Raw genomic sequence first — 72,089 nt, forward strand, 5'->3', positions numbered from 1 at the left:
AGATATTGATAAAGGTCATATTATTACAGGTAATTTAAAAATTATTGAATCCAACTCTTTAAGAGATTTGATGGGAAGAGGAACAAAATTTAGATTAAGAGAAAAAATAAACCATAACAAAATTTTGATTTCTATTGGTAATGATTTGGATGTTTTTATTGCCAAATTATCTAGAAAATACCACTGGCCTGCGGAAGGTTTCGGGGAATGGAAAGTGAGAATTTTAAAGGAAATTAAAATAAAATTGAATACTGATTTTGACAGATCTAAAGAACGTGGGATTTATTTTAGTAAAACATTAAAAAATGAAATAAAAAATTTAAAAGAAAAATTTGTTATTACAGTAATAGATAAATCAGCAAATAATTTCTGTTTAATTTGTAAATATTATTATAAAGAACTTTTAATTAATGAATATAACTCTAATGCAACTTATATGTTAAAGAACACCGGGAAAAAGGAATTAGATAAAAGAATGCTAGCTTTCGCAAAAAAAACCAAAACTAAGACTTGCTCTCTTAACTATCCTTATTTATTCCCAACAGTTAAATTTCATAAAAATCCATTAAAATTCAGATTCGTAACCTGTAGCACTGGTAGTTATAATTACTATACGGGTAAACATTTCTTTAAATACTTAAAAATTATCCTGGACAAAATAAAAAATGAAGACAACTTTATTATTTCTAGTAACAAAGAAGTATTGGATTTTCTTAAAGATAACAACATTAATAAACTTAATACTTTTGATTTCGAAAATTTATACACTAATCTACCTCATGAAAAATTAATAAAGGTCTGCACTTTTATATATGACGAATATTTAAATGAAAATATCATTCCTAAAAATAACTGGCTTGAGTTATGTAATTTTAATATTACTGAAAATTACGTGTTTAATGGTATTAATTTTTATAAACAAGTCAAGGGCATTCCAATGGGGACAGCTTTCTCAAGTGCTTTAGCTAATATTTTCCTGCATTACTATGAGAAAAAAATAATTAAATATAATTTAATAAACGGGTGGAGATATATTGATGACCTACTTTTGATTAACTTCGACAATACTAATATTATTACTAATTGCTATCCAAAAGATTTAATTCTAAAAGATACAAATATAAATCAACTTGAGGCTACCTTTCTGGATTTAAAAATCGAAATTGCTAATGATAAAACAATAGTTGGTATATACGATAAAAGGGATGATTTCAACTTTAAAATAACAAAACTATGTAACTACCATTCCAATCTAAACTCTAAAATTTTCAAAAATCTAATTTTCTCACAAGTTAACAGGATCAAAAGGGTTTGCAATAATAAAAATTCTTATATTGAAGCATCAAATATCCTCCTTAAAAATTTAATTAAAAATGATTTTCCTAGAAATTACTGTAATGTCAATTTTTTAATTAAACAAGGTATGGTTTGGGATTAATCTTTTGGCTTAAATAAAAATAGAAATTTACTTGCATATTGGATCACTCAATAGATGGCGCTGGGTGCCTACCTCTGTTTACATTATTTACCGTTAACTTTCAAAAACAGGAAATCACAATCGATTGTTTAAAGTTTCATTCACTGTTGGATGGTATGTTCTGGCCTTTTCATTTTTAATTTTAATTTTAATTTTAATGCTGTTTTTGTTTTTATTGTTATTGTTTTTATTGTATTTTTACTTTGTGGTTTTTTCTAATTTGTTATTTTGTATTTCCTTTCTGTTAAAATGGTATATCTCTTGAGCATAATTTCGGGGGATTTTCGGGTCACGAGGAATCATTATTAGACTTAATGTCTGTATGTCCTCACAGAAAAAATCCCTTTATTTGAATCCCTGCCTGAGGGTGACCCTTGAAAAAGTCTTCAGGCCGGATTCTTTTTTAATATTTTTTAATAATTTTTTTGGTTTAATTTTTATTTGATTTTTGTTTTTCCTATTAACTTGATTCTAATACTTTTGTATATATATATATATATATATATATATATATATATATATATACAAAAGTATTAGAATCAAATTGATAGGGAAAACAAAAAATCAAATAAAAATTAAACCAAAAAAAAAATTATAAAAAATATTTTAAAAAAATCCGGCCTGAAGACTTTTTCAAGGGTCACCCTCAGGCAGGGATTCAAAGAAAGGGATTTTTTCTGTGAGGAAATACAGACATTGTCTAATAATGATTCCTCGTGACCCGAAAATCCCCTGAAATTATGCTCAAGAGATATACCATTTTAACAGAAAGGAAATATAAAACAACAAATTAGAAGAAATTAACCACAACAAAATAAAAATACAATAACAAAAATAACAATAAAAACAAAAAATAGCACTAAAATTAAAAATTAAAAACGAAAAGGCCAGTACATACCATCAACAGTCAAGGAAAACTTTAAACTATCGATTGTGATTCCCTGTTTTTCAAAAAACTAGCGTTAAATTATGTAAACAGATGTAGGCTCTTTGTTTTTATTGTTATTTTTGTTATTGTATTTTTACATTGCTGTGGTAAATTTCTTCTAATTTGTTGTTTTATATTTCCTTTCTGTTAAAATGGTATATCTCTTGAGCATAATTTCAGGGGATTTTCGGGTCACGAGGAATCATTATTAGACAATGTCTGTATTTCCTCACAGAAAAAATCCTTTTCTTTGAATGCCTGCCTGAGGGTGACCCTTGAAAAAGTCTTCAGGCCGGATTCTTTTTTTATATTTTTTATAATTTTTTTGGTTTAATTTTTATTTGATTTTTTGTTTTTCCTATCAACTTGATTCTAATACTTTTGTATCAATTCATCTGTGTTTCAGAAGTAGCTACAATTGCGCTCTCTAAATACTATGAAGTTCTTTTTTGGTTTTTGTTTAAATAGGTTATAAATTTTAGTTGCGATTTCGAAACTGTTTTTGTTTCGTTTTCATTATAGTTTCGTTTTCAAACTTTTTCTTACTTAAGATTGGTTATATATATATATATATATATATATATATATATATATATATATATATATATATATATATATATATATATATATATATATATATATATATATATATATATATATATATATTCAGTAAATCCGTTCCGTATATATATCCTCACGCCGTATATATATATATATATACTTCGAAAATATCTGCTTATCACTCGTTGCTAACGATTATATAATAGACCAAAACTAAGAAATTAAAATATTCAAATACCTTACATTAGAGCATTTTTTGCGTACATTCTTATATTTGAGATTAAACGTTTAGGAATCATTCTTCAATTTGGATCCTTTCTTCATGCAATAATTCTTATCAAGAAATTTTTGCCGTTTTGAATTTTGCTACATAGTTGGCCAAAATAGTTTTTGCTCACGAAGTAGGAGTAAAATAACTATACCTCAAAAGAAAAAATTCTGATACAAGGCCACCATGTCTCCAATCTTTTATTCAGGGGATTCAATCATTGCCGACTCCATTATAATAATCTTCTGTTATTTACAAATAATTTTAAAAAGTTATTTTTTTATCTATCATTTTTCTGCGTTAAAATTTGCATTTAAATTGTCTATTGTTTGGATAATTGCAAATCAATCATTAAGTAACCTTGTTAAAGAAGAATCAGCACAAAAAATAAATATTTCGTTTAGTTTAATTCCTTAAACTACTGAGAGGTTTCTTTCTTTATTTTTTTCATAATTTTTGTATAGATGTAATAAATGAGAAAATAGTACAAAGGGACTTGTAAGTTAGTCATGGACGACATTCGACATTTGGATAAAAACGAACTTAAAATTACTATACTAAAGCATTTCAAAGTTAAAATTTTTAATTTTTAAGGTAAAGAGATGTGTATATTCATTTAAATAGGAATGAAATATGATTTATTTATATTTATTATGTCCCTGTAAGAAATTTAAGTCATAATACTTTTCTTCTCTAAGAAAATAGAGAAAAGAGGGATTATTGCTAAAAACTACATTTGAAAACCAACTATATGCTCGATATCATTTGAAAATAGAACATTACTTACAACAAAGCAATTAATAATTAATTTTTCGCAGAAAACATTTTATAATTAAAGCATATGCCTCTCTAACCGAATGTTACTTTTTATGAATTTGGTGACCATTCTACGAATCAAATACAATTCCCACTTTTTAAGTCGTTGCAGATATGATACATGATTTACATTGAAATTTATTTCAGAGAGTTGTTATTATTGTTTTTTATAATGGCATAGACAAGATCTCAAACGAAGTCAGTGATTTTAAGGCAAAGGAGCGTCTCTTGCTTAAGTAGCGCCAAGTAGAGCCAAGAGTACGTCTTAGTTACTCAAGCATCACATTCACTTGCCCAACCCCTTTTTGCAGGGAGGCAGATGAAGAACATCCATGGCTGAACCGGGACTCGAACCCACGACGCGCAAATTACGGGGAAGACGCGCTACCCCTATGCCATGACGCCGGCATTTCTGATTGTTAAAACCACATGTAATTTGTACTTGAAAGTACATTTTATAATTTGTACATTTTATAATTAAAGCATATGCCTTTCTAACCGAATGTTATTTTTTATGAACTTGTTGACCATTGCCCTAATTAAATACAATTCACATTTAATATTTTTTAAGGATCGCAGATATCATATTGCTTTGCATTGAAATTTGTGTTTCATAAAGTAAAAAGCACATATAATTTGTATTTGAATCGAATGCTTAAACTTAATCTAATTTTATGGCATTTTTTATAAATTTAAATAGCTAGCGAATTAGAGTTTCAACAAAATGGATTAACACAATAACAATGGATCTAAACATTTATTTTTAAGATTTATCAATACAAATGTGTCGAATCATAATCTTGTCTTCTCAAAACCTGAAAATTTAATGAAATAAGGATGAAGTAAAGGAAAGCTAATATTATTTATAACTTAAACAGTACAGTTCAGTATAGTCAGGGAACAGAGAACACAGAGAAACTTTTGCACTGCCTCTAAATGGTCTAAATTACCACACCGAGGTGTACCCTAAATAATAGGATAATAAATTTTTGATGTTTTGCCTGGTTCTCGCTACCCCGATTAGGTAGCAAAATGATGAGGTAATGTCTATCCTCTATTGAATGGCAGGTCATGTTTCTTATGATAGTGGTTATTCCGGAGCCGTAGGATTTAAGCAAATTTCCAATCTATATTATCGCGGTGTTCATATTATTCGATTTTCTCGCATGCATTATAATTTGATAACTTAGATATTATCAATTACTATTTTTATTCTTATTTATTCAATTAATTTACAATAGAATTCTAATGGACAAAAAGAAAAAAAATTAGAAAAAAAACATTTTATTTTATTTTATTAATGAAATTATTTGAGAAAATGTGAGAGTATCTACATGTATCATAATAATAATAGTTGAAAATAATCCATTTTTACACCACTCATTTTCTGCATATTAAAGATAGTGCCAAATTTATATGCGATAAATTAATTCTAATGAAAATAGTGCTGAGGAAATAACATTTGTAATTGTAATATTAATTTAATTATGTAATCATATCATTCAAGTCAATCGCTCCAGGGTGTACCTTAAATATTATGATTCCAGTATAGTGGTTGGTTCTCTCAGCTCCGATAGGTACAAAAATGATATGAGGTTGGCTACACCCTATCAATGACAGGGCTTCACTCGAAACATAGGAATTATACCATGTCCGATGATGGTTCTTAGAACTCAAAAATAATTTCCGCCTATATTGTGCCTAGGTTCCAGTCATTCTGATTTTTTCCATGTACTTTCGATCGGATCGGATTAGTCATGTGATGGCAGTCATGTCATATGCCCTTTTGTTAAAACAAATTGCTGTATATTAGTCAAACTTACAATCGCCATACAGTACCATACCAGTATACTTTCAATCACCATGTGTACTATACAATACACGTATCTTTTTTTTTCCATCGAAATATGATTGAAAAAATAATTAATATAATATGATTGGCTTCAGGAAACTATGCAAATAAAATTGAAACTAAAATAATATGAGATGAAATTTATTTGTAAAACTTCGCAATATAATCTGTAGAATTCTGTATACATTTAGATATCTTTTAAGTGACCAAAATGTAATGCAAATCCAATTTTGATGTGGGAGAACACATCCTTTTTTCGTTTGTTTGACTGTTTTAGCCTTTTGAGTCATCATCTTAATATACACATTGACAGACAGAAAATAAATATGGATTAATTTAATTTACAATCCAAAAAGTGACTATAAAATATAAATTCTTTTCAACGAATTGTTTTTTATGTTGTTCCACCAAATTAGTCCGAGCTTTGGATCGCTCTTTTAAGATATGGTCAGTGGCAGCAAGTGACTTAAGGAATTTAAAAGCCTATTTCCTCACAAACAGCATTCACATTTTTTTTTTATGTAAAAGTATTCAAAATATGAAGGGAAGGAACCATGATCGGTTGTAAAGATGTCTTACTTAATCTATGGTGATGGTCATTCACTGTAATTTGAGGAATGTTTCTTCAAGAGAATAAATAAATAAATTAGACAAATTGCTAGGAAACATATAATTCATATTCAAAAAAGTATTTATTTCACAACGTTGAGATCACAGTTGTTCAAAATAAATAACACATTTAAAATTTCATTGCGCATGGAGTAGTCCTTTTATATCAGTAATTTTTTAAAGCAAAACTTTGCCGTATCCAGCTCCCAAGATACCTGCTCCATATCTCAGTCCGAGGGGAGCTCCATGTCCCAGACCGACTCCGTATCGAAGGCCAACCACACCAGCGTGTCCGAGAACACCTCCGTAAGCAACTGGAGCGGCAATTGCAGGGGCGGCGTAGGTCAAAGGAGCAGCGATTGCAGGGGCAGCGTAAGCTGGAGCAGCATAAGCCAAGGGAGCGGCAACAGCAACTGCTCTTCCTACTTCAGCCTTTGAGTTGACAGAACCACTTAATCCGTCCTTGATATCATAGGCATAAGCATAGTTACCCAAAGACTGAAAAGAAATCAACTCGTTAGATTCTAGATATTAAATTTAAAACTGGATATTTACCTAAATGAGCTAACTTAAAACATACTTTAATAATAATCATCTTCCTTTTCTTGAACTTTTTGTTTATTTATTTTCATAACTAGTTTTATTTATATCACACTAGAAGGGAAATAATAAAATGTGTTTGATTAAAAATCTTTTATTTAATTTCATCAATAAAATGCTTACTGTTAAAACAATATCTCGATAGGCTACTTTTTCACATTTTGAATGGAAATTTGCATTATCAAATACTTTTGCGAATTAGGTTTAACTTAGCAAATTGTTTCAAAAGTATTCTGATTGATGTTTTTTTTTTTAAATGATACTGTGATGAATAAGTCAAAGCTTCAATTTATAATGTTCTTTTCATTATTTTTTGTGTGTATGCAAGCCAAAGAACATTTAAACCGGAAGTGACTCGTTTAGTGAAAAAAAAATTATCTCTTTTTTTTTTCAAGCTTATGTTTTTAAATCGTTAGCTGTAATAAAATAACTAAAGAAAAAAATTAAAAATCCTGAACACAGGATCGCACATTTAAATAAATTAAGAAAAATTCATTTCAAATATAAGATAAAAAAATTTGAAACTTCTGTTTTTTAATATAATATTTATTTGCGAAATTTATTCCCAATTTTCTTAAATGAGAAATGAATTCCTATTTACACAAAGGCAAAATAAATTATTTCAAATAATTTGGCAATGATTGAAAAAAAAAGTTAAATATCGTTATAAGAATGAATGGGTGCATTGCTTTACATAAAAACTAGGAAGCACTGCAAATGAATAAGACAAATTATTCAGAATTTTAACATAAAAAATATAATTATGTTTCCACAATGAATGTCATTATATAAAATTGTTAGAATCCTAATTGCATCAAAAAAGGAAAGATGTATTTTTATGAAGATTGTGATAGTTAATTCAAATGTTTTCATGCTTACATCTTGTTGCCTGGATTCAACGCTGACTCCTGTATTGACGAGGGGTGCGGCAAGGAGGGCTGAGCCGTGGACTGCTGCGAGGGCAGCGCAGAAGATGATAACCTAGAAAATATAATATTAAAAACTAAATCAATTGAATAAATATTTATCAATATAAACTTTTTAGATATTATAAACTTTCTTCATATTGATTGAAAGTGCAATTTTTCTCTGTAGTGTTAAATTGGTCAAAATTCTGTTTGAAGCTCTTAAACGATGAAGATTTAAGTAATATGTTGCATTTATAACACATAATTTCATAAAAAATGCTTTTTATCACAAATGTGTATACTATAAAGAAATGACCACCATTTCACCGAGATATATAGAAGAATCTCTACAGGAAGAATTATTATAATTATAATATGATGCCATTTTTCTTATTCGTAGCTATATTTTTTACGTTGGGAATAAATTTAATTTTTCGGAACAATTATAACATTGCGTTATTAATGAATTAGGAATAACTATATAGCTATTGCATTAGTTTAAAAATGATTTATTTTTTATGTAAGTATTTTAAGTCTGTTCATAATAATAGTAAAAGACAAAAATTTGATATTTTATTGTATTTCATTGCTTAGAGTTTTATTGCTCTTAATTTTTTAATATCTAAAGCATTTAATTGTGAATTTTAGTTTGATATTGATTAGCCATTTTAAACGAATTAGATAAGGTTAAATTGAAAATACGTCGATTGTTGTGATTTCACTTACATTCAATTATTATTTTTTCGTTGCTGATAAATTTAAATTTAGCAAGTTACACATTTGCCTTTGGGTGGAAAACTAGCAAAGGGTGACACATCGGTACGACATATCGGTAAGATTTCCAACTTTTAATTTAATAAATTGGCTCAAAAAATTTAGTTTTAACTCTTCATTATAAAAATATTATCTGTCCTTCCTTGACTCAAATCATTTTTAAGTTTTATTTTTTTATAAAAAAAGAATACCAGTCCAAATTTTGGAGTAACGAAAATGAATTAATCGATAAAAAATATTGATCAGTCATCTCTAGATATTATTGAACTTTCTTTATTCTAATGTTTTTAACTTGCCCTTTCAGGCACAGTTTTAAAATTTTTTGGAAGGAATAAAGTCAGAATTTTATGGCTTTTTTTTAATTATAGTCCTTAATTATTAGCAGTTTATATTCGAAATCCGCATAATATTTGAAACTGAATGCATATATTGAAATATTTTATTATGACGCGCATATTTATTTCTCATTCAATGGTTTTTATAGATGAAAATATATAAGAGGAGCTAAAAAAACTTGTCAGAGATAAAAGCGCATTAAGTGTTGAGTAAATCCTGAGGAAAATATCAAAAATTAAAAATAATCTCGATTCAGTTCCGTAGATTACAGAAAATGGAAATAAAAATTAAAAAGGAATCTAAATAAATTAAATTTCCCAAGATACACAACCGCGATTAAAATAAATACCTAAATATAGTTCTGCTAATATCGTTTTTAAATTTGCTTTAGAATTTCAATGGAAAATTTGCTTTAGTATTCAAATCATTTAAATTGAACAAGGAAACAATCCTTACCTTAGCGAACATATTGATTACTAGATGTGGCTCAGCCTGAATCTAATGATTTGAAACTAAAAGCTAACTGGTATATATACTACTCAAATTATGCAGAAATCCTTTATTTGAAAACACATGAATAGGGTATGACCTTTTGTTGTCATACTTACGTCACTGTTTGAGAAAAAATCGTTCGAAAATGTGTCTGATATTGATATATTTTGTTTTATCCTTATACAATGAACGACCTTGCAAACAGGAGCTGAGATCTTTGTTTAGATTAGAGGTTTTAAATCACTTTTGTAAACCTTGAAAGGGAGTGTCGCTGAGTTTGAAGAAGAAATATGCTAAATTAATAATTTTTTTTTGTTCTTAATTGATTTTTATTATGTTCCACAGATGCAATTGATTCTCAATTAAACTGGACAATTTGTTTTTTCTGCATTTCATAACATTTGTCATCAATACTGCAAGTTTTAATATATAATATCGGCCACTCCCAGTAGTTGATTTGCTAAAATTACTCTGATGGCTTACAGTCTTTGCTTTTTTTCCTTTCTACAAATTCTTACGAAAAATGCATCATTAGTATTAATAAATCAAACTTCACTGGAACATTTATGCTTATTTCTGGAGTATCCGTGTATAATCTTTGTCACTGAAATGCCTTGCATATTAAACAGTTGAAATGTATTTTAAAGTCCCCTTTCACATTACCGAAGATGCCAATAATATCAAGGTTCCTTAAGTAGTAAATATGTTATTCAATTAAAAAAAAACTTTATTAAAATGGACATATTAATGCAGATTCAACCGATTATACATTTCTACTAAGAGATTTTTTTTATAACAAATGTCTTAGAGGGCAAATATTGAAAAATGTTTTATTTAGAATAATATTTTCTATTTTTGTATCCTAATATCTGTATTTATCTTGGCATTTCACCATGTACAAAATGATATGAATAATATAATAAACCCATTCTAGTGATCTAAAATATTCTTGATATTTCGGATCTTATGATAGTAAGATTTTTTGTTGTAAATTCGAATTTTAAACTGAATTTTTGCCATTTTTACTATTTAGGCACATTTTATTAAAAGATATGAAAATAGGAAAATTTTCATGACTTCCACTAATTTTAATATCTTATAATCGGAATTAAAAAATATTATGTATTCTGGATTCTTTCAAGTTAATCAGTTAATCAAGTTGTCTAAATAATTTACTGAAAATTATTTAGACAAAAAAAAACATTCTTCTCGAATCTATGGCATTAATAAGCATTGAATCATGCTTCATTCATAGAAATTCCAAAATAACTACAAATGTGAACAAAGAAATCTTTATTCTTTAATTATATAATAATATTTTTTTTTTGTTTAAATAACCGAAATTTTTCAAGAGTAGAATTTAAATGAATTTATTGATAGGCTTCGACACTATCAATTATAAATGGAAATCCTACCTAAATAGAAATTATTTCTTTTCGTAAGCAAGTGTTCAAGAGAAATTTCTTGATTGAAATAGAGAGTAAATTAAGACAAAGAAGAATTAATAATCGTTTCAGTATTATAATATTGTTTTTTTTCACCTCAAAATAATTTTCGTCTTTTGTTTTCTTTTACTTGTAGTAACATAATGTTCCTTTTCAGTTACAAAGACTTAAATGACAAGTTTATACAGCTTATTTAGGCTACTCTTCACCTTGTGAAGTGATTAATTACTTGATTGTGTTTTCATTTCATTATCGTAATATTTTCTGCATTTTTACTTAATAATCGTTATTTTATTTGTGTGTCAATCGACTTAAAAACTCCTAAAAATTCTGAACGAATATTTTGAATTTCAGTTTTTCTGTCTATTTTAAAAAATAAGAAGAGAAAAAAAAAGTTTTCCAAATTGAGGATTTTGGGAAAAAAAAAACCTTTATTATTTTTTTGAAAACTAGGAATATTTGTTAATATTTTTCCAAATTTTACAAAAATATATTTCAAAATAAGAAGCGATGGCAAAATATTATGAGCTTAAGAAAGAACATATATTGAATATAAAGGAGCACTAAGTGTTTACATGATAAATTAATGTTTAGAAACTCCTCATCTACCAGATATCTATGACCAGTTTAGTTTATTTAATATCCCGTTATTTATTATCCCGTTAATAACTTCATCATGAATTTCTTAAATTTCAATCTTTTATCAGATTACGAAATACAAGCTTTTTTATGGTTCTGTTTCTGTTAGTTTCCTTGGTACAGAGTAGGAAGCCATCTGATTCATGAATAATTTGTAGAGAATCAGTACTGCATACAAGGTAATCGAGATTAGAGTAATATCTACTATGTTATTAGAGTAATATTAGAATATTATATATTAGAGTAAGGACTACTGCTAGTATTAAATAACAATTTAAGTGTTATCCTCATTTTATGATCATAACTCAAAATTATAAGTTTCGTCTCTAAAACCTATTGAGGGCAATTGCTGGGTATATACAGCGGTGAATTGGTAAAATTATTCGTCTGCCTGTATCCGTTGAAATAAAAAGTGGGGAGTAAGCAAGTCATTCAAGGAATTTTATTTTAATAATTGTCTAATAAACAGCTTCTTAAAAACAGAATATCAATGAATTATAAAATATAAAGGTAATATCAACTTTTGCCAAGTTCAGGTTTTCAGATATTTCCTTACATTCATATAGTTATTAGAATATTTATAAAAGTAATAGTGTATAATATAAATTTGTAAAAGTAATAGTGCATATTATAAATTTATAAAAGTATTATTGTAAAAGTAATTGTGTCGGGGCAATCTGGAGTCATAATAGATAAATAAAAACAATTCACAAATTTTATGAAATAAGAGCAGAATTACTAAAGATAAAATATTAAATATATAATGTTAAAAAATAAACTAAAATTAAAACATATCAAGATTTTTTTGTAATGTGAAACTAAATTTAAAGAAGGATATCATAACTGCACAGCCTAAAGTTGCAAACGACTTTGAGCATGGAGTAACTCAAAATAATTTGGAATCAAAATGTAAGGTACATTTTGAACTGCTTGGCTCAATTGAGGTAGAGCATATTAGAGCAAAACAACGTGAAACATTTAATAATTTTTTGAATTATATCGGAATTTTGAGGGATTGTTTATGAAGGGAGATATGCTTAATATTAAAATGCTTAATTTATGCTCTGCTTAGTTTTTAAAAAAATTTAAAGACTTATTAATCCTCTTTCATAAGTAAAAGACGGTAAACCTATTGAAAAATGAATACATAAAATAAAGAAGCTAGATAAGACTTAATTCTGAAATAAATTTTATAGATTCATATAAATTCCTTATTCAGAGCGATAAATTATTGAACTTAAACGAAGAAAATATGAGAAACATATTAAATTAGTTAAGCCTTTCAGCTCATAAATCATTATATTGTTTCTTTTTAAGAAAACGGGAGATTGAAAATAAAAATAAAATGTATATTTAAAAAGAGTTAGACACGTTTTTTTTAATTAACCTCTATAATAAAAAATTAATCTAAAATAAAACATGTTAAAAATGGTTTTTGAAAGATGAAATTAAATTTTAAAAAAAAGATCTCATAATGCGCACAGCTTAAGGTTGCAAAACACACAAAGCAGGATCCAACTCAAAATAATTTGGCAACATAATATAAGGTGCAGTTTGAACTGTTTGGAGAAGGAATGCGAGAAAATAAAATTAACCATTGTGGAATCATATTGAAATTCCGAGTGGTCGCTAGGTTAAAGAAGATATTATGATTTTCGCATACCATAATTTATTCCATTATTAGATTTGGGAACCAAATTAGAAGCGTTACGATTACTCTCTCATAAGTAAAAAATTCAGAACTTTGGAAAAGGGAATGTATGAAATTAAACGATATATATAAGAGTAAATTCTGAAATAAATTTTATAAATTTATTACAACCCTTTATTCAGACTGTAATTTATCGAGCATAAAAGAAAGCATAGAATATATTTATTTGGTTAAGCATTTCAAACTAGCAATTGGTTAACTATCTTTAATAACTGATTAACCAACATATATTATCCTTTTTGGGAAAACGGGAAGTTCAAATCTAATAAAATTGGTTAACCATCGTGTATTATTCATTCTAGATAAACTGGAGATTAAAAAGAAACAAAAGGCATATTCATAAAGAATTAGACACGTGCCTACTCAATCAATGCTAAAACAAATTTCAGATGCGACAATTACAACGATTAAAAATACATACATCAACACGCATATTAAATAGTTAATTTAAATAAAAAAATTATGGCAACGCCTTTTAGTGCCATACTACACTCTAACATTTCAATAAGGAAGACCTTCAAATCATATTCCATCAAACAACGGTAGCAAGTTAAGAATAAATTATTTATGACGTCTGAAATTAGCATACGAACAAAAGAATTCAATGTCATCGACTTACCACGATGAAAGGAGGGGTATTTATTTATCTCAACATAACTTTTAATTACTTTATTTGGATTTGTATAGTACTATTTATTTCCTTTTTTAATACCAAATAGTATAAAAGTGGTTATCCTCTGTTGTTACTTCATTATTAGCTTCAGCTAAAGATATTCAATTACATTCAACATGTTCGCAAAGGTATGTTAATTTCGTTTTTGTTTATCAGTTCTTTAGTTTTAATATTTTCAATTAAAAATCGTAGAGAAGTAATCTCGACTTAAAGAATAACAACGAAATTATATTTATATTTTACTAACTACATTGCACACAAAACTAATTTTAGCAAAAATTAAAATTTCTACGAATTACTTTTATTCAAAATAAGAATAAAATTGTTTACTGATAGTTTATTTTATAATCACAAAGATAAAATGAAAGAAATAAAGCAGTTATGCGATTAATAAACATATAATTGAAAATATTTTGTGAAAGTATTTCTTTTGGGATATTTAATGAAACCTCAATTTCCTAAATTACACTTAGCAAAGGTGCTTTAAAAATAATTAATTTTTTTCTGAAATTTATTTCAGCTTCTTTAAGCCGCAGGACATATATTTAATTTCAGTTCAAATGACGTTCGTTGACATGAATGTTGCAGCATTTAATTTTTGAAAAAAAATCTGTGTTTGGTAAAATATAAATCTCCTATCTAGTTTCAGAGAGTATCAAAATGTCTCCTGTCAGTAAATCTGTAAAATACGATCACCTGAATTTTCTTTTTCAAGTTTAATTATATAACTAAATACAAATCCTTGAAATAAGAATGATGCAATTAAGACAAATTAGTTTAGACTCGTTTTTCTTTCATGAAATACAACAATTTTTAATTGTTTTAAATTGTTTAAAGTCTTATAACTTCGAGGATAAATTTTTAACAACTACTAAATTAAAGCGAAATATTTATAATGGTTTTAAAATAAGAGAGATATAATTAAAAATCTCTATTTCGTTTAATTTTAAATATTATCAATACGCTCCCATGCATAATGTTTCGTAAACATTGAACTAAATAAAGATTTTCATAAATGAAATTTCTCATGAAAAGCCTATCAGCAAAAGAAAAATATATAAATTAAAATTATCCAAAATCATACATTTTCATTATGTTTCCTAATAAAATGAATATATGTTAAGAAAAGACATCTTTCTTCAGGTCGTCATCTTCTGTGTTGCTCTCGCAACTGCCCACGCCTCCCTCGTCGGACCTTTGGGACTCGGAGCTCTGGTCCTCGCTGCCGGACCTCTAGTTTATGGAAAAGGTTTGATTGCCGCCCCAGCTGTCGCCACTGTATCAACTCAAAGAACCGCCATTAACCATGTTGCTCCAGCTGCACGAATTGCTGCCGCTGCTCCTCTTGCCGTTGCAGGGCCTATTGTCGGTGGTCCAGTTCTAGCTGCTGGACCTTTGGGAGTCGGAAAAGGATTGATCGCCGCCGTCCCTGCCGTTGCCACTGTTTCCACCCAGAGAACTGCCATCAACCACGTAGCCCCTGCCGCACCCATTGCAGCTGTTGCTCCTCTTGGATATGCTGCTGCTGCTGCACCAATTGCTCTTTCTAATGGAGTCATCACTGGTAATGGAATCCTCGCCAACGGTCTCGTCGCTGGACATTTTCTTGCTGCTCCCCTCGCCATTGGAAACGGTCGACTTGGTGCTCACTATGGACTCGGTGTTGGACGAGTTGCTGTCGGAAAAGCCATTCTGTAAAAAGTGTCCCTATTTTTTAAACATATAAATAAATTATTTATTTGAAATATGATTTTATTCTTTCATTCCCTACATTATTTACGCATCCTTGATAAAGAGGTATGATTTAATAATTTCTTATTTTTCGCGTTATTAAATGTAATTACTGAACTTCATTTCATTGAGTCATTTTAAAGCATAGTCGATGAATAGAGAACTAAAACATATAGTTTGGAAATCTAATTACTTTCTACAAATTGAAATAGCTTAGCTGCTCATTCCAAACAAAAATAGTTTCATAACTCTTAATCATTGCGTTATATTGATATCAAATTATGATTAAATTTTGCTTTTGAAAGTGGCATGTCCCTATTATTAAATTTTAACTTCTGTTTTTACTTTTCTTATCTGAAGTAGAAGCAGAGACTGATATTAAAAAATGTAGTCTCAAGATTTTGTAAGTCTTTTAGATGTTTTTGAGTCCAAAAAATTGTGCTTCGAATTATATTTTCTTTTCTAATGTCCGAACGAATAGAAATTGATAGATGATTTGATATTATATATATTTCTACATTTAACTAAATCATTATGGCTAGATGATTTTTTTTTAAAAAATTAAGATTTTTTTTCAAAAGTAAATAGATGTATATATTTTATGTTGGAAGACATATTTCATGTCTTGGCGATACTGTTCATATCTTAGGAAGGCATATTTATCTCTTATATCGATCTCATACATCTTAACCGACTGAAGGGATAAAGGTGTCCGCATACACTCGAAGTGAGACATATCATTAAAATAAACATTATAATTACATTTTATAATCATCATTGCATAAAAATACCAATTTAATCAATAAAAACATTTTAACTATCACAAATATTTTATAAAGTTAAATTTTATGATTAAATTTGACAAATCACAAAAATTCATGACACATTAAAAGAAAATTAAAAGAATAAAACCAAAAATAATGGATTTTGAGATACTTTAAAACCCATTTGTCTAGATAATGTACTAAAATTTAATAGAAATGCTGAAAAAAAATTTTAAAGTAAATAATATAGTTTTTTTCTTAATATTTGTACAACTGAATGATGGAATCAAATAATGGATAGCGAAATTATGAAATGCAATTTAAAATAAAAACCAAATAGAGTAATTTCCCCCCTTGACCTTTTGAATGATAATAGGGGACGGCGTCCTTGCATAGGGTAAAGCATCTTCCCCGTGATCTGGGCGTCCCGGTTCGGGCATGGTCGTTCTTCAACTGTGTTCTATCTGTGAGGTGTGTGAATGTGCCTCCCTGTAAAAAGGGATTGTGCAAGCGAATGTGTGAGTTTCATCTTCATATGAGCTAGAAGTCAGTCTTCTGCCCTCTGATGCTCAGGGGTCTTTACCCTCAGAAGCTACTGCACCCCTTTTCCGTGGTAACGCAGATACGACATCATCATCATCATCAATGATAATAGGGGACCGCAAATCCCATAAAAGAAAACATAGCAAAATTAAATTTCTGAAATTTCGTATGTTATCGTTGTATCAAAATTATTTACCATATATATTTTTCTGTTAATATTAATCATATGCCAAGGATTGAAAGATATATGGAGTAAAATTAAAGCGAATTAATATTTCGTAAATATTAATTTGCGTCAGGTATTTGTCATTGTTTTGATAGGTATTTGCAGCCTTATCTGAGGTCCACTTATTTATTGGTCTGAGGGGGGTTAGAACCTTGTTAGAAAACATACGAGAAAATTCTGTGGAGACCCTCCCCCCGCAACATTACATTACAAATATGCAAAGCTAATAAATTTAGTTTTATTGCGAATTCTTCTGTTGCGGTCCTTTTTTCATTGACAGATACCTACTTTGGCAATCAATACAAAAAAATATTTTCTAATGTTAATGAATATTATCAGAAATGTCATATTTTGTTTTAATGCTGAATTACCGTCAAATTGTTAGTTATGCTGTTATCAGATGTACAATTCAATAACAAAATTCGAAAAGCAAAGCTACTTCTTTTCATATATTATCGGAATCAGAAAGTATAAATTTGTAAATTCAAAAGAAAATATTCATTTAACATTATAAATATTCAATTTTCCTATCACCCTTTTAGTTTTTAAGATTTGAAATTTGAATTGCTTGGATTAAAAGGATAAAAAAAAACTGAAGCTAAAGGTTGTGCCAATATTAAACTTGCTAACAAATGAAAAGAAGAAATAAGAGCTCCAATCAATTATAGAAAAGGAATCTAAATTAAAGTGAAAAAGTAATCATCTGAAATATACGAGTGATTTCTCATAAGGCATGAAATGAACCTTGAAAGCTATATTTTTAAATTATTAAAATCAAAATGGAAAAAAAGTTTTGTTATAACTCATTCTATATAACATATAAAATTAGTAAATTAATTCATCGTTTATCTATACTTATAAATAAAGCTCAATGTGTGTGTGTGTGTAAGCTCTACAGGCCAGGTCATTTGACCTACAGCTACCAAATTTGGTACATATATACCTTAGAGGTCGGGAATGTGCACCTAGGGTCCCTTTTTTTAATTTATAATTAGAATTTTAATTATTAATTAAAAACTAACTTTCCCGCCAAAAAAATCTTCCATTTTCCCCACCACCAAATAATTAAGGCTTCAGTTTTTTTCCCCAACAGTAATGAGGCTAGGGTTAACATTTATCGGCCGATTATTTCAAGCGATTCTGTTTATTTTCTTAATGTTTGATGCATTTAAAATTAAACATTGTTAATTAATCCATCTTTCAGATTCATTCTGAAGTATTTTTGAATTAAAATAACACAGAATAAAGGAAATTAAAAATTTCTAATCTGAATAGCGTTACCCCAACTGGCGTAGAAAAATTCACGCATTTGCGTTACCGTAACTGGCGTTGAAAATTCACGCATTGTGTTCTGATTGTTAACATGACAACCATTAACAACGGATGATTTAAATTATTTTTAGGTTAGTTGCATGCTTTTGTAATTAAATTGTATTTATGTTAGCTATATATTTTTTGTATATGTTTATAGTTTTAAGTACATTGTTTTTAAGTAGTTTTTTTTATACCTGTTTTCAATGATTTAAATTATTTTTAGGTTAGTTGCATGCTTTTGTAATTAAATTGTATTTATGTTAGTTATATATATTTTTTGTATATGCTTATAGTTTTAAGTACATCGTTTTGGAAAGGAAAAGAAGTTTAATTATATACGTCAAAGTTTTGGGGGGTTCGCAATGTTTGACTTAATTTATGTTACCATAAAATCTCAGATATGGGAAAAAAATTTCAACTTCTAAGAAAGGACTATTAACTTGATATTTATTCTTTTACTTTACATTGGAAGAAACCAGCAATGCATCGACAGCAAATTTGATCAATGCATATATATATATATATTTTTCATATAGTATTTTATATTGTGAAGTAATCTTGGCTCCTGGGATCCTCAGAATTATTTCAATATATATATATATATATATATATATATATATATATATATATATATATATATATATATATATACTCTCTGAGAGAGGGAGAGCTATGTAGAATTGACCATTTAGATAAGTTTAACTGATTTTATCAGAATGCCATTCCATATCATTTCTTGTGGATTTTTTCATAATTTTAAAAATTGTTTTCTTTACACAGATAATGCTAGAAAATAGTTTTTATTAGTCAAATAGGAAAGATATTTTTAAGGTTAAAAATAAATAAATAAGACAAAATAGAACTAAACTTATAATTCATATTCAAGATGCAATTTATTTCATATTATTGAAATTACAGCAATTCAAAATAAATAACACATTTGCAATTTCATCACGGAAGATAGAGTTCATTTATGTCTAACAGCGACTTTTTACAGCAGAACTTTGCCGTGTCCAGCAGCCAAGATGCTTGCTCCATAGCTCAGACCGAGGGGAGCTCAAAGTCCGAGCCCGACGCCGTATCGAAGGCCAAGAACACCAGCATGTCCGAGAACACCTCCGTAAGCTACTGGAGCGGCAACTGCATGGGCCGCGTAGGTCAAAGGAGTGGCGATTGCTGGGGCAGCGTAAGCTGGAGCGGCATAAGCTAAGGGAGCGGCGACAGCGACTGCTCTTCCTACTTCAGCCTTGGAGTTGACTGAACCACTTAATCCATCCTTGATATCATAGGCGTAAGCATAGTTGCCCAAAGACTGAAAAAAATAATAGCGTATTATACTTTTGATTTTAAATTTAAAATTGGGCTTTCCCTAAAAATAATTACCTTTAAACATGAATAAATAAATAATCCTCTATTTTATCTTGATCCCTTTGAAATCCTCTGCATAACCTAATTTAAATTGAACTTCTCCGGGAAAGAATTTAAACTCTAACCACTTTGTAAAACCTTTTATTTTAACCGTTCATATGTTAACATTTTGAATTTTAAAGAATTAATTTAGATTAATATTTAGAAATTGTGTTCGATATACTTAATTTATCAATTTATTATTACCTATAACTATGTTATACTTCAGATTTAGGTTCTGTATATATTTTGCAAAAATGTAATGCTAAAGAATTTGTCTATTTTTTTTAATAAAAAAATATTGTGAATTTATAAGCGTTAGTATTCTCAGTAAATGAGGTAAGATTAAAATTAAAAATGACGTTGAATTCTAATATGCTTAAATAATTATATAGATAAATGAAATAAAGTGCTCATATTAGAAATTTTAAATTAAGGTATTTGTGTAAAATATTAGGTATTCCAAATTTAGGAGACATTTTTAATATTGGGTGTTTATCAAAATACATAAATTTAAAATAACCTCCCAAAATTTCACAAATAGAATTATTAATTGTATTTAAATGTAATGATTATTTTAAAACATTTAAAAATTTATTACAGAATTCTCATTATAAAAGATGAAGAGCTGGTTGCATTTACTCTATCTTTAGAATTTTAATATAAATAATATTCTGATTTAGGTATATAAATGTTATTTTAGAACTTTTAAATCCCAAAATACGTCAAGTAAATCAAAAGATATTACAGTTAGAATATTTCTAAGGCTGAAATAATAAATATTTATGAAGTTCTTATGCTTACATCTTGTTGTCTGGATTCCACGCTGACTCCAGTGTTGACGAGGGGTGCTGCAAAGAGGGCTGATCCGTGAGCAGCTGCGAATGCAGCGCAGAAGATAAGTACCTGGAAAATATGATAATAATAATTAGAAAAAGGACTAGTAATGCAGAATACAAACTATTATTGTAAACTATGAACTTGAATTTTTTATTGCTTTGGTATTCATGGAGTTACTCTACTCATTGATGTTTACAGCGAATTATATTTAAATTTATGAAGAATTGAGATATCAGGACTATGTGGACTATGTTCCATTTCCTTCACAGAATTACAGTCGTTTAACATCCATTCATTAGTTGGCAGAAAATGATAACAATTTCTTATCCTGATTAAATTTTTATATAAAAAAAGAACACTTCGCTGTAAATTTTTTAAAATTATATTTTCAGCTGAAATTTTTCAGTTCAGCTGAATTTTTTTACTGAAATTTTTCAGTTTCAGAAAATTTTCAGAAATTTTCGTCGCTGGCAATCGCTTTCTTTTATTATTTTCTGTTTCGAAAAATCTGGAATATTCTTTCAAATCTCATTTTAAAATAGCTAAATAAAAGTTCTAGGAACTATTGAGCCTATTTATATATCTCCAAACTATATCGGCCATGATCACTTTAATATTATATTCAAGTCAATGTTTCTAAAAAGTAGATGTAGCGAATTCTAGTATAAATGCTGTAATTTAAATTCTTGAACCAAAAAAAAACCCAAAATTATATATCAGCATAAAAAAAACCAAAATTAAATATAAAGAAAACAAAAATTATATATAAAACAAAAAAACCAAAACCAAAATTATATATCAGTGAAAAAAAAATTATATATCAGTAAAACCAAAATTATAAAAAAAACCAAAACCAAAATTATAAAAAAAACCAAAACCAAAATTATATATCAGTAAATTTTAACCAAAAAAAAAATGAAATAAAACCAAAATTATATATCAGTAAATTTTGCAATAAAATTGCAAAATATTTTTTCACTTCACAAATATTTACTTTGAGTTTAATAATTTAATTTATGAAATTATTTAACAGAAACAAAAAGAACTCTGTGCGAAATAAATAAAAATATAAGTATTAAGGAGATTATAATAATAATCTACATTAAAGCAATCTTCGAATAGTTTTTTCAAAGACTATACCAATTATATATTATATAATGATATAATATATAATGAAAAATTATAAAAGGAATTCAAATAAATTTCTTATGAATAATAAACTTCCTGAATCATAAGTAAATAGTACTTTATTTTAAATATACATACTGCAATTTAAATATTACATCTAGTATTACAAGAAAAAATATATTGTTTCTTTACTCATGTGCTAGAAACGGAATAAAGAATGATTATGCTTACCTTAGCGAACATGTTGACTAAAAGATTTGGCTTAGACTGAATCTAATGGCTTGAAACTGATACAAAGCCGGTATATATACTCTTCATATTATGTAAATTTCTTTATTTGTAAATAGCCGATTAAGGTTATGTATTTTGCTGTTTTACTTTCATCATTGTTTTAGAAAAGAAATCATTTGAAAGCGGGTGTGATATTGATAGATTTGATTCTAACTATACCCAGCGAAGGTCCTTCCAAAGGCAAATTCAGATCAACGCTGAGATATGCTACTCTTTTGTAAACCTTGAAACGGGTGTGTCGTTGAGTTGGCAGAAGGTAAATGATGAATTACTGTCTTTTGTATGTCTTTTGCTTTCTTTATTGATATTTATTATGTTGTTCTTTAGATATAATATTTTCTCGCTTTCAATAGGACATTTTTTCTTCTTTGTTTTTAAGCCTTCTCAGTAATAATTCGCTGTAATCTTTAATATGTAATAGCATTTATTTCTACATACAGTTCATTCAAAATTACCCTCATCTATGCAATTTATATCCAATGCAGAATTTTACATCATTATTTTTATTATTTCAAAAAAATATAAAAGCATATGGTATACAATATATTCTTTTATGCTCCATATGTTATGGGATTTTTTTCCAGTATGGTATATAAAAATATGTTAATGCAAATATGAATAAAGCATATGGCTTGCCTAAAGTGTCAAGTCATATGCTTTATTCAAGTCTTTATTCTGATAAAAAAAAATTTTCTTTTGAATCATTCGTTTGTACTCTAACATATTAATATTCATTACATTAAGTCTTTTCTTTAATTTTCATCCGTACGGCGTTTAACTAGATTTCTTTTTTTATGTATTGATTTGTATTCATTGATTTTATGTATTTTCGTTTATTTATATATTTCAAGGTACACCGAACAGTGGAAACATTTGCATGTAATTTGCCCTCAGATACCTATTCTTTTCTTTTTGGAAATGAGAAATTAACTTTTCCTCATTTTGCGCCGACAGACCCAGTGGCGGACTTCCAACAAGCAACGGACTATGACTAATCCGATAACTTAACTCTAAATCCGCTATTCGTGTGTGTTTGTTTTGGCAATTATTTCAATTCCCATTTAAGTCCCTTGTTGGTATTTCATTTTAACATAGACGCTTCTAGCCTGGCACTTCATATAGGAATTTGATATGATTGATTAATTAAGACTCTGATTAACGGCTATTCTTTGATGTACCAGCATCTTTCGTTATATCATCTTATTTGTCAACATTTTTTGTATATATTTTCTACAGAGCCATTCCTATAACCAGAGCTTCCCTTTCTCTTAACAATAAACTTGTTACTAAAATAAGACTCTCTTCTATTCCTTGAGTATAAAATTCCTCTTGATTAGTTTGTAAGAAGTGCGAATGGAAATGGGGAAGATCTTTTATTCTAATATAAAATTTTCTAACTGATTTATCAGACACATTATGATCTTTTTAAAATATCTGTGATGCTTAGAATCTTTCACTAGTTTTTTTATGTTCCTTTTTTAAATTCAAATTACTTTCAATTTGAATTCAATTGACTTAACTTATACTTTGCTAAAAGCTAAAAAAAAAGAATCGAGCAAAAAATTAATCTTGTGTGCATCTTAGGAATAAAAATAAACTGTTTTTCTGCCATTAATGAATTGGCGCAAGTAGCAGTAATGGCCATTCAGTATTATCATAGATTGTTAGTGCAAAAAATTGTCTAAGATTTGTTCTTCTTTACCACCAGCCTTATTTAAAAAGAAAATCGGAACAATTTGAAAAAAAAGAGTGTATTTATTGATAGGTTTTGTTCCTGTCTAGATATCATTAGATGACCTTCAAATAGCATTCTCGCCCTTCAGAAACTAGTCTTAATGGGAAGAATTCCAGATTGAAAGAGAGAGTGGATAAAAGAAACCTGACATTATCATTCTTTAGTTTAGCGTTATATTTCTTCCCGGTAATAGTTTTCATGATAAATGTTTTTATTATCAAATTACTGTTACTTTCATTTAACACAGTAAAAATTATTTATTCCGCATTCGAATCTAGTTCAAATCATTCTATTTTTCAAAAATTTTGATAACCTACAATTTTCGGATTGAAATCGTTTTAGTATCTTAAACCTTTCAGGAGTGGTGGTCACAAAAGAGGAACATATTTTTTAAATTTCTGTAAAAAAAAAATAATAATAAATAAAAAAAATATATATTGGTTTTAAAATTTTAAAAATTGTTCGAAAAGTGCAGTTGGTTTCTTTTCTAATGAACAGATGACAGCCCGAGCAGTTTTCTATTGCTTTTTTTTCCTGGTATTAATTTTATGTTAAAAATGCCTCGATTTTTCAGTCATAAGTACATAATCAAATAGGAATAAAATTTATCAATTAACTGATGTTTAAATAGAGAAAAACTAAAACTATGTATTGTCTCAGATAATACAAGAAATGTACAAAATTTCCCAAATCAAGAAAACAGAAAGCATCAAGCAAATAGAAAATGTCACAAAATTTCATTATGTCAAACATAAATATAGAAAAAGAATTCACGAAAGATATGAAAGATCCTGGACTATGGCATATCATTATAGTTCTTCCCTTGTAGAAGTGAACTTGATAACTTCAAAATATAAATAGATAAAAGAGAGATAAAACTTGGTACATAGGTTTAGCATCTAAAATGATAGGCATTGTGGTGAAAAGCTTATAAGCCAGTTAACAACTACACTACCCGAGCAATTGCTTTTGTATCATGGTCATGTTACTGGACTGTGAACCACAAGGTCTCAGGTTCTATTCTTGCTCATTCCAATCCACCACATTGGTGACCTCGGACGGTGAACCTTCAACCTTCGCACAGCTGTTGTTCCGCCATCTACCCACAGCAAACCAAAAGACCTCAAATTCACTTGGCGCAGCAACACAAAGTCGTCAGACTTACTTGACGCAGCAACCTAAAGTCGTTAGACTCACTTGACGCAGCAACAGCATCAGCAACCACTCACCCACACACGCTCGTCATAACGCTTGGCGCTACTCAAATGGGTACAGGCGCATTAGAATCAACAGTTCATATATCACCACTCAACGCCAAATCGTTCGTCTCACCTCCGACTCACTGGATGGAGAGTCTGTGTTGAAAAGCTTATAAGCCAGTTAACAACTACGCAACTCGAGCAATTGCTTTTGTATCGTGGTTATGTTACTGGGCTGCGAACCACAAGGTCCCAGGTTCTATCCTCGCTCAAAACAATCCGCTACAGCATCAAGTTTTGAATCAAATCTGTCAAGGGTTTGACTGCCTGTATGTTCTTAAGCATGTATGTAAATGAATAGTTCAAGTTCAAATGACTTAAATCACTGAAATCCTGCATGTGATCATGTGATTACAAATGTACTTCAGTGTCAAATTTTGCTTTTAATCAGTCTTTATAAAAGTTGTCCAAAATATTTATTTATTCGATAATTTCAGTAAAAATGCAAGATTAACTCCAAAGATAAATATGTGTAACTATTCTTCGCCATTGACTCATTCTCCAGTAAAGATATGATCTTTATTGGAGAAAATGCTTGAAATTTTCAAGGAGACTATTCCCACTGGTATATTAACTATATCCGATTAATGAAATAATAAAAAATACCCAAAGAGCACACACAGTAATTGATTACTTCGTAACTATTGTTCGTTTTGCGGTTATAAATATACAAATACATTTATTAGAGAGAGTGTGAGAAGGTTACAGAGAGACCATTCCTATTGAGTAATTCAGCTTTTTAACTTTTAATTCGTGCATCATTATTGTAAATATTATGGGATCTTAAGTCACTTTTTTCCCCTTAAATTACTTTTAAATGACTCAACTCATATGGAGTAAAGATTTGATCAAATTAATTAATTGCATAATAATTAAGTTCTAAAAATAATAAAATGGAATCTTGTATTTGACAAAGTACCTAATTTCAGATTCAATATAATATGAAGCTAATGAATTGTCGATTATACTTTTCAAACTTGAAACAAGTAGTGATAAAATTTGAAAACAAATATATAATACAAAAGAAAATGAAACTCATACTTCAAATGAATTATTTCTTTTAATAAATAAACTGTAATAAGTAAATTGTAATAAGTGAAATTAATTTTTAACTGATTCAAAAAAATTGTCTGAATCCTTTCAATATTCTTTTATAAAGTGTCAATTTAATGGGAATAATAAATAAAGAACAATGGACTAGAACAATTATATCCTCTAATACACTTTTTCAGACATAAATTCGATAAAAAAACTAATTAAAATAGAACTATATGTACACTCAAAAATAATGACATTTCTGCGAATATTGTGTAAAAATCAAATTTATGACTCGATTATCGGATAATGAATTAAAATATGCATGTCATATCAATGTTAATCAGTCAATTTCAATGATATTTTCTAACATGATGCATTGATTATTAATGCATTTACATTTCAATAAGCAACTCCTTAAATATTATCCCAATAAACGAAATAAGAAAAAATATATCCAAAGCTAGCGTATCCACTGACCTTTCATTACAATGTCAACGACTTATCATGAAGGGAGGAGTTGTATTTACTTTTCAAAAGCGTAATACTTACTGTGCCCAGTTAATTTTTTACATTTTTTTATTTTCTTTTCTATTTGCAAATACTATAAATGAGAATGCTGGAGACTCTTATTTTATTAGCAGTCAGAGCTAAAGATATCCACTACATCCAACATGTTTGCAAAGGTAAGCTATGTTCTCTTTTACTGATTGCTGTTCAGTTCCATTATTTTTTTTTTCATAGTGTGTTTAACGAATCTTTAAATTAATTTGCTGTACCTGATTTAAATTTTCAATTTCTGTGTATTTGAAATTTCTTGTAAAATGTGTTTATTTAAAATGTAAACTTTCAGTAAATTCGTTGCAGCTTATTTATTTTATTTCTTATTACATCGGATGAATGAAGTGGTATCCATAAGTACTATAAAAAAATAGATGTTTGAAAGTTATTGGCTAAAATGTTCTTTCAAAAAATATAGACCAATAATAAATTCTACAAATTTAACTACAAATTCTGAGACCCACTTTAAAGAATTTTAGTAAAAATTGTTATTTTCGAAATGTAATTTACTTTATATAAATATTACTTTTAAGTGATAGAAGTTAGATAAATTTCTTTCCTAATAATCTAAAGAGTCAATAAATCTATGACCTAATCTATAGACAGTTCTTTCAACGGCTCTGTTGGAGTGACGTAATTTAAACAATTTAAATTCAAATGTTGTTAAGAAATGGATTAAAGGAGATATAATAATAAAGTTTTTATTTCAGAAGTGATCTAATAACAAAAGAAAAGTAAGATATCTTAATATTGCAAGTGATTTGTTATTCTGCATTTATTAAAATCAAACGAAATTACTTGAAAGCTTTAACGCAAGCTCAAATATCATATTTTTCCTGGAAAAATTTATTAAAAATTATAATCTACTAATTATGAAATCAGTAGTACAAAAAGAGCAAATGTCACTTTTTGTACCGTATTTTGAACAAGTCGAAAATTTAGTGATTTAATTTGATGGCCAATAAATTATTATGCAAAATTACTGCTTCTCCATTAATTCTTCAACTAATAATCCAACAAAAAGGGGATGCCACAAAGTCGTTGCAACGTGACTCGGAAATATGTAGATTTTTTTTTCTTTAAATTATTCCTTTTTAGGAAATAAATGAACTAAGTAAAACCCAAAAAACAAACACTGCATATTCATAAATAAATTATTTTGATTAATTATTAAACCTAGATTTTAAAATAACACCAATTCTTTTCTGCTTCAGATTGTCATTTTCTGCGCTGCTCTCGCAGCTTCCCATGCCTCTTTCGTTGGACCATTGGACCTCGGGGCTCCTGTCCTCGCCGCTGGACCTCTGGGTTATGGAAAGGGACTGATAGCCGCCTCTGCAGTAGCCACCGTATCCAGCCAGAGAACCGCAATTAACCACGTAGCCCCTGCTGCATCTGTTGCCGCTGTTGCTCCTCTTGGATATGCCGCTCCAGTTATCGGTGGTGCCGTTTTGGCTGCTGCCCCTGCCGTTGCCACTGTTTCCACCCAGAGAACCGCAATTAACCATGTAGCCCCTGCTGCACCAGTTGCCGCTGTTGCTCCTCTTGGATATGCTGCTGCAGCTGCACCAATTGCTCTCGCCAATGGAGTCATTGCTGGTAATGGACTCCTAGCTACCGGACATGGTCTTGCTGCACCCTTGGCCATTGGAAATGGTCTCCTCGGTGCTCACTACGGACTCGGTGTTGGTCGATATGGTCTTGCAAAAGCCATTCTGTAAATAATATCACGATTTTAATGTAATGCTTAAAATGTGACGTAAATAAATTATTTTTATTAATATTTTGGCTTCTTTCTTTAACGGTTTCGCAAATGTGTTTTTATTAAATTTGTCAGTTTCTCTTCATGAATCAACTTTCAACAATCAATATTCATGAATCGAAACAAAGATTTATCAACTTTTTTTAAACGTTCTGTTTGCGTTCATCTTTTTCTCCAGATATTAAAAGAATTTTATGTAAAAGAACAAAAAGTTTGCTCATTGCATCTGCAAAGTTTTCGTTAAGCATTACTAAAAGGCAATCATTTTAAAGCATTAATTTAGTTCTGTGAAAAGATGTTCTACAAATACACTTTCAAAACTAAAATTAGGTTTTTATTTACTATTTGATAAATATGTTTTTTTAAAATCCCATCCTCATCAAATAATAGAAAGAGATGACTTCAATACCAGGTAATATCAGTAACAGTAAATCAGTTAAACACATTCAGTTACCTAATTCAATGAATGTTTAATCAAATTCCTCATCCTCTTAATATCGGCCTTCATTTCTTCGATATGACTGATATATAGGTTAAGTTATAACTAACAGTTCACATGTCCTACAAGATATGACTTTATATCTTTGTAATGTAATAAAAAAATTCTTCGAATACTTTTCAATTCTCTTTCTTTTAAATGAAATTTTATTCTTTTTTTTCCCTATTATTTATTTAAGACATAGTAAATTCCTTATAATTCAATTGATAAATTCAACATTTCCAATATTTATGTATTTTATTTCGTTTGATTTATATTAAATATATTTTAGTATTTTTATTATATATATTTTATTTTTTAATATTTATATATCTGTAATATTTATCTGTAAATATTTATTCAATAATAGCTATAATCTGATGTGTTGAAATTATACACATTATCATCAGTAATATTTCTAGCCATCGAAGTAATTGGAAAGCCTCTGTGGACCAAAAGAAAAGTATGATTAATATTTACATAAGATATAGAAAATTGCTGCCCCAGCCTGTTAGTGTTATTTTCCTCGTTTGGAAAGAAACGGATGATGGTTTGCTTAAAAATAACATAAAGTTAAAAAAAAAGTGAAAAGTTTGGAGGTGCTCGTTGGTGGTAGGGGGATCAGCTTTAACAACGTCAACATAAAGATAATGTTTGCATGTAACAAATATTTTTGGCAACAACGTTTGGATTCAGAAATCACTGCTCTTACAAAAAATAAACTTCATCTCAAAATTAAAAAAAAAAATGTGGACGACGTTCTGTTTGTGGTATTGAAAACAATCACACCATTATCACTCTTTCCAACTGTTAACAGTTTAGCAACACAACACGAATTAATATTGCGAAATATGCATGTAAACATTCTGCGAAATGTTCTTCCTAGTTTTGAAATTTGAAAATCCTATAAGCTCCTTCATTTTCTAAGTACAATTTCATTTTTCGAAAATAAAATCCTTCTATGAATATATATTTCACAATTTTTATTAGAAATCTGCTATGATTAAAATTATGCATGTGATGATTTAGACTTTATTTTATAATATGTTTTTTTTTAGTTTGTGTGTGTCTACAATTTTAAGGAAAACAAGAAATGTTACTTTATGTGTGTATGAATTATCAATTTAACCCCTAATCTTATTAACCCTTAAGTGGGGACGTGCGGGCTGTGAGACCGCTAGAGATAGATTTTCGGTCACCCCTATTCTATTTTTAGCTCAATTGAATGGATTGACCCTGTAGCTTCCTCTTTTGTGACCTTCAATACACATGAACTTTTCAACCGGTTTCAGCAGATGCTTTTTTTTTTAAATAATTCAGTTATTTCTTCGAGCGCGGTCTCTAAGACCGCATCTCCTTGTTAGTGTCCCAGTGATAAACAAGGTTTAGCAGAGGGTGCTAAAGCTTGGTCCCCGAAATATCATCCAGTTTACTGATCCTATTATGAAGCAGTGCTCCAGAGACTTTTAAATGAAGCAGAAAGTGATTTTAGTGATAAGGATAATTGTACAGAAGAGTTTTTCGATAAAATTTCGCATTCCACTGATTTTGATATATATGTTCAAACATAATTAAATTTTCTAGTGATAATGTATTTTGAAAAATTTATAAAATATATTAATATACCAAGAGATATATATACAGAATTTATAGGTTGACTTTTTTTATACTAGTTCTTAACCTCCAAAAGCCTGTAAGTTTAAAATGCCCTAGAAAACCGTTCAATAAAAGTCACAAAAGCCGATAAAGAAAGGGCCAATTTTACCCATTGTCATTTTTTTATTTTTCATATAATTGTTGAATTTTACATAATATTGTCTTCTATATACCTCCATATACTGTAAAAATAAATATGATTTAAATAGTAAAAAGTAATATGCCTTTTCAAGAATATTATTTATTCTAACATGTAATTTGAGAAGAAAATGTATGTTCCAACGCATTTACTTTTCTCAATGACAATATATTTTGAAAAATTTCTAAAACATATCTATATATCAAGAAAAATATCTGAAAATTCATTAAGCAGTTTTTCATACTAATACATTCATTAGAAAATTGAATTTGAATCTAAATGAAATGCGGTCTCGTAGACTGCACCTACCGAGTTAAGTTCTAAAATTTCACCTCCCCAGTTAAGGGTTAAGTCATAATATAAAATCAATAAAATATTCTTCATTCTAATGCATCATGAATAAATACACATAATTCGTAAATATAAGTTACAAGGGTTACAATTATATATCTATCTTTAAACACAAAAATACCTTTATTTCTACAATAACTTTAAATGAAATAAATAGATTCCCTTTTACATTGCCGATGATTTTTCTTTAAAATGATTATCAAGTAGTTTGACAGCTCATAAAATCTTACATTTTTTACATTACCATTGCATTCTTTTCTTTAAGCTTCCGTTAATGCGAATTATTTTCTATTCCTCCCCAATCTTTAATTCATTTTTTTAGATAAAAAATATCTTTTTTAAAACTATAGGCTTTTGTATATGCACAGAAGCTAATAAATCAATTTGAAGTTAACACTGGTAATATTAAGAGGAAAGACTTAATCGTGTAAGGCAGATAAGTAGAGAATAAAAGTAAGAAAAAAGACTAAAGATATCCCTCGAATCTCTAGACCAGACTCCAAGAAAATATGAAATTTAGCACAATGTTTATGGATCATGCATAAAATGCAATGCGAAACTCTTGAAATTTATTTACTGCAATTAAAAATACAGTTTAATAAAAGAGTGAGTGAGTCAAACTTCTACTGATAACCATGATTGGAATCAATTCGAAAAGTATAAAAAAAAAAAAAAAAAAAAAAAATGAGGGATTGAATAAAGGAAAATTTATACATCATATGATTTTTCTCACATCTACCCATCCCTACACGAAACTGAAGGTTAATGTTTACTGCTTTCAACCTTTGCACCATTAAATACAGCATGTTGACCGAATAAATATGATTATTATTTACAAGAATTTTTTTTTATATAATTGTTCTGAGAAAACAAGATATTGATACAAGTACTTAGATTCAGGAATAAATATGGCTATATAGCCATAATCTTTTTTTCATCAATCAGAATAATTAAAGGGCTTACATCAGTAGAAGTTAATAAAATAGAATAAACTTTAAAAATATTAATGTCCAATTTAAATTAATGATCTAAAATGTGTCTTAAATTCAGGATACAATTATTTGGTAGTATTGCAAAAGCTTTATTTATAGAATTTTTATATACTGAAATAATAAAAATGAAATAGAAAGAGACTCAATTTTTCTCAGTTAATCATTATTTCATGCTAATCATGAATTTCAATCACATTGTCCTTTTAAATTGAAAATATCTCAAATATCATTAAGGAATAATTACAAATAAGGTAGAATTAAAGGTCAAATTTATTTCAGATTTTCATTTAAATTTAAAAGTTGATAACAAATATTAATTTGACTTTTAGTGATATGAATTGTATTTATTTTTTAACTATTGTTTATGAAACAAATTTTTTAATTCTTATTAATAATAGTGAAAATAAGTGTTATCCTTAAGCAGAAATTTAATTCAAAGATTCTACAAACAATAATAAAAATAATCATTAAAATGTCAAAATAGTGATTATAATTATTATATTTCACATGTAATTATTTTACGAATATAGATCCATATCAAATAAAGCCTAAATCTATTATCTAATATCTATTTATGTTATTTATTATAATTATTTATTTATGTTACTTTAAGATTTTATTCTCTGTTTTTTTTTTTTTTTTAAATTCTCAGCGTATGTTATCAAGCATTGAACAAACTTTTAGATTATCTAATCAAAATGTTTAAATTTCGGAATTCATATTTCTTAAGAGGCTAATTTCGTTGAAATTTAAATTAAAGATATTATTATTAATGACTTATGTCTTAATTATTGCACTAGAAACACCTTTCTGAAAAAATATGGATCATTATTAAAAATCATGCCTATGTCAGTTTCTAAAAAGAATTATCGGGAAATAAAATTGTCACTAGTTACAAATTGTAAGCTGCATCAATTATCAGCTCTTCGATAATTTATTTTATATATAGCGCATTTTTTAGATAATTTAAATCAAAATTCGCCACTTTCAAAGGAATAATTAAATGCATGAGGCAAATTACTAAGAAAATTGTAATTCGTATTCAAAACAATATTTATTTCACACCATTGACATTACAGTTGTTCAAAATAAATAACACATTCAAAATTTCATTGTGCAAGAAGAAATTCATTTAGATGTAACAGAAGATTTTTAAAGCAAAACTTTGCCATATCCAACACCCAAGACGCCTGCTCCATATCTGAGACCGACTCCGTATCGAAGACCATGCACACCAGCATGTCCGAGAACACCACCGTAAGCTACTGGAACGGCAATTGCAGGGGCGGCGTAGGCCAAAGGAGCGGCGATTGTTGGGGCAGCGTAAACTGGAGCAGCAACAACTGGAGCTGCGACAGCAACTGCTCTTCCTACTTCAGCCTTGGAGTTGACTGAACCACTTAATCCGTCCTTGATGTCGTAGGCATAAGCATAGTTACCCAAAGACTGAAAAGAAATCAACTCATTAGATTCTATATAATAAATTTATAACTGGATATTTTACAAAAACTATTAGCTTAAAATATGATTTAATAATTAATCCTCTATCTTTTCTTGAACTTCTTTGAACTGTATAATTTGAAACTGTATTCGAGTAAAGGTTTTAAATTAATGCTATATATATGTTTAAAATATTTGCTGTAAAGGGAATTTTACAAATAAACTTTGATTTGAAATTTATAATATCAAATACAACTACAAATTCAACTCTACTTACAAAGGCATTTTGACTCTTTTTCAAAGGCATTTTGATTGATATTGAAATTGTCTAATAAATGCCACTATGATTGATTAAGTTATTGTGTTTATAAAGTCATTTCCTAGACCTTACTTCTTTTTGTGCATAAACAAAATATAATAAAAAAATATAAACTAAATTGAAACTAAAAATTTAACAAAATATAAACAAAACTACCCAGTGACATTATAAAATGTTGTTTCCCAGTTTTGAAAATACTTCTCAATTTATGAGTTCTTTTTGCGAAATATTTTATGTTTTTAAATTATTGGCTACATTAAAATAAATATAGCTTAATATATGAAAAAGACTGAACATAGGGTTATTCATATAAATAAATGAAGAAGGCTACTTTTTACATTTAATATGAAAAAAGACTCAAAACTTTTGTTTCTTAATATGATATGTGTTTGCGAAATCAGCTCCCGATTTCTTTAAACGAGAAATAAATTCCTATTTGCACAAAAATGGAATGAATAATTTCGAAAAATTTAACAATCATTTGCGGCACTTTAAAATTCCTTACAAGAATGAACTGAGACACTGCATTTTATAAAAAAAAATAGAAAACATTAGGAAAACATTAAAATTGAATAAAACGTATTATTCAGAATTTTAACATCATTTATTCTGATTCCGATATGAATGCCGTTCTGTAAAATTATAAAAATCTTAATTACATCAAGAAAGCCATGAAATGTTTTTATGATAACAATGAAAATTAATTCAAAAGTTTTCATGCTTACATCTTGTTGCCTGGATTCCACGCTGACACCCGTATTGACAAGTGGAGCAGCAATGAGGGCTGAACCTTGGACAGCTGCGAGAGCAGCGCAGAAAATGATGACCTGGAAAATATAATATGAAAAATTAAGTCAAATGAATAAATATTATACTATATAAATATTATATCAGTTGTAAACTAATTAATTATAGCTGATTGAATTTGCGATTTTCTTGTGTAGTGATGAATAGGACAAAATTCTATCTGATCTCTAAGAAGAAGAAGATTTAAGAAATGTGTTCCATTTAATTCACAGAATTAAACGGAAAATTCAGATTTTACGTCTCACGTATGAATATAAAATAAAGAAATGACGATGTATTTTTAGAATTTTCTTTAACAGTCAGAAAAACATGATTAGAAGCATTGCATAACACGGAAATGAAACCACCGCATATATCTAGTAGTACAGTGATAGATTTAGGTGTCATCGAATTTATAAGAATTAATAGAATTTTCTTAAATATTAATAATTTATTAATAATTTTAAAAGCATTCCTTTCAATATAATGATATAGGATGTAATTTTTCATATTAATGGCTATTGCCTTCTCTCGTATACCTTTATTATATTTTCATTTCAAATAAATTTAAATACAGCAAGTTACATTTTTTTAGACGAAAAACGGTACAGCGTATATCCAAAGTCAAATCAAATTTTTTGTTGTTGAAATTCTTAATTATTGACAACTTATATTCAAAATTCAAATGATTTTAGTCTACAGAACATTTTAAACTGTGTATATATATGGAAAATGTTTTATTACAACGCGTATATTTATTTCGCATTCAAAGGTTTTTATAGATGGAATAATTTAACAGGACTAAAAAAATTGTAAGATTTAATTAAATGCTTAAAAAAGAACTCTTAGTGGCAATATCAAAAGTTAAAGACATTCTTTCTTGGGAAAAATTCTTTTTCAAAGCTCAGTTAGGTACATAAAATGAGAATATATATTATAAAAGGAATGGATTAAATTTTTTTTAAAAAATCACAAGATTTAAAAACTAAATGAATTTAACAACTTTAAAATAAATATCTTTATTCCATACATATTTCTACTAACCAATTACATTATAATTGTTTTGGAATTGCATTTGAAAGCTTCTTTTAAAGTCATTTAGACAAACAAGGAAAATGCTTACCTTAGCGAACATGTTGACAGCTAGTTTTGGCTTAGAATGAATCTAATGTTTTGAAACTGATAAATGATCACTATATATACTCTTTAAATTATGCAAAAATCCTTTATTTACAAATACCAGAATAGGGAACCGCCTTTTGTTGTCAAATTTACGTCGTTGTTTTAAAAAAAAAATATTCGAAAGCGAGTTTGATTCTAATTTATTGTGTATTACCCTTATACATTGAACGACCTTGCAAACAGGAGCTGAGATCTTTGCTGAGATTAGAGGTTCTAAATCTCTTTTGAAAACTTCGAAGGGCGTGTCGTTGAGTTTGAAGAAGAAAAATGACAAATTGATTATCAACCATTTTTATTATGTTTTTTAGATGTAATTGATTTTCGCTTCAAACAGGGCAATTTGTTTTTTCTGTATTTCAGAACGCATTTCTTCAATGACATATCACAAGTGTTAAGGTGAAATATCCACTTAGATTATTTTTTTTTCTAAATCTACTCTGGTGGTTTACAATATTTATCTTTCCCATTTTTACGGATTCTTAAGAAAAGTTTATCATTATCATTAGTATATCAAACATCACTGTTATCATTACTGGGATTTTTGCGTGTAAATATTCATCAATTTATTTTCATTACTGGGATGTTTGCGTGTAAATATTCATCAATTTATTTTCATTACTGAGATGTTTGAGTGTAAATATTCATCAATTTATTTTCATTGCTGGTATGTTTGCGTGTAAATATTCATCAATTTATTTTTATTACTGAGATGTTTGAATGTAAATATTCATCAATTTATATTTATTACTGAGATGTTTGAATATAATATTCATCAATTTATTTTCATTACTTTGATGTTTGCGTGTAATATTCATCAATTTATTTTCATTACTGCGATGTTTGCGTGCAAACATTGCCACACAAATATCTTGCAGTTTATATTTTTGAAATAAATTTTAATTTCCTTTTCCCATCGCCAAAAATGACAATAATGTCGTATTGCCGAAGTAGTAAATATGCATTTAAATAAGCAAAATATTAATAAACAAATCAATAAAAATGTTGCTAGAAGTGCTACATCACTTTCTTATTTGGCCTACCATATTGAAAACAAAGTCCATATTAAATTATATTTCAACAGATTATAGACCTCTACTAAAAATATTTTTGTATTTAGTATATTTTATCAGTCAAAATATTGAATATCGTTTTATTTTGAATGCCATTTCTTCAAATCTTATTTTTATATCCAAGTGTTAGTATTGGTTAAACATTTTATCTTGATAATTGCTTAATTTTCTTTAATAATTGATTAACCAGCATATATTATCATTTTTTGGGAAAATGGTCGATTCAAATCTAATCCATCTTTAATTTAACTGGTTAACCATCACATATTATTTGTTTAGGAAAAAATTAGAAGAGAAATTTTCTTATTAATCCTCCGAGATAAAAAGAAAAAAAATTGCATATTCAAAACGAATTAGACACGTGCCTACTCAATTAATGTAAAAACAAATTTCGGACACGATATCACAATAATTAAAAATACATACATCAACGTGTACGTTGAATAATAAATTTAAACGACATTTTTTTGTCAACGCCTTTCAATGCTATATTACACTCTCACATTTCATTGGGTAGTTCTTCAAGTCATATTCGATCAAGCAACGGTGGCAAGTTAAGAATAAATTATACATGACGTCTAAAGTTAGCATGCGAACAAATCGTGAATTCAATGTCATCAACTTACCACGATTAAAGGAGGAGTATTTATTTGTCCCAGAATAACTTTTAATTACTTTATTTGGATTTCTATTTACTTTTTTTATGAGCAAATAGTGTAAAAGTGGTTATCTGCAGTTGTTACTCCATTATTAGCTACAGCTAAAGAGATCCAATTACATCCAACAAGTTAGCAAAGGTACGTAAATTTCGTTTTTGTTCATCAGTTCTTTAGTTTTAATATTTTCAGTTAAAAGAAGTAGATGTGTAATCTCGACTTAAAGAATAACAGCGAAAATTTATTTATATTTTACTTACCAAATTTCACACAAAATTATTTTTTGCAAAAAATAAAAATACCTATAAATTAATTTTATTCAAAATTGAAAAAAACCGTGTGCTAATAACTTATTTTAAATTCTTAAAGATAAAATGAAAGAAATAAAACAGTTATGAGATTAAAAAAATATGTAATTGAAAATATTTTGTTAAAATGCCTCTTCTAAAATGTTTAAAGAAATCCCAGTTACCTAAATTAAGCTTAGAAAGTGATAATCCACAAAAAGTGCTTTAAAAATAATTATAATTTTTTTTCCTGAAATTTATTTTATATTTCTTAAGTAGAAGAACATATATTTAATTTCAGTTGAAATCTTGTCCGTTGACATGAATGCTGCAGCATTTAATTTTGCAAAAATAAATTTCAGTGTAAAAATAAATCCTTTATCCAGTTTTAGAGAGCTTCAAAATGTTTCCCTGTCTGTAAAAGTATTAACTACTAGAATTACCTGAATTGTCTTTTTCAAATCTAATGATAAAATTAAATACAAATCCGTGAAAGAAAGAATGATGCAACTAAGACAAATTAAAATGATGAATTTTTTTTAAAGAAATACTAAACACTAATACTAAATAAATAAATATTCCAAATTGTTGAAAGTCTTTTAACTTCGAGGGTCAGTTTCTTAACATCTATTAAATTAAAGCGAAATAGCTATAATTGTTTTTTTAGTAAGAGATACGGTAAAAAATGTCTAACTTTAATTTTAAATAAAATTAAATCGTTTCCACACTTATTGTTTCATACGTATTGAACGACATAAATATTTTCGACAGTGCATTTCTCATTAAATTATACCAGCAAAATAAATATAATAATACATTAAGAAAAGACATCTCTCTTCAGCTCATCATCTTCTGCTCTTGCAGCTGCCCACACTTCCCTCGTCGGGCCTTTGAGACTCAGAGCTCCCGTCCTCTCTGCCGGGCCTCTGGGCTATGGAAAAAGTTTGATTGCCGCCCCTGCTGTCGCCACCGTATGTGTCGCCACAACCCGCAATTAACCACATGGCTCCTACTGCAAGAATTGCCGCCGCTGTTCCTCTTGCCGTTGCAGGACCTATTGTTGCTGGTCCAGTTCTCGCTGCTGGACCTTTGGGTATTGGAAGAGGATTGATAGCCACGGTCCCTGCCATTGATACCGTATCCCCCCAGAGAACCGCAATTAATCATGTAGCCCCAGCTGCACCCGTAGTTGCTGTTGCTCCTCTTGGTTATACTGCTCCAGTTGTCGGTGCCACCACTGCCGTTGCCGCCGTCTCCACCCAGAGAACTGCAATCAACCATGTTGCTCCTTCTTCACTCATTGCCACAGCTACTTCTCTTATATATGCTACTACATCTGCACCCCTCGCTCTCGCCAACGGAATCATCGCTGGTAATGGAATCTTCTCCAATGGTCTCGTCACTGGACATGGTTTTGATGCTCCCCTCGCCGTTGGAAACGGTCTCCTCAGTGCTTACTATGGACTCGGTGTTGGATAAATTGGTCTTGGAAAAGCCATTCTGTAAAAAGTGTCCTGAATTAATTTTAGTTTTGAAATATCAGATGAATAAATTATTTATTTGAAATATAGTTTTCTTTTTTCAGCCTTTGAATGCTCCCGGCTTATTAGTCTTGCGTTCATTATTTATACAATCATTGTAAAAGAGGAATACTTTAGTTCCTTATTTCTTTCAGATTATTAAATATAATTACAGTACAATTTATTGAGTCATTCAATGTATGGTCCTTGATTGTAGAACTAAGAGCATATTATCTGCAGAAATGCAATTTCTTTCCTGAAAAATTAAATTGCTCATCTCTATATTCGACACAAAAATAGTTTCATAATTGCTATTTATTAAATTAGATTGTTATTTAAATATGATTATGTTTTGAATTTGAAAGTGCAATCCACTTGTAATCACATTTCAAATTTTTACCTCTGTCTTTCAGACTTTTTTAGATATTAGACTTTTATAGCTTTTTTTGTTAAAAAAAAGTAGACTTCGAATTGTTTTTTTTGTTTTCCACTGACCAAATGAATAGAAATTTATAGCTTTATTTTATTATTTTTTTATAAAAGTAATTATGTAAAGAGTTGTCAGACCTAGACAGTGAGTACATTAAGAATTTATTTCTCAAAATATGTCTCTGTCACTATGTTTTCTATAAAAGAAAAAAATATACTTTGAAATTAATTTTCAGTGCATTCATTTCTCGAGCATTCTTTTAATGAATAATTCTTCACCATATTTTAAAAAAAATTAATGAAAAGAAATTAAAATTTAATGGGTTATTTAAATTAAAAATTTATATAACTTTACAAAATTAGTGAAAACATGCTTTAGTTAAATTGAAATCCTTTTAACTATTTAAAGATTCGGTAATTATGGCAAAAAAACCCATTTAAAATAACTTAAATTATATTTTATCGCAAAAATTCTTATCTCATAGCAAAAAGCAGCAATTTTCCAAGTTTTACAGCTTTATGAGATTTATATGATACCTAGCTGTTGCTTCACAGGATTTAAAAATACAGAAATATTCTAACTATTTTCTTAATGGCTGATTATTAAAAATTATTGCCTGTAATTAAATGTTTTAGTTTTTGATGAAATGAAACCCTGCTTCTTCAATTCTTATAAAGTAATTAAAACTTTTTCATGATAATATTAACTTTTTACTGGATTATTCTTAAAGAATGAAAATTATATATTTTGGGCTTACATCTAAATATACGTCATATTTTTTTTTCTTGTATTCTAAGTATAGTGAAATAATTGTAATTATCAGAATAATCGATCTCAAAATTTTCACAAATCTCCAAATTTCAGACCTCCTTGTTAAAAAAACATATTTTTTGCATTATATCTCTCTGCCTGTCGAAGGATTAATAATAAAATATATAAATAAAAAAACACCAAGGATTACGCGACAGATTCCATAAAAATGCCAAATTCATGCCAATATGTTGAAACTACTGTTCTGCAGCATACTTGCAAACATTATCTTTTGTTTGAAAACATAACAAATATTAGAGCGGATAAAAAATAAATATTGTTTTCATATCATCATAATGTATAAATTTTTTATGTTTTGAGAAATTGAAAGAGGAAAAAATATTAAAATTGACTGATATCTTTAATACCATTTGTCTTTAAATGTTTTTAAAAATAATTGACTGTTTTTCATTAATTGTTAATTTTTTTCAAATTTTCTTCATTTGCTTATAACAGCATTCAACATTAAACACGTGACTTCAAAAGAGTGATAAAGTTTTTGCATGGAATTTTTCAACTTTTCCTCACCAAATGGTATTTAGATGTTTTATTTCGAAGCGATTGAGATAGCTAGTTCTATCATTATCGATCCTATCTCCTATTTTTAACAACAAAAAACTATCATTAAAGATCAAAATAATCTTCAGCTGTCAAAAAAATTGATAAAATTTTCTACAGAAGGGAATCTTGTAAATAATTATATTTTAGGGTTTTTTTTTAACAGTAGCAAAAAAACACCCTAATTTTAACTTTTTCAGTATATTGTTATTAAATATTAAAACCAGTAATCACTTCTTACACACCAAAGTATGAGTTTAAAGTCATATATACTTACTGGATAGTTCGTTGAAATTGTAATTAATTCTCAAAAGTTTTCTTAAAACTATAATCCTTGTCTGTGAATACAATGCATCCCCCCCTCACTTCGATGAAATTATGATGCTGATCTTGATACTAGATAACAGAAGAAGTAACAGGAACGTCCAACGACAAGTATTAAAGTCAGATTAAGTTAAATACAAGAATAAACTAGTGGGAGATATCTCCTCTAAACCTTTTTTAATACTGTACAATTCAGGTCTATCAGGATAAAATTATAGACCTTAGGTAAATGCGCAAATGTCTTATATGAATTTAGCGAACATTCATTATGAAAAATAGATTAAATAAATCAAACATTGTTACTTAAACTACAGAGCGTATTAGACGCCATATTTTGTAGAGTGATTGCCACCAAAATATGGCACAGAACTATCGCTGCAATCATAAATTTGCTTACCGAATTGCATTGATTTTATTCATACCTTTAATGATTTATTAATTTTACATACATGCGAAAATGCAAAAAATAAACGATCGATCAACTAATTAACAGATTTCGTTCAACATTTAATAACAATTGATGTTTTAGACTGAAAATGTTTACTAAATTTTATCTAACTATCTCTCCTTGGTTTGAAATGATCGAGTTCACTTATAATCGCAAGGTGAAATAGACGGACTACATCGGAATGGATTTCGTTCAAAATCAAATAGAAATCTATAAATTTGATCGTTAGTCAATTTACAAAATATTATCAGTCTTTCTTAAAGGGTTTTGAGTTATCGCGTTTCCAGACAGACAGACAAACATAATAGAAAGAATGTTTTTTCAGATTCTGAAAGATCTTATATGTGAAGAATAACGAAAGTAGCGAGTTAGAATTTTTTATCGATTACAATAATTTTTCTGTAATTCGCATATGACAAAATAATTAGAAATTAGAAATCTTAAACATTTGGAATATTCTAGCGGTTAATGTTGAAACCCATTTATTACTTTATTATTTTATTAAGAATTTTTGTTGCCTTAAATAAGTACATAATTTTCTCGATCTGGAAAATTTATCCGTACACTAATATCCTCTACTGCTCTTCTTCATTGAGAATTACTGCTCGCCAAACTATAATTTTTTCTATTGAAACTGAATTTCATTCTATATCTGTGCTTAGGTTCTAAAAATCTAAAAAGCAACTTCATCAAAAGCATCTCAAAATGTTTTCTTGAATTGAGCTCAAAATCTATGCAGACATTTGAGATCCACGAATTCTGTCTTATCTCCAAATACCATTTGATAAGAAGAAAGATTAAAATCAAAACTTTCTAAGTATTTGAATATACATAAAGAGGTTTTAATAACTAAAATGTTTTCATAAAAATTAAAGGTTGACATTTTTTAATTTTCTTTACTTTTACCATTCGTATTTTCAAAATGATATACTAATATTTCAGTTTAGTTTTGAAATATGTTACCTTAAGCAACGGATATAAATGTAATCGCTATTTTTTTAGACTTACACGATCTTTTGCTATGCATATACATCAAATTATTGTAATTTGTTGACAAACCAGACAATGTGTGAATATTATAATGAAGTTTAAGAACTAAAACTTGCATATTGAAGTAATTTCACGTATCTTTGTTCATTTCCTCGGAAATCCGGAACCACAAATTGTAGACAAATTTTCATAGAATAATTTTTTTCATTCATAAAAACAGTACTTATGTTGCAGTATATGCTGCATTGAACAGATAGGGAAAAAATGAATCTTAATTTTAAAGCTATTATTTTTCGTTTCTATTTTGTTGTCTATTTTGTCTATGTTGTTGTTGTTATATTTTATATATATATACATAATGATCAATAGTTAAGTAAAGAATAGCTAATTATATTGTTAAATAATTTATATTTATTCGAAATTATAAATTCGATTTCAGGTATTTATTAGAGATATTTTATTGAGTTAGACGAAGGTAAGTAAAACAATATTATTTTATAATTCTTAATAAAGGTATTCTTAACATTTCGGTTTCTTAAAAATCATCCATTTTCATAGCTACAGCGTTTTTTTTTTTTAAATTATACTTAAGGCATTAAATGAGAAAAATCTCAAAATGAAACTTTATCAAATACCCCAAAGTTTGGGGATTCTTCTTTCTTTTTCTTCTATTTATCTTTAATTTTAATGGTACACAAAAAATCAGATCTAAAAAAACTCAACTGCTAAAAACAAGACTTTTCATATTTATTCCAATATTTAATACTAGTAGAAACCGACAATGTTTCCACTATAACGTCATTCATAGATATGTATTTTACAATATGGGTTATTATAAAATTACATATTCTCAAGTAATCTTTATTTCTTAGTATAATTTAAACAATATGGGTATACACTGTAAAAGAAAACGTCAAACATACACTCTGAGAGAGGGAGAGCTGTGCAAAATTGACCATTTAGATAAGTTTAACCTTAATTTTATAAGAATGCATAATTACCATTTCTTGTGGATTTTTTCATAGTTTTAAAAATTGTTTTCCTTTACACAGATAATGCTAGAAAATAGTTTTTATTAGTCGAATAGAAAAGATGTTTTCAGGATAAAAATAAATAAATAAGACAAAATAGAACTAAACTTATAATTCATATTCAAGACGCAATTTATTTCATATCATTGAAATTACAGCAATTCAAAATAAATAACACATTTACAATTTCATCCTGGCAGACAGAGTTCATTTACTTCTAACAGCGACTTTTTAAAGCAGAACTTTGCCGTGTCCAGCAGCCAAGATGCCTGCTCCATAGCCCAGTCCGAGGGGAGCTCCGTGTCCGAGACCGACTCCGTATCGAAGACCAAGTACACCAGCATGTCCGAGAACACCTCCGTAAGCTACTGGAGCGGCAACTGCATGGGCCGCGTAGGTCAAAGGAGCGGCGATTGCAGGGGCAGCATAAGCCAAGGGAGCGGCAACTACTGGAGCGGTGACAGCAACTGCTCTTCCTACTTCAGCCTTGGAGTTAACAGAACCACTTAATCCATCCTTGATGTCATAGGCGTACGCATAGTTGCCCAAAGACTAAAAAAAATAGTACAGCATTAAACCTTCAGTTTTAAATTTAACGTTAGATGCTATTAATTAATAAAGTAAATAAATAAGTAATTTAGTAAATTAGTAACAAAGTAAATTAATTTAAAAAATGGAAAAAATAAAATAAAATGAGACAAAAAAATCATTTTTTTTTCTTGACCACTTTGAAAATTTATTCTTCAGCAGAATATATATATTCTTCTTTAAATCTAAAATAATCTAAACTTTTCAAAATAAGATTGTAGACTATAAGAACTGGCTAGTTGTGAGACTTTTTTGAAAAATTTATTGTAACCATTGACTATACTTAACATTCAGACTTGCAGTAACATATACAGATTGTGTTTGATTTATGAATTTTATCAGTGTAGTATTATTTATAACATACTAAGCTTATTATTTTTTAGATTTAATTTATGTATATATGTTGCAAAAATGTTCAAATCGTCTTTGATAGTTTAATGCTAAAAATATTTTCTCCCACTCGTAATTGGTTTTTTTATATAGAAAATTGCCAATTTATATATTTGTTTCTTCTTACTTTATTAAATTTCACATAATTACGAATTAAAGTATTACTAAATACGAAAATATTCATAATATTATATAAATAAATGAAACATAGTTTTCAGATTTTTAAATTTTATATTATTAAGCTAAAAATCAAGTATTTCAAAAAAATTAGGACCATTTACGAATTTAATAATTTGCAAAAATATCGAAATTTAAAACAATCTCTAGATATTTCTAAAATCAGAATTTTAATCATGCAAAAACTGAAAGAATTATTTTAAAATATTTAACAGTGAATTACAGAAACAGGAAGTTGTCTTTGCCTTTAGAATTTCCATATAAATGATATTTCCATTTCGGTATATAAATAATATTCTCCAAACTATTAAAGCTCAAATTACGACAAGTAAATTAAACGATACTGCAGTTAAAATATTTCTAAGGCTGAAATAATAAATATTTTTTAATTTCGTATATTTACATCTTGTTGTCGGGATTCCACGCTGACTCCAGTATTGACGAGGGGTGCTGCAAAGAGGGCTGATCCGTGAGCAGCTGCGAGGGCAGCGCAGAAGATAAGGACCTGGAAAATGTGATAATACTAATCAGAAACAAGGATAGTTATTCAGAATATAAAAAATTATTTTAAACTATAAACAATTTTTTACTAATTGAGTATTAATGCTATTATTTTGTTAAGTGATATTTACAGCGAATTAAATTTCAATTTATGAACGATTGAGATACTATTCCATTTATTTCTCAGAATTACAATAATCTAATTTCCATCAATTTTTATAAATTATTACTCCTTATACCCTGAATAAAAAGCAAAGAACACTGCACCGTGACATTTTTTGTTTTATTTTGTAATTGAAATTTTTTAGTATATTTTCATTTTTGGTACTGGTTTGCATCTATAATTTTTATGTTTCTTGAAAGCAGGAATATTCGTATCAATCACACTTTAAAATAAATCAATTTAAATTCTATTAATAACTGAATAGATTTACATATCGAAATTATTGAGTCTATAATCGGTTGAGTTTAATTTTCAAGCCAATGATTTTAAAAATCCGACCTAGCGAATTATGATTTAAATGTTTTAATTCTCGTATATAAATTCTTGAGAATAAAATCAAAATATTTATTCACACCACAATATTAAAATATTTATTCACACCACAAATACTTTCTTTGCAATCAATAATTTTATCACTGCAATTATTTAATGGAATATGGAAACCTATGAAAGTACATAAAAATACAAAAATTGAGTAGCTCGTAAAACTAATTTACTTAATTTTCTATTAGTTTTTTCAGAGACTATATAAGTTAAATAATATATAATGAAAAATTATAAAATTAATTTTAAAAAAATTAAGAAATCACGAGCTTTATGAATTAAAAATAAATAACATTTTATTTTAAATACGCTTCAATTAAAAATGTTTAATACAGACTGTATTACAAAAGATACATTTTGAAGTGTCATAAACGGAAAAAAATTCTGCTTACCTTAGCGAACATGTTGATTGTAAGACTTGGCTTAGACTGAATCTAATGGTTTGAAAGTGAAGCGGAGCCGGTATATATACTCCTCGTATTATGTAAAATTCCTTTATTTGCAAACAACTGACTAAGGTTATGCATTTTGCTGTTTTACTTACGTCATTGTTTTAGAAAAAAAAAATCATTTGAAAGTGGGTGTGATATTGATAGACATTTGGTTCTAACTATAGGCAGAGAATGTCCTTCCAAAGGCAAATTGAGATCAACGCTGAGATAGTAGGCTCTTTTGTAAACCTTGAACGGGTGTGTCGCTGAGTTTCAAGATAGAAAAATTATGTATTAATATCTTTTATATGTCTTTTTCTTTCTTTATTGATATTTTTTATGTTATTCTTTTAATTATTAACTTCTTACTTCAGATAGGACAACTTTTTTCTGCTTTATTTTTTAAACCTTGTGAACAATTGTCGACTGTAATTGTTATTAAGCAATAGTATTTATTCCTATGCATCATTCAATCCAAATTATCCTGATGGTTCAATTATTTCTATTTTTCCTTCGTCTTTGAAATTCACATCCAACATAAACTTTTACGTTGTTTTTTTTGTTTGTTTGTTTTGTTTACTTTGCCTGAAACGCCAAGCAATATACTTTTTTTCATAGAAAATATTCCTTTTAATCATTTGTTTGTCCTCTAACATAATATTCATTACATTAAGCCTTTACTTTTCTTTTCATCCGTACGGCATGTAAATGATTTTTTTTTTTTTTACTAAAATATAATTACTTATATTTTTACTAAAACACCGACAGTGGAAAAATGTGTATGTGTAAACCTCGTATATCCAATATTTTCTTTTAAAAAATGTGAAATTAGTATTTTTCTTTTTGGCAGTTGGACCCACACGTCCTGATGTGGTTCACCGGTAGACCTAGACTGTTGCCTATTTTGAGAAATAAGGGTGTCATACACAGGTGCATTAAAAAAATTATTAATAGTCTAATTGCAAAGTCTAATCTTTGTCAGATTTAATTGTCCAGGTTATTATATTTTATTACATTGACTTACTTATTACTGTATTAGCAGCCACAAATAGTGCACTTAAATATAACCATGTACTACAAACAGTAATGAATTAGAGTAAATAAAAACAAACAAACATTTGTATGGTTAAAATTCAATGAGATAAGAAAAATTTATTGCAAAAATTCCAATAGTTGAACATTTTGAAACATAAGGGATTTCTCATAAAAAAAGATAGTTCTGAATATGCTTTGCACAGGACCACAAAATATGTAAGTTCGCTACTGGGCATGTTTCTTCCCAAATTTTCCCCCACACAAATTCCAAACTTTTGCCTCCTCCTAATCCTCTTACATCTCATTGGATCTGCATTTATAACAAACTGGAAAGCTATAATCATCGAGAGAGTATTTTTTTAATCAACCATTGCATATATAATAAAAGTTTGGAATCTATTGGAAATCATGCAAGAATAGAAATGACTTCATATCACATGCCATAGAAAAAACTATTGCTGTAATTACATAAAATACCTATATTTGTCAAGTGCCATTACTTGATTTGAATGTCTTGTCTCTTTTCCTTTTAATTTAAAAAGATGGTGAGCATTTATCATTAAAAAGATGGTGAGCATTTATTATTAAAAAGATGGTGAGCATTTATCATTAAAAAGATGGTGAGCATATCAACGTATTTTTAATTAGATATTTTAATTTAAAATTAAATTTTTTCATTATTATTTTATTTAAGAGAAAATTAAGTAAGGTTTAATTTGTAATAAATCGTCATGGGATTAATAAAGGCATGCAAGCGTTTGTAATAAATCCGCATCATCGATGTATGTGGAGATTTTCATAACACTTATTGGTGCGAAATTTTCTCCAAAAAATATATAATATATTTGCAATATAAAATATGATCTTTGACATACCTTTTTCTAGAGAAAGAAAACTCTGGCTATATTCAAGGTAAAGAAATTAAAATTCTTGGGGGAAAAAAGTTTCAAAAAAAAAGAAAGAAAGAAAGGCAGTTGGAATTAAAATAATTTAAAGAATAGCAAGAGTTAAAGAAATTTTGAAATGAAATTATTTTTGAAAAAAGGACATTAGAATTAAATTCAAAAGTCAGTAACCACATTGTGTGAAAAGACAAAGCCACTAATTGCTATGTTTTATTTAAGACATTTGAAGAAGAAAAATTCTTAAACTAAATTTTTATTAAAAAAAGAACTTTCAATCAAATAAATCTTTTTATTAAGTTGTTATTAGTATTTATGCTCATTATGTTTAATTATAATATAAAATGAAACTATGTGCTTTTGGTTATTGGGTATTCTTTCTATATATTTAAAATAATTGGCAAAACTAATGAATCACTCTCTTCAATGCAAACATCAAACAAGATTTAGCTATTTTTTTTATTTTTAAAATGAATGTTATCTAGACGGAATTAACACATCAGCTCTATTAACACATTCGCTGCCACGACTCACGCCTGATATTCAGGTCCTCTATCTTGTTATCATGATGCAATAAATGTATTAACGTTCCGTCTTAAAGCAACAGTAGGGCTGTTTTCTGACCGACCTCGCAATTTTGAACTATTGTCAGACGATGAGGACGACACCTGAACTAACACCTCCCTCTCCAACCTTTTGCACCTCACCAGGGGGAGGACATTTGGTACCGACGGATTTACGACGACTTGTCAGTTTGAAACGAATCCTGGGAAATATCATTATATATTCTCTGTGGAGGAAACCTTTGGCATAATCCCTCTGTTCCGATTTTGTCAATTTTTAATTCATACGAAAAATCGTGATTCTAAATACATCATTAATAATGGTCTGTACCCTCTGCCTTCCTTTACAAGAGATAATGAAAAGCAAAGGTACAAACTTCTTAATTTGGCGACATTTCACAAATTAATTGCACCACTTTGAAAGCACTGCTAAGCAATAAAAATGCTCTATCATTGTTATGCAGTTGTAAATTAAGTAGCGCATTCTTAATTTGTTAACATGAATTTCATCAAAATTGGTCAACATGACTCTATCAGCACCATTAATATGATCATTTAAAGTGGCTAGTTTTTAAAAGATGATTGCTAGAATTAATATTTATTTACTCATATCACAAATCTTTAATGAACTAAGTCTAATTTTAATATCAGTATAGATATGTTAATATTAGTAAAAATTGCGCAATAATCATAAAGGACTCTGAATGGCTTATTATATTTTAAAATGGCGAAATTACATAGTTGGCAACGAAAATTGATGAAATCTGTTCAGCTGCTGAGCTGGACGATTGCTTCAAAGTTGAATTAAGTAGTATCTCTTGAAAAGGAACGAAAACTTTAGATGAATATTGTTGACGTATCGAAGGATCATAAGATTTTTCCGATATCTCACAAAATTATAACAACATACCGTTAATGTAGTATCTAGAAGTTATAAACTTCTATGTGAAACAAAAATTGGCGAAATCTGTCAACTATTGAATCTGGTGAAATACGTTGTGTGATTTTAACATAGTCAGTCATTGCACAATGAGACAAAGTTTATTATTAGAAATATATCAAGAATTTTGACATGAAAATTTCCTTGTTTCCATGTTGTTACTTTTTAATACTTAAAAATATCGAATTTTATAACATAAAGATAAGCCCACTATTTATATGCTTTTATTTTTGCGATTATATCTATTCCGGTTTGAGTTACTTGCTGGTTTTTCATTTTAACAGAGCACTCTAAACATTGACACTTCAGGTAGGGATTTGGTATGGTTAAATAATTACTTTTTGATGATCTAAGCGGCTTTAGAAAATAGAATTTTATTTGCCCTCTCTTTTTTTTATGTATGTTTTCTTCTGAGCTTTTCTTATTATTAGAGCTTCTCTTTCTCTAATAGTAAACTTGCTACTACGCTTAGTTTCTTTTCTATTCCTTGAACATAAAATTGCTCTTGATTTGTTTGAAATGGGTGTGAATGGAAATGGGAAAGTTCCTTTATTGTAACATTAAACTTTTTGATTGATTTATTAATCCAATCTGGTCTTTTTAAATACTTATGTTTTCTAAAATCTTTCACTAGTTTCTTTTTGCTTGATGCTGTTAATCTAAATCCAAAATTTTTTCAACTTAAATTGGTTGATTTCATGGACTCACTTCATATTTGCTAAAAGGTATACAAAAAAAATTGTAGAAGAAAACCAAAAACGTTTCATAATTTTATTTCAAGTGTTTTTAGATTTATCTCATGTTTTTACTTTCATTTAATTCATCTTGCATACATCATTCAAATAAGAATAATCTATTCTTTTCGCAAGGTATTTTAAAAGTGTAGTCGCATGTTTTAATAATAGTCATTCAAGAATAGCATACAATGTTAGAAAATTGCAGAAAATAATTGGTAATTATTGCTAAAATGGGGTAATTATTTTGTTCTTTTCTACCAAGCCACGTTTAAAAAGAAACCTGGAACAGTTTGTGAGAAGAAAGAGTTTATTGACACATTTTGTTCCTGCCTGTATATCAGATGACCTTCAAATAGCATTCCCACCGCCGAAAGGAGTTATTGCCTTCAGAAACTAGTTTAAGTTAGGAGGATTCGAGATTGAAAGAGAAAGTGGAGATTATTTATTTATTTCCAAATTTTAGCAATACTTTTATTTTCAGATATTCGTTTTCATCATAAATTTTATTATCACACTACTTTTCCTTTCATTAAACACAAACAGTAATATTTATTCTGTATATAAATCTAATTCAACTCATTATATTTTTCAAAAACTTTGATAAATGATCATTTTCCTGGTTTCATTATCATAATTTTCTCTAATGGTAATTATTTTATTTTCTATAATTATCAACTTGAAAAATTTTAATAATAAACAAATAACGAAAATCCAATTTTATTGAGATAGTAATATGGATTATTGTAATTATTTATTACTATTTAATCTTTAATTTATCACTCATTATTATAAATAGTATAGGAATTTGAAAAATATTTTTTTTCTCAACTTACTACCAGGATTTAGTTTAGTTTAGTTATATTAACGTCCCGTTTGAAGCAACCCTAGGGCTATTTTGGGACGGACCTCGTAATTTTGAACCGCGGTCGACACCTGAGCTGGTACCCCCCTCTCCACACCAGCGGGAGGAGGTTTGGTCAGGAAGGATTTAACGTGCAACTGACCCCCTTACACGACGGTTCTTCGGTGGAATCGGGTCTCGAACCTGAAACCCTTCGGATCCAAAGCCGAGACCTTACCATCAGGCCACCGCGGCCCTCGTACTACCAGGATATGCCATATGTGTAGAGACAAAAAAAAAATAAATTTTATAAATTAACTGATATTATGTATGACATAATATCGGATAAAATTATGCATTGACATAGAGAAAATGTAAAGTGTACAAAATTTCCAAAATCAAGAAAACACAACAAACAGTTAGAAAAAATATCAGTCACAAAATTTCATCTTTACAAAAATAATCCTAAAGACGGATATATAGGATTTGAACTATGTCATATGATATTGATTCTCCCCTTGTGTCAAACTATACCGCAACAAATTTGATAAAAATAGTTTTAAAAAAAACAGCTTTTATTAGTCTACTATAAAGCAGATTTTTTTTTCTTTCTTGCATACGGATTATCGAGAAATTAATATAATCATCATAAACTTCTAATTCGAAATTTCGCTGAATCTCTACGTTCTTGACTTTCTTAAATTCAAAAAACGTGTTGTGGTGAATAGCATATAAGCCAGTTGACAGCTCTGCTACCCGAACAATCGTTTTGGTATCATGGTCATGTTACTGGACTGCAAACCATAAGGTCCCAGATTCTATCCTCGTTCATACCAATTCGCCTCATTGGTGACCCGGACGTGATTTTTAACATTTTGCTTGCCTGCCCGACTTTCTGTCGATTAATAATATAACTCAAAAACATTCTCAGCAAGAGGAATAAAATTTCGCATGTGGACTTAAAACCAAATTTATAGATGGCTATCAAATTTTAAAAGAAATGACTACAACCATAGGCCAGCCAAAAGAAAAGCTGTCTGTATCGCTATTGAAGTTCAAATAGCCTTCATAACTTCAAAATATAAAGAGTTAGACAAATAAAATTTGATATAGAGGCTTTCGCATTTTAAATGTACATCCCCAACAAATTAGAATCAAATCTGTGTATAACTTTACTTTCTGTACGCAATTTCATGTAAATGCAATAATACAATGTGCATGTAAATGCAATAACGCAATGTGCACGTAAATGCAATGACGCAATGTGCATGTAAATGCAATAACGCAATGTGCATGTAAATGCAATAACGCAATGACTTAAATAAATGAAATTCGGTGTTTGTTCTTGGGATTATAATTTTAGTTTCGTGTCAAAATTCGGTCTGAATAAAGGAGCTCAAAATAATAATCGTATCTAAGTTTTAGTAAAAATGCAAGATTCACAGCAATGATTGAAATTTCGTAACTATACTTTGCCTTTGCCATTCAAAGATTTTGCAACTTTATCCAATATCCATATTTTTATGATGAGAAAATAAGGATATGATCTTTATCGAAGAATATGCAAAAAAAAAAAAAAAAAAAATCAGGAAGACTACTTCCGCTGGTGTGTCAACTGCATCCTTTTGATTAATTGCTAAAAAAATACTCAAAGATAGCAAGCGAATTGGTCCTTTCGTAACTATTGTTCGTCCTGCCTTTAAAAATATACTTTATTTAATATACTTATACTATACGTATTATATTATATTTAATATGCTTATACTATATTTAAATATACTAAATTTATTAGTGAATATAAGAGAATGTTTTGGAAAAACCACTCACGAAGTTAAAAATTAAGACTTTAAAAGTCTATAATTTGTAATTCATTATTGTAAATAGTATAGAATTATAAAGTCAGTTTTTTTTTTTTTTTTTTTTGTCTTAAAATACTGCTAAATAGCGCAACACATATGGAATAAAGATTTGATTCATTTAGTTTATTAGCTTACAATGACGTTTTTAAAATAATACAATGACGTCATTGAAAAGAGTACTTAATTTCAAAGCTTCAATACAATAAAAGCTAGCGAATTATCTATCATGAAATTCTAACTTTACAAACCGGAAACAAATCAAATTAAAATAGAAAATAGACAACTAATAAAAAATGAAAATGGAACCCAAATTTAAAAGGATTTTTTTAAATAAATAAAGTAAACTATCACATTATTTTTTGAAACGATATAAGTAAAAATAGTATCGTTTGAAGTTGAACCACTCAAATAACTGCATTCAAAGATAAAATTTATTTAAATTTTTATTATATTTAATCCAGAAATAAATTCCATAAATCTGTTTAAAATTCTTTTATAAAGTTACAAGTTAATGGGCAGAAAAAAAGGAAGGACTAGAGGGAGGATATATTCTAATACACCTTTACAGACATAAATTCAATTATTTTGGGAAAACCTGATTAAAATAAAAACATATGTATGGTCAAAAATAACTACACTTCTGAAAATATGGAATATATGAAGCTATTGATCATGAAATTTTAACTTTACAAATCTGAAACAAATCAAATTAAAATATGAAAACAGACAACTAATAAAAAAAGAAAATAAAGCCAAAATAGTATCGTTTGAAGTTGAACCGCTCAAATAATTGTATTAAAAAATAAAATTTATTTAAATTTTTATTATATTTAATCCAGAAATAAATTCCAAAAATCTGTTTAAAATTCTTTTATAAAGTTACAAGTTAATGGGCAGGAAAAAAAGGAAGGACTAGAGGGAGGATATATTCTAATACACCTTTACAGACATAAATTCAATTATTTTGGGAAAACGTGATTAAAATAAAAACGTATGTATGCTCAAAAATACCTACACTTCTGCAAATATCAACAAATTGCAAGTTAAACAAATTTGAGACTTAATAAACGGTAAATGAATTAAAATATGCAAGTTAAATCAATGGTAATCAATCAATTTAAATTAAGTTTTTTACTAGATTGTATTATTTATGCATTCACATTTCAGTAAGCTAAATCTTCAACTATTATCTCATTAAATGAAATAGGAAGTAATAAATTGAAGCTAGCATATGAATTGGCCATGAATTCCAATGTCAACGACTTACCACGAAGGGAGGAGTTGCATTTACTTTCAACAGCGTAATACTTATTGTGCCCAGTTAACTTTTTAGATTTTTTTCTTTTCTTTTCTGTTTACAAACACTATAAAAGAAAATGCTCGGGACTTTTATTTCATTAGCAGTTCCAGCTAAAGATATCCAACTACAAACATGTTCGCAAAGGTAAGAAATGTTCCCTTTTACTGTAATTCAGTTGCTTTTTTTTTTTTTTTTTTTGGACAGTGTTTAGTGAGTCTTTACATTTATTTGCTATACCTGATTTAAATTTTCAAGAACTAATGATGCTCTGCGGTTGAAATTTCTTGTAAATTTTTTTATTTTAAATTTGAACTTTCAATAAATTTGTTAAAACTTATTTATTTTTTATTACATCGGATAAATGAAATGGTGTGCAAATTTGCCATGACATAGATTTTTGAAAATTATTTGCTAAAATTTCTTTGGAAAAAATAGACCAATGACAAATTACATAAACTTAACTAAAATTCTAAGAATGACTACAAAGAATTCGAATAAAAGAGATGTCACTTTTGAAAAAATGTTACGTTAAAATGTAATTTGTTTTTATATAAATATTCCTTTAAGAAATTACAGTTAGACAGATGTTATTGCTTATAATTTATTGATCCGAGAGAAATCAATCATTTCCAGTTTTGACTACTTTTTCAAAAACTCTATTGAATAATATAATTTAAATTCAAATATCATAGAAAAATGGATGAAAGGGGATACAAGAATAAAGTTTATATATTAGAAATTCTCTGATAACAATACAGAAATAGGTATCTTCAAATTGGAAGTGTTTTTTATTCAGAATTATTAAAATAAAAGAAAATGAAGCTTTAATAAATCATAATTCAAAATTAAAATCTCCTAATTATAAAATCAAGAATATTATACAATGTCAGTTTTTCTCATGCGTTGAATAAAGTAAGAAATTTAGAACCCATTTTTTTCTACTAAAGGTTGTCATTTTCTGCGCTGCTCTTGCCGCTTCCCACGCCTCTTTCGTTGGACCATTGGGCCTCGGGGCTCCTGTCCTAGCCGCTGGGCCTCTGGGTTATGGAAAGGGACTGATTGCAGCTCCTGCAGTAGCCACCGTATCCAGCCAGCGAACCGCAATTAACCATGTAGCCCCTGCTGCACCCGTTGCCGCTGTTGCTCCTCTTGGTTATGCTACTCCAATTGTCGGTGGTCCCATTCTGGCTGCCGCCCCTGCCGTTGCCACTGTCTCCACCCAGAGAACCGCCATCAACCACGTAGCCCCTGCTGCATCTGTTGCCGCTATTGCTCCTCTTGGATATGCTGCTGCACCAATTGTTCTGACCAATGGAGTCATCGCTGGTAACGGAATCCTAGCCACCGGACATGGACTTGCTGCACCCCTGGCCATTGGAAATGGTCTCCTCGGTGCTCACTACGGACTCGGTGTTGGTCGATATGGTCTTGCAAAAGCCATCCTGTAAATAATATCACGATTTCAATTTAATGTTTAAAATGTGACGTAAATAAATTATTTTTTATTCATATTTTGGTGTCATTCTTTAACGTTTTCGCAATTATTTTTTTGTTGCATTTGTTAGTTTCACTTTCAAAATTCATGAAATGAATAGAATGAAAGATGTATCAACTTTTTTTACACATTCTGTTTATGTTCATCGTATTTTCCAGGTATTAAAAGAATTATTGAACAATAATTTTACATCTGTAAAGTTTTCTGCAGGTATTACTAAAAAGCACTCGCTTTAAAACAGTAATTTTGTTTTGTGAAAATATAACTAGCATTCAATACTAAAATTAGCTTTTTATTATTTGATAAATAAATTTTTTTAAAAGAATCACACCCTCATTAAATGATTCTAAGATACTATTTTAATATCAGATAATATGAGAAAAACTAATAGTAGAAATTCAATTATTTTAATGCCTTCTCTTACCTAATTCAATTCATGTTGAAACAAATCTTTGTGTGTCTGGTTCTTCTTAATATCTACACGCATCTTTTTTTTTATTTGATTAAATTATAAGTTAAGTTATAAATTGCATCTCACATTACCTAAAAGTAGACACAATGTGTATTTTTCATGATTGATCCGTTGAAAAAAACAAAATGAGTTCTAATTTCTTTCAATCATTTTTTTTTTTTTTTTGCTTTGAAAATTTTTTTTTCTTATGTTAAGTGTGATGATGGGGCGGAGAAAAGTGAAAGTCTTGTTGCCCGCAGTGGGGTGGTGGATAAGAGTAAGTCAACCAGAATCGAGTTTCTAAAGAGGTTGCTGTATTCATTGTAAGGAGAAGCTGGGATGGTGGGTTGTCCTTTAAATATGACGACAAGTAGTTTTACTGAATAGAAAAATCAAAACTTCTCTCATGAAATTTTGGAGGGAATAAACTGACAACAATAAAACAAGATTGAGAATTTCTTGAAATAGTAATTTTATTTCTTTTAAGGTGGATATCAATTCTTCGAGGATAAGTGGTGAGTAAAATTGGAAGGGACTTTCTTGGTTATAGCTAGTGTTGACTATAATTTCTCTAGATAGATAGAGTTTCATTTAACTAGTGATGCTTGCTTGTGTGTGCAGTTATGATTTTTTGTGTGTGTGTGTGAAATTTGGTTTATAGGGTTGAATGTTTTTGTATATGCTAAATATCCTTTCGAAGCAGTCACATGTTTACGATTTTCACAGCTAATGTTGTGGGGATTCTCCAAATTTAATGCAGCTTGGGATTCAGTGGCAATTTTTAGTTGAATATTAGGAATTGGCCCATTTAGATCAAATGGTGTAAATCAGTAAGTTTCTGTTTGTTTTAATTTTTGGGAAATTTTTTAGAATAGATCATTAATAGAGTCTACAACAAGAATAAGATAATGAGTCTAAAGTTGTTTTTTTTACGTTAACTCACTTTTTTATTATTATAATTCCTATTTTATTATTATATTAAATGCATTTTTTCATTAAAATAAACATATTCTGGATAATTAAGAAATTTTTATAAAATATATAGCAGAAAAATAAATATTCGGTTCACCTAAATGCGAGATAAATTAAATTCCAAATTTTGTGAAAATAGATTGAATTATTTGACAGAAATTAATAAAACGTGAAGATTTAATATTTTAGATAAAACATTGGAAGTCTTCAAATGAATAAAGAGAAAAAAAAATAAATTTAAACAGAAATAATGAATTTTTGATTTAATTTAGAATAAAGTAGAAATTGTTATAACAATTCAAGTACAAGTGTACTTTTTGTCCCTTCCATGACAACATAATCTAAGTTTTTTTAAAAATGTGCTTGCCTAGACAAAAAGATTCTAACTATTGATGGTTAACATTTTTTCAAAATGTCTTAATTTATCAAATAAAATACATTGTTCTAATTAAAAAAGATTATTTAAATCTTTGATAATGTAAAAAAAAAATACTCACTGTGAAAATTATTAGAAATTTATATTTTTATTTACGATTTTCTTAACATAGAACATGATATCAACGAAAGAATTTATCTAACCTAATATCTTTTTCCTGAAAATATAATTAAAGATTCTTGTTCTATATTTTCGACTGCGATACAAGTTTTGTAGATGTATACTTGACAAATAACAACTAACACAAAAAGCATGGAATAATATAATGGACGCTTATTTCTTTTATCTGAAAAATATGTTATCTAAAATGATCGGAATAGAAAGTGTAGCAAAGGTGAATCCCAGAGTGACTATATAGTGATAAAACATAACAAGATTTCGGATTTCAAATTTTGATTAGATATCATCGATCACTTATAGACTAATCTCATAAAATTTGATTGAACTTAACCCTAGTACATTTTTGGAACTCCATTTTGTCCAAATATATTAAATATAATTTTTTATATTTATTTCTTCAAGAAGAGGAAACGCAATTTGGCGATATTATTTTAATACAAAAATTATTCTTCCAAAAAGTCAATGAAGAAATCAAGTCCTCTTTCTTGTACTTTGGTTTTGCTTTCCAACTGTCACTTTGCTTCCATTTATATTATACAAAAGTATACTTATAATAATCTAAAAATCTCCGAATTATTTATGATTTTCTTAAATGAACGAAGCAAATTATCAAGTCTTAATATTTTTGAACCAGATAGAAAATAAAATCTTTTAAAACTGATCTGCATAAAAAAATTTACTTAAAAAAATTGTTAACCAAATTAATTAAGCTCTTTTCCTTTATTTGCTACTAGTCGCCTTTGGCGACCAGCCGGTTCCAAAATCTTAATGTTCGTTAAAATTTTAATAATTAATTTATTTTATGCAATTCATACTTTAATAGCTTCTACATCAAAATGTTTTAAAACTTCAAATTTTGAAAGTCATATAACTCACTCATAATATTATGACGGCCTTCAGTCATATCTCTCCAATTTTCTGTTAGCTCCCGTAGAATTTATGCTTTAAATGAAAGTGGAAAGGATTAATCTGCAATTAATATAATAATATCTTTTACTGAAACAAAGCATTTTTTTATAATATGATTACTGAAAACAGAGTCACTGAGCGTTTAAACTTTATGGGCTCTAAAGAATATCTTTCTTAATTTATGAAATATATCTCAATAATTTGTCAACAAAATTTTCTCAGATTTATCCTGAACAGATCGATTAATTAACAATGTTTAGTTTTAAATGCATCAAACACTAAGAAAATAAAATGAATCGTTTAAAATAATCGGTCGAAAACAGATTTTAAAAAAACTTCTTAAAAAACGATGTACTTAAAACTATAAGCATATTCAAAAAATATATAACTAACATAAATACAATTTAATTACAAAAGCATGCAACTAACCTAAAAATAATTTAAATCAAGAATCGTCCGTTGATAATATTGTCAACAATAAGAACACAATGCGCATGCGTGAATTTTCAACGCCAGTTACGGTAACGCAAATGCGTGAATTTTTCTAAGCCAGTCGGGATAGATAACGCTATGCAGATCAGAAATTTTTAATTTCCTTTATTCTGTTTTATTTTAATTCAAAATTACCTCAGAATGAATCTGAAAGATCGATTCATTAACAATGTTTAATTTTAAATGCATCAAACATAAAGAAAATAAATAGAATCGTTTGAAATAATCGGCCGAAAAATCTGAACCCTAGCCTCATTAGCGTGGGGGAAAAAACTGAAGTCTTACTCATTTGGCGGTGGGGAAATAAAGATTTTTTTGGCGGGAAAGTTAGTTTTTAATTAATAATTAAAATTCTAATTAAAAATTCAAAAAAAGGGACCCCAGGTGCACATTCCCGACCTCCAAGGTATACATGTGCCAAATTTGGTAGCTGTAGGTCGAACGATCTGACCTATAGAGCGCTAACACACACACACACACACATTGAGCTTTATATAAGTATAGATTACAGAGCGAATTCTTATAGGATATTTTAGAAAAAAATTTCGTTTCAAATTCAAAAAGAAATTATTTTGAATAACACAATGCAGAATAATTTCCGTCGAATAAATTGAGCAAAATAATTTTAGCATAAATTCAGCGAAATAAATGAATGAAAAACAACTGTAGTCATATCGGCAAGGAGAAAGATACCTCCTTTGAAGGGGTTCATTAACAAATAGGGCAGAACAACTTGAGAGTTAATGTTACATCTGTCATAGAAAGAATAAATTTAAAGATTGAACCAAGCACTACTTCCTTAATTGTGACTTGTGCTGGGTTGATACTCGGTTTTTCCTGTATCAGATATATGTGGATATCAATGTACGATTGTGGCTGATACTTTTTTACCTGATACAGCCAATCATCGATTCCATTCCCGTTGGATGGCTGTATCAGGTAAAAAAAATAATAAGATTGAGGGCTGTATCACGCTTATTCTTTTCACACACTTGAATCGAAACTGTAGCTTATATTTATGTTAGTATCATTCCAAATTGGGATTCCTCTTCTTCAGAAGAAATATTGATGACAATGTGCCGGTGGGCTTTTTTTTACAATGTTTGATAGGTAAGCAAGAGAAGAAAACGAAAGGCTTCGTTGCATGGTTAGTATAAGAATAATAGTGCATTTTGCGTCATTCCATGAGACTAGAAAAGAAATAGAGATAATTAGTATATATATATATATATATATATATATATATATATATATATACTTTGTAGCAGATTAATATAATGTCAGCCTAACGAAAAATGGGTGGGTTCTAAGAGATTATCAATTAAATACTATAGCTAACGGGTACCTGATACTCTCAATCTGCATCACTTTTGTGCATCTAATGCTCTTGCACTCCAGATCCAAAATATCAGATTGATATAATATCTCTCAACCCTAATCTTTGAGATGCTGTATTATAATCTAACATCAAAAAATTTCTTATTGAAAAAAATATTTCATGTCCGAATTAGTTTAAAATTTCAAATGAATTATTTTCATATTAAAGAAAAGAATTATCGTATTATTATATTTCTTCAACACATGCATTCGTGTGCATAGCCTCAGATATAATACATAATACATTTATTTTCTCTAACTGATTAAATTACTACTGATTACTGAATGATGTATTAACTGATTTAGAAATAGATTTTGTGAATCTATTAAAAATATTTTTCTTTGAAGTAACAACATAGTAAACAGAAGTGCTGAAGGGAGGGAGGAATATTTAATTGCTTGGGTTTTCCAGATCATGAATCATTATATCTTTTATATAAATTTAGAAGATAAATCTCGCTCTAAAAAACAACAAGTTAAAAAAATGCCAAATTCGTCTATGTAAACAAATAAAAATGCATAATAAGCATAATTGCTAAATATTCAATTGAAATGACATTTTGTAATCCTTTTCATCGCCTACTATGCATTCAAATTTTACCAAAGAAAACCTTCAAATCATATCTCATTAATCAATGTAAACAAATTTGGAGCAAATTTTTCTTTGACGTCTGAAGCTAACAAATGAACAAGTCGTAAATTCCAATGCCATCAACTTGCGAAGAAGGGAGGAGGTGTATTTATTTTTATATACAAAATCTTTATTGAATTTACTCGACCTTAAATATTCTCTTCTTTTTTTTTTAAATAGAATAAAATGGGTTCTTCGGTTCTTCCCAATATTATTTGTTTAGTAGTTCCAGAAAAATTTTCGGCAATAGATAATAGACCCCTACTCTCTCTCTCTCTCTCTGTATATATATATATATATATATATATATGTGTGTGTGTGTGTGTGTGTGTATGTGTGTGTGTGTGTGTGTGTGTGTGTGTGTGTGTGTGTGTGTGTGTGTGTGTGTGTGTGTGTGTGTGTGTGTGTGTGTGTGAAAATATCACGTATATTAGAGTGGGTTAAAAAATAAATATTGTTTTCATGACATCGTATTGTATAAAATTGTTATTTCATGAAAAATTAAACGAGTAAAATAAATGTTTAAATTGATTGATATCTTCAATACTATATAGACTTTAAATGTTTCGAAAATGGACGAAAATCGACCGTTTTCCATTGATTGTTAAATTTTTAAAGTTATCTTCAACTGTTTATATTAAACAGAATTCAGTATCAAGAATTTTACTTCAAAAGAGTAATAAGCACTTTTGGGTGAAATTTTACAATTTTTTTCTCATCAGATAGATGATTGATTTAAGAATGATTAAAAAAGAACTCTAGCGAAATAGCTCTAACCTCCTAACATGGCCAAAAATCTCTCAGTAAAGATCAAAATTATTTTCTTAATATCTGAGCAACAAAAAAAATTGTTAAAATGCACTAAAAAAGTGTTTATCAGAAAATCTTACAAATAATTAGATTTTAGATTTGTAACAATAGCAAAAAAAAAGAAAAGATTTAGATGAAAATAAAATTAAAAAACGCCGAAATTTGAAATCTTTGATGCCACTGTCATTAAGTATAAAAACTGGAAAACACTTTTTAGATACAAAGACATGTGTTTAAAAACATGGAAATGAATACTTACTTTTCCAAAATTTCTTAAAAACTATATTCCTTTCAGTGAATGCGGTGAATTTTTGCACTCTTGCTGCAATTATAATGTTGATAATGATACTGGATAACAGAAGAGATAACAACAACATCGTACGACAAATATTAAATCCGAGTTAAATCAATTGCAAAGATAAAGTAGTGCGAGATATCCCCTCTAAACGTTCTCGCATGCGCTGTAATTCAGGCATTATCCTATAAAATTATGGGCCTTAGATAAGGCCTCAAATGCTTACATGGCATTAGCAATCGATAGTTACGAAATACAGAGCCTTTGCATGAACTAACATCTTTACTGAATCTACCTAGCGAATATGTATTTTAGATTCCTCTTTTGCAAACCGATTGACAATAAATTTAACACAAAACCACAGCTATAGTCATAAGCTAGCATATCGAATTTCATTGATTTATTCATTCTTTTTCTGAGTTATTTCTTTTACATGCGTGCTAATGTACAGACAAATAGATTATCAACTTTTTAAGGGATTTTGTTGAAATTTGGTAATAATCAATATTTTCGACTAAAAATGTGTGCTAAATTCAATCTAACTGTCTCTTTGCATTTTGGAATATCGAGTTCACTTGTAATCGCACAGCCAAATAAACTAACAAACTGGAAATAGATTTCGTTCAAAATCTGAAAGAAATTTACAAATTTAGTCTTTAGTCAATATACTAGATATTATCTGTCTAGCTTCAAGTGTTTTGAGCTATCTGATCACAAACGGGCAGACATATATGATAGCAAGAATGTTTTTCGAAGGGAGGTCTTACTTGCAGAGAATAATGAAAATCTCGTGTTAAAAAGTTTTGCAAGTCACAATACTTTCTCTATAATTCATATACGACAAAATAAAAATATTAGATGTCCTAATCATTTTGAAAATTGAAACTATTAATGTTGAAATCCATTCATTATTTTATTTCTGATCAATTAATTTTGTTGCCTTAATTAATATAGTAAAATTTTCTTTTATTGGAATAGTAACCCATGCACTGATATCCTGACTATTCTTCATTATTGAGAAATTAGGTTCTTCAAACTATAATTTTTTCTTTTGAATTTAAACTTCATTCCATATTTATAGTTAGGTTTTAAAATGCAAAGAGTAACCTCATCACAAGCATCTCAAAATGCTTTCTTGAGAAGAGTTAAGAAACTACGTTGTCATATGAGAATCCCGAGAACTTTCTTATTTTCAAATAGCTTTTAATAAAAAGAAGGAGTAAAATGAGAAACATGTAAAAAATATAATATATCTGAAGTTATTTTAATAACTAAAAGGTTTTCTTAAAAGTTAAAAGTAGTTTTATTTGCTAATATATGCTAATATTTGAATTCAGTTTTAAAATATGTGCTGCCTTAAGCAAAAATTTTAAGTGAAATGATATTTTTTAGATATAAATGATCTTTTACTATGAATATACAATTTATCGACCAACAAAACAATGTGTGAATATTGCAATGATGTTTAGGAACGAAAATTCGCATACTGAAGTAATTTCATGTATCTTTTTTATTTTCCAGGAAAGGTAAAACTAGTAATTATAGATAGACTTTTTCAGAATAAATTTTATTATTCTTAAAAAGAGAACTTATTAGTAAATGTTGTATTTTACAGACAGGAAAAGAAATAAAAAGTTTTAAAAATTAATAGGAGATTGGTCTATTTTCACTTTTAAATATTTTTAAGCTTCATGCGGAAGTCGAAGATATTAAAGAACTTTATTAATTCCTTGATTGATATATTGTATATGTATACACATATAAATTTATCATAAATCGTTAGTAAAGAGGGGAATAACTTCGCTAATTTCTAAAGTAAAAAGCGATTAGTTTATAATTGAAATAAAATTATTTTTAGCTATTCGGTTTCTTAAAAATCATCCATTGTTTCAGCTACAGTTGTTTTTTAATGATATTTAAGGCAATGGATGAGAAAAAGCGGGGGGGGGGGGAATGAAGCTTTATTAAATACTTGAAGGCTTGGGATTTCTTTTTCCGTAATGTTTGGCTCTGATTTCAATACTAGCACAAAAACTCAGGTCCAGAAAAAAAAATGTTTAGCTGCTAAAAGGAGGAATTTTAAGGAGGTCTTGTTTTCACTACGTCATCATCATATACTATAAATCTATTCTCTAGTAATCTTGGTTAATTAGAATTATTTCAATAATAAATATATACACAGAAGAAGAAAATACCAAACTTAATCTATGGCAGAGGTGAGAGCTTTGCAGAAATGGACACAGATAAGTTAAGCTCCGATTTTATTAGAAAGTATAGTTATCAATGCTTGCAGATTTTTGAAAATCTGCAAGCATTTTTTTTTTTTTTTTTTGAATTATTCAGGAAATGCAAGAAAATATTTTATACTAGCCCAATGGAGAAGGATATTTTTAAGTATAAAAATAAATAAGACAAAATAGAACTAAACTTGTAATTCATATTCAAGACGCAATTTATTTCATGTTATTGAAATACAGTAATTCAAAATAAATAATACATCTACAATTTCATCATGGCAGATAGAGTTCATGTACGCCGAACAGCAGCTTTTTAAAGCAGAACTTTGCCGTGTCCAGCAGCCAAGAGGCCTGCTCCATAGCCCAGGCCGAGGGGAGCTCCATGTCCGAGACCGACGCCGTATCGAAGACCTAGTACACCAGCATGTCCGAGAACACCTCCGTAAGCTACTGGAGCGGCAACTGCAGGGGCGGCATAGGTCAAAGGAGCGGCGATAGCTGGGGTAGCGTAGGCTGGAGCAGCATAAGACAAGGGAGCAGCGACAATTGGAGCGGCGACAGCAACTGCTCTTCCTACTTCAGCCTTGGAGTTGACAGAACCACTTAATCCATCCTTGATGTCATAGGCGTAAGCATAGTTGCCAAAAGACTGAAAAAAAAATAATAATAACATTTAAACCTTTAGAATTAAATTTAAAATTAGGTATTTGCAGAAGAGATTTAATTTAAAACATAGTAATAAAAATATTAATCAATGGTTTTATAAAATGAAATAAAGTAAGATTTTAAAAAAATCTCTTTTTTTTTCTCCATGGTCAGATTGAAAATTTGTCTTTTTAAATGGATATATATATATATAAGAATGTGCTATGATTTATAATAAAATAAGGCTATTATTTTATTTATTTTTAGTTTAAGTATATATGTTACAAAAATGTTCAATTCGTCTTTGGATAGTTTAATGCTAAAGAATGCTGTTGTCATTTCCAATTTGTTTTTTATAGTTTGCTGCGAATTTATAAACGGAAGAGTCTTCATTAAATTTAGAATGATTACGAATTAAAATATTACTAAATATATAGTTACTCATATGATTATATAAATAAATGAAGCAAAGATTTGGGACTTTTAAATTTCAAATATAATTATTTAGATAATAATTTACCATTTGAAAATAGGTATTTACCGAAATATCTAAATGTGAAATAAGCTTCAGATGTTTCAAAAATCGAGATTTCAATTGGTCAAAGACTAAATGACTTATTTTATGTATTTAACAGTGAATTACAGAATATTTATGTTTAATACTTAAGATGAAGTGCTGGTTTTTACACTACCTTTAATATTTTAATATAAATTATATTCTCATTTCGGTATATAAATGATATTTTAAAAGTGTTAAATCACAAGTTAAGTCAAGTAAATTAAAAGATATTACACTTAGTTTATTTCTAAGGAAGAATTAATCATTATTTCCTAAGTTCGTATACTTACGTCTTGTTGTCTGGATTCCACGCTGACTCCGGTGTTGACGAGGGGTGCTGCAAAGAGGGCTGATCCATGAGCAGCTGCGAGAGCAGCGCAGAAGATAAGTACCTGAAAAAGGTGATAATACTACTTAGAAACAGAGATAATATTGCATAATATAAACAATCATTATAAACAGTAAGCATAATTTTTAATGCTTGATTCTTCATTTTATTACTCTATTTAGTGATGATTACAGCGATATCTATTTCAATTAATGAACGATTGTAATATCAGGATTATGTTCTATTTACTAAACAGAATTACAATAATTTAATATCTATTCATGAATTTGCGGAAATTGTTAGTTTCTCACCCTGAATAAATTTGTATGCAAAAAGCAATGAAGAATGCCACAACGTGATACTTTTTTTTTTCATTTTATTTTTGCGGCTGAAACTTTTAAATATATTTTCATTTCTGAGATATTTTTTTTTATTATTTTTATTTTTTTAAAAAAAAAACTAGAATATTCTTATATATTAGACTTAAAAATAGCTCACTGTAAATTTTACTAATTTTTGAACCTATATTTATCTTCTATCTACTGAATCTATGCTCGTTTTAGTTTAATAATCAAACCAACTTCTTCAAAAAATACTTGTAATGGATTATGGCTTAAGTGTTTTAATTTTCGTACTTAAAAGCTTGGAATTAAAACCTAAATTAATTCATATCATGGTAAGTTTTGAAATAAATATTCATCCTAAAATATTCATTCATATCATAAATACTTGCTTTGCAATCAGCAATTTTCTCAATACAATTCTTGAACAAAAAATGAAAAATCTATGAAAACAAATAAAAAACATAAAAGTTGAGTAGATCTTAAAGCTAATCTATATGATCTTCAAATATTTTTTCAATGGCTTTATAAGTTATTTAATATCTAATGAAAAATTCCAAAATGAATTAAAATAAATTTCTGAGGAAAGACAAACTTAAGGAATTATAGGTAAATAGTGATTTATTTTAAATATATTTGAACTTAAAAATTTTATTACAGCCAGTGCTATAACAGAAACGTTTTGAACTAGCAAAAATGGAAAAAAAATCTATCTACCTTAGCGAACATGTTGACTGCAAGATTTGGCTTAAGCTGAATCTAATGGTTTGAAACTGAAGCAGAGCCGGTATATATACTCCTCATATTATGTAAAATTCCTTTATTTGCAAACAACCAATTAAGGTTATACATTTTTCTATTTTACTTACGTCATTGTTTTAGAAAAAAAATCATTCGAAAACGGGTGTGATATTGATGGATTTGGTTCTATCTATAGGCAGCGAATGTCCTTCCAAAGGCAAATTGAGATCAACGTTGAGATATGCTACTCTTTTCTGAACCTTGAAACGGGTGTGTCACTGAGTTTCAAGAAGAAAAGTTATGTATTAATCTCTTTTGAATGTCTTTTGCTTTCTTTACTAATATTTATTATGTTATTCTATAGTAGTAAAACTTTTCGCTTCAAATAGGACACATTTTTTGTTGGGTTTTTCTAAGCTTGTCAGTGATAATTCATCGTAATTGTTAATATGTAATAGTTGTTATTCTCTTGTATTGTTCAGTCAAAATTATCCTGAAGGTTCGATACTTTCACATTTCCCTCCTATTTGCAATTCGCATCAAACATGGAATTTTACATCAGCATTTTTGTTTCTTTGCCTGAAGTGTGAAGCCATATGCTTTATACTCATTGTAAATAATCGTTCGTTGTGCCCAAACAAATTTGTATTCATTGCATTATACTTTTTCTTTTCTTTTCTTTACTTTCCTTCCCTTTTCTATTCTGTTCTTTTTTTTTTCTTTTCATTTCATTTATACGACATGTAAATGAATTTCTTTTTTAAGTAAAATACAATTGCTTATATTTTCACATGAACATTGACGGTAAGAAAATTTAAATGTGCAAATCTCAGATATAAAATATTTCCTTTTGAAAATAAGAAATTAATATTGTCATTTAGGTTCTTTAGTGTAGAACTCAATGACACACACAAGAAGTAGAACTGAACCAAGTTATTAACTCAACTCTGAACTGAGAACACGATGACTGAAAAATCTTCTGCTTTTATACTAGCAGGGTAAGTTCCAGAATACTTTTCTGGAGACAGTAAGAAAAGAACAGAACACTTGTCTGGTAAACTAAAGAAAGGTCCAGAATCTTCTGGAACATGAAATAAAGGAAAACATAAAATGAAGGAATTAAATATTTACACAAACTGTGAATCGCATTGTCTCTAGCGGGATTCGAACTTGCAATCGCTTGATTATGAGATCAGTGCTATTACCATTCGGCCCTGGAGAGTCGACTGCCGCTTTTCAATGCGACAATATTTTTCTTTTTAATATATCCCATTGCGCCCATTTAAAATAATTGTCAGAACTATAGAATCAGTACACTCAGTGCAAACACAGAAAAAGATTTAGCCATTTTTTTTTAATTCTTATTAAAACCAATGGTATCTAGAAACATCATCAATGGTCCGTTGCCCTCAACTGTTGTCAATTTTTGAATGAAATTTGAGAAACATTATTATACATTCCGGTGGAAACCCTCTGCCCCGAATATGTAAATTTTTATTTCATATGCAACCTCGTGACTTTAGATATATCATTAAGGTGGTATATTCCCTCTACCTCCCTCTTCATCAGATATCGCGAAACAAAGCTCCAATTTCCTCAATTAGACGATATTTCATAAACTAATTTCTCCAATTTGAAAGCATTGTCAAGCAATCAAAATTCTCTATCATTGTTATGCAGTTATAAGTTAAAACAATGCATTCTTATTTTTTTTAACATGAATTTCACCAAAATTGGTCGACATGATTCCATTAATATGATCCTTGAAGGTGGCTAGTATTAAATATATGATGGCTAGAATTAATAAGATTTATTTAATAATGTCTAATTGTTTTGATGATCTACGTCTAATTCTAATATCAGTATAGATGCGTTGATGTAAGTAAAATTTGCGCAATAATCATAGGGAACTCTGATTGGTTAGTTATAATTCAAAGTGGCGAAACTGTCGACGACGGAAATGAACGAAATTAGTTCAATTGCTGAAGTCGACGGTTACGTCAAACTTATATTTTGTAGTATCTATTAATCTGGAACCGAAGGGGGCAGATGACTATTGTTGACGTATTGAGGGATCATAAAACTTATAAGAAGGAAAAAAATTTGAAATCGGTAAAATAGTTGTGGTTAGTATCTCTATCGCATGTGGACCTCATATAATATGTTCAATGAAGCAGTGTCTTTTTCGATATCTCTCAAAAATAGAGAGTAGAAGAGAACAACAACAACAATTTTTGACCTCTAATTACCTAGAGGTCATAAATTTCTCGGAGAAACAAAAATTGGCGAAACTGGTCCTGCGGTTGAGGCTGCTGAAATTTGTTGTGTGATTTCCCCATAGCCATTGCAATATAAGGCGAAGTTTTTTTTATTATTATTATTATTATTATTATTATTATTATTTCTCTCAAGAAGAGAAAGCAAACGATCATTGATGATATACCTGTAGGTTATGGGCATTCATACAGAACAAAAATTGTTGACAAGTGGTTGGGCCTGGTGGACTGGTTTCTTTATTTTCTTTATTATTTTATTATATAAATTTCAAATATTTTGACTTAAAAATTTCATTGTTTCTATGTTGTTGCTTTTTAGTTTTCAGAATTATCGAATTTTATAGTATAACAATAAATCTGCTGTTCATGTACTTCTGTTTTGGCGATAATTTCTATTCCAATTTGAATTGCTTGATGATATTTCATTTTAATAGAGCATTTTCAAATACTGGAACCTGAATAGCTATAGGAATTTGATATAAGAATGTGGTATTGAAGCTGTATAGGAATTTGATATGAGGTTTCAAATAATTACTCTTTGATGAGCCAGGCAACTTTTGAAATAGCATTTTATTTATCTTCACATTTTTTATATATGCAGTCTTCTGAGCCAATCCTATAATTTAAGCTTTCTTTTCTCTAATAGTAAACTTACTATTAAGATAAGTCATGTTTCTATTTCTTGAAGATAAAATTGCTCTTGATTAGTTTGAAATGTATGTGAGATTAAATGGCCAAATTTTTTATCGTAATATTAAAATTTCTGATTGATTTATTAATCACTGTCTGGTCTTGTTATATATTTGTGATGTTCAGAATATTTAACCTTTTTTTTCATGCTGACATTCTAAATCAAAAATATTTTCAACTTAAATTCGTTGATTTCATGGACTCACTACATACTTTCCTAAAAGGCAGACAAAAAAAATTGTAAAAAAACATTCAGTAATTTTATTTTATATTTTTTTGAAACTAGTTCATGTTAGATTTTCTTTGTATTCATTTTGCATGTGCCATTTAAATAAAAATAAACTATTCTTCTCCTATTTATTTTAAAGGTGTTGGCACGTATTTTAATAAAAGACATTCAAGAATAACATAGATTGTTAACGTAGAAAATAGTGCAAGTTTTTGGTTCTTTCCTACCATCCTTGTTTAAGAAGAAAACCAGAATAATTTGTGAGGGCAAAGCGTTTATTTCCTGACAGATTTTGTTCCGGCTTGCATATCATTCATTAGATGACCTTCAAATAGCGTTCTTGCCACTGAAAGAAGTTATTGACGTACAAAAACTAGACTTAGTGGGGAGGGGCTGATTCGAGATTGAAAAAGAAAGTGGAGAAATGAAACCTGATATTATGGTATTCAAGTTTTGCATTATTTTTTTTTCGGATAATCTTTTCGTGATAAATTTTCCTTTTATTATTACGCGACTGTTACTTTCATTAAATGCAAATATAAATATGTATTCGGTAAATAAATCAAACTCAAATCACTCTTTTTTCAAAAGTTTCAAATCTTGCCAGTTTCGGATGACCATCGTTTTATTATCTTAAATTTCAAGAATAGTAATTATTTAATTTTCTATAATTATCATCTTTAAAAATGAATTATCAATAGTCATTGAAAACACAATTTTATTGACATAATAATATAGTTTATTGTAGGTGTTTTCCGATTTTTAATCTTTAGTTTCTAATCCATTATTATAAATATCACGAAAATTTGACAAATATCTTTTTTTCACAAATTCACTACCAGGATGTGCTACATATATAGATTCAAAAATGAATAAAATTTATCAGTTTTCTGATATTTAAATTCTGAAAATGTTAAAATTATATATTGTATAAGAAATATCCATAGATGCAAAATTTCCAAAATCTAGCATTCTTAGCATTTCAAGCAATTAGGGAAATATCAGTTTCAAAATTCCATCTTCGCAAACATGAAACTTATAAAATGTATGACGGACATGAAGAATCTTCAACTATGACATCTGATACTAATT

The 72,089-nt window shown here is 28.4% G+C and overlaps 9 protein-coding genes across 9 annotated transcripts; 4 read left to right on the plus strand and 5 right to left on the minus strand.

Annotated features, from left to right (window-relative positions):
* Nucleotides 1-6,615: 6,615 nt before the first annotated feature.
* LOC129972940 (adult-specific rigid cuticular protein 15.5-like) lies at nucleotides 6,616-9,641 on the minus strand. The gene is made up of 3 exons (XM_056087262.1): nucleotides 9,586-9,641; nucleotides 7,991-8,092; nucleotides 6,616-7,009 (listed from the first exon to the last, which is right to left on the minus strand). The coding sequence occupies exons 1-3, from the start codon at nucleotides 9,595-9,597 to the stop codon at nucleotides 6,689-6,691; spliced, it is 435 nt and encodes a 144-aa protein (XP_055943237.1). The 5' UTR covers nucleotides 9,598-9,641; the 3' UTR covers nucleotides 6,616-6,688.
* Nucleotides 9,642-14,199: 4,558 nt separating this feature from the next.
* On the plus strand, nucleotides 14,200-15,787 carry LOC129971857 (uncharacterized). Its single transcript, XM_056085831.1, has 2 exons — nucleotides 14,200-14,217; nucleotides 15,233-15,787. Exons 1-2 carry the CDS (start codon nucleotides 14,206-14,208, stop codon nucleotides 15,785-15,787), a joined length of 567 nt encoding a protein of 188 aa, XP_055941806.1. The 5' UTR covers nucleotides 14,200-14,205.
* Nucleotides 15,788-19,622: 3,835 nt separating this feature from the next.
* On the minus strand, nucleotides 19,623-22,304 carry LOC129972433 (adult-specific rigid cuticular protein 15.7-like). The gene is made up of 3 exons (XM_056086570.1): nucleotides 22,274-22,304; nucleotides 20,879-20,980; nucleotides 19,623-19,979 (listed from the first exon to the last, which is right to left on the minus strand). The coding sequence occupies exons 1-3, from the start codon at nucleotides 22,283-22,285 to the stop codon at nucleotides 19,725-19,727; spliced, it is 369 nt and encodes a 122-aa protein (XP_055942545.1). The 5' UTR covers nucleotides 22,286-22,304; the 3' UTR covers nucleotides 19,623-19,724.
* A 4,732-nt stretch (nucleotides 22,305-27,036) lies between these two features.
* LOC129971858 (cuticle protein 10.6-like) lies at nucleotides 27,037-28,644 on the plus strand. The gene is made up of 2 exons (XM_056085832.1): nucleotides 27,037-27,048; nucleotides 28,138-28,644. Exons 1-2 carry the CDS (start codon nucleotides 27,037-27,039, stop codon nucleotides 28,642-28,644), a joined length of 519 nt encoding a protein of 172 aa, XP_055941807.1.
* Nucleotides 28,645-33,453: 4,809 nt separating this feature from the next.
* Nucleotides 33,454-36,000, minus strand: LOC129971859 (adult-specific rigid cuticular protein 15.7-like). The gene is made up of 3 exons (XM_056085834.1): nucleotides 35,970-36,000; nucleotides 34,786-34,887; nucleotides 33,454-33,747 (listed from the first exon to the last, which is right to left on the minus strand). Exons 1-3 carry the CDS (start codon nucleotides 35,979-35,981, stop codon nucleotides 33,454-33,456), a joined length of 408 nt encoding a protein of 135 aa, XP_055941809.1. The 5' UTR covers nucleotides 35,982-36,000.
* Nucleotides 36,001-39,043: 3,043 nt separating this feature from the next.
* Nucleotides 39,044-39,520, plus strand: LOC129971860 (cuticle protein 63-like). The gene has a single exon (XM_056085835.1). It carries the CDS (start codon nucleotides 39,044-39,046, stop codon nucleotides 39,518-39,520), a length of 477 nt encoding a protein of 158 aa, XP_055941810.1.
* A 4,793-nt stretch (nucleotides 39,521-44,313) lies between these two features.
* LOC129972432 (adult-specific rigid cuticular protein 15.5-like) lies at nucleotides 44,314-46,778 on the minus strand. The gene is made up of 3 exons (XM_056086569.1): nucleotides 46,748-46,778; nucleotides 45,711-45,812; nucleotides 44,314-44,704 (listed from the first exon to the last, which is right to left on the minus strand). Exons 1-3 carry the CDS (start codon nucleotides 46,757-46,759, stop codon nucleotides 44,384-44,386), a joined length of 435 nt encoding a protein of 144 aa, XP_055942544.1. The 5' UTR covers nucleotides 46,760-46,778; the 3' UTR covers nucleotides 44,314-44,383.
* Nucleotides 46,779-55,068: 8,290 nt separating this feature from the next.
* On the plus strand, nucleotides 55,069-56,411 carry LOC129971861 (cuticle protein 64-like). The gene is made up of 2 exons (XM_056085836.1): nucleotides 55,069-55,107; nucleotides 55,911-56,411. Exons 1-2 carry the CDS (start codon nucleotides 55,096-55,098, stop codon nucleotides 56,409-56,411), a joined length of 513 nt encoding a protein of 170 aa, XP_055941811.1. The 5' UTR covers nucleotides 55,069-55,095.
* An 8,968-nt stretch (nucleotides 56,412-65,379) lies between these two features.
* LOC129972431 (adult-specific rigid cuticular protein 15.5-like) lies at nucleotides 65,380-67,814 on the minus strand. The gene is made up of 3 exons (XM_056086568.1): nucleotides 67,779-67,814; nucleotides 66,683-66,784; nucleotides 65,380-65,837 (listed from the first exon to the last, which is right to left on the minus strand). The coding sequence occupies exons 1-3, from the start codon at nucleotides 67,788-67,790 to the stop codon at nucleotides 65,502-65,504; spliced, it is 450 nt and encodes a 149-aa protein (XP_055942543.1). The 5' UTR covers nucleotides 67,791-67,814; the 3' UTR covers nucleotides 65,380-65,501.
* Nucleotides 67,815-72,089: the final 4,275 nt, after the last annotated feature.

This window comes from Argiope bruennichi, chromosome 6 (genome assembly GCF_947563725.1).
Source record: "Argiope bruennichi chromosome 6, qqArgBrue1.1, whole genome shotgun sequence".
Classification (NCBI taxonomy): domain Eukaryota; kingdom Metazoa; phylum Arthropoda; class Arachnida; order Araneae; family Araneidae; genus Argiope; species Argiope bruennichi.

Bases quoted from the DNA above. Each gene is read 5' to 3' on its own strand.
- LOC129972940 (XM_056087262.1), bottom strand. The intron at 7,010-7,990 runs GTAAGCATGAAA...ATTTCTTTTCAG, and splicing joins TTGAATCCAGGCAACAAGAT to TCTTTGGGTAACTATGCTTA.
- LOC129972433 (XM_056086570.1), bottom strand. The intron at 19,980-20,878 runs GTAAGCATAAGA...TATTTTTTTCAG, and splicing joins TGGAATCCAGACAACAAGAT to TCTTTGGGCAACTATGCTTA.
- LOC129971859 (XM_056085834.1), bottom strand. The intron at 33,748-34,785 runs GTAAGCATGAAA...ATTTCTTTTCAG, and splicing joins TGGAATCCAGGCAACAAGAT to TCTTTGGGTAACTATGCTTA.
- LOC129971860 (XM_056085835.1), top strand. From the start codon at position 39,044: ATGGCTCCTACTGCAAGAATTGCCGCCGCTGTTCCTCTTGCCGTTGCA.
- LOC129972432 (XM_056086569.1), bottom strand. The intron at 44,705-45,710 runs GTAAATATACGA...TATTTTTTTTAG, and splicing joins TGGAATCCCGACAACAAGAT to TCTTTGGGCAACTATGCGTA.
- LOC129972431 (XM_056086568.1), bottom strand. The intron at 65,838-66,682 runs GTAAGTATACGA...TTTTTTTTTCAG, and splicing joins TGGAATCCAGACAACAAGAC to TCTTTTGGCAACTATGCTTA.